A 60948-nucleotide genomic window follows, 5' to 3' on the forward strand; every position below is an offset into this window, starting at 1 on the left:
GATGTTTTCCCAACCATGAGCTCCTTCTTTCAACAAGCCTTCTAAGTGGGAATTTTGATTCCTAACAGTACGTATCTGAATTTGTTTCAAATTGTTTCATACATGAAGTTCTTTTTACGCAAAACTAAGCCGGGGCGCTTGATGGACCTGGGTATGGTTAGTTTGGAAAAGAGGAAACTGAGAGCAGGTTGTTGTTTAGTTGTTTAGTCGTGTCTGACTCTTCGTGACCCCATGGACCAGAGCACGCCAGGCACTCCTGTCTTCCACTGCCTCCCGCAGTTTGGTCAAACTCATGTTCGTAGCTTCAAGAACACTGTCCAGCCATCTTGTCCTCTGTCGTCCCCTTCTCCTTGTGCCCTCCATCTTTCCCAACATCAGGGTCTTTTCCAGGGAGTCTTCTCTTCTCATGAGGTGGCCAAAGTATTGGAGCCTCAGCTTCAGGATCTGTCCTTCCAGTGAGCACTCAGGGCTGATTTCCTTAAGAATGGATAGGTTTGATCTTCTTGCAGTCCATGGGACTTCTCAAGAGTCTCCTCCAGCACCATAATTCAAAAGAGGAGATATGATAGCCATTTAGAAATATCTTAAAGGCTGTCACATGGAAGAGGGAACAAGCTTGTTTTCTCCTGCTCTGGAGAGTAGGACTCAAACCAATGACTTCAAGTAACAAGAAAGGAGATTCCGACTAAACTTTTTGACAGTAAGAGCTACTCAAAGGTGGAACAGTCTCCCTCCGGAGGTTGTGGACTCTCCTTCTTTGGAGGTTTTTAAGCAGAGATTTGATGGCCATCTGTCGTGGAGATTCCTGCATTGCAGGGGGTTGGACTAGATGACCCTTGGGTCCCTTCCAACTCTAAGATTCTAAGATTCTAATTAACCTAATTATGAAATGCCAACAGATCCAACAATGTTAGTGAAAAAGGAGAATTTTCAGAGGTGAACGCTGGACACATTAACATTGTATGGTGTCAGCCTGGAGAGCCTTTCTCAACCTTACGTCTGCATATGTTGTTGGGCTACAACTCTAATCATTCCTGACAACTGGTCTCACTAGCTAGGGATTATGGGAGTTGTAGTCCAAAAACAGCTGGAGACCCAAGTTTGGGAAACACTGACCTAGAGGATACTACCAGCATTGCTTCACTTCAGCAAATGAAGGCCTTCTGAGCACCCCATCCTCAAAGCTCTAGAATGGTCACCTTGGAAACAGCATCATTTTTTATCAGGGCAACTGATGGAGGCAGAAGTCAGCATGCTTTAAGAATTTAAAAAAATTCCATTTTGCTAATTACTGTAACAAATATATGGTCTTCTTAGTGATTAACTGCATCTTGCCAGGACACAGAACAAACTTCTTCAAGTGCTGTTTGATGCTTCCATTACTATATATTGTGGTTTTTATTGTAGTGTGAAATTGCTTTGATATGCTTCATGGAAAGATGCTTCACAAATGAAATAAATAATGATACTCCTGTCCTCACAGGCTTTTGCAGTAAAGTAGTCATCATTTTTCTTCAGTTTTTGTCCTAACGCTGTTGTTCTGTTGCTTGTTTTTATTAATTTGGATTGTTTTTCATAATCATAACTATGATGCCTGTGTTTTCCCTCCAGTAAATGCCTCTGTCTACCAGCTGCTATGAATACTGTTGCACTCAGGCCCTGCTTGTGAGCTCCTCATAAGCATCTGGTTGACCACTGGGAGAACAGGATGCTGGACTAGATGGGCCCCCGTTGACATGATCTCATCTCTTGCTTTCCCATCAGTTGCTCCAGAAGAAAAAGGAGTTGGGGAGGTAAACTTCTGGCCCATCATTTATTTAGCCTCTTTACCACAGAGGCTTCTGATGTACTTCAAAGCACACATAGGACTCCCAAGTCAGTGCTCTGCATACATTACCATCAGTCCTCAGCAACTGAATACCAGTCACATGGGAGTGAAGAATGGTGGGAGAGGGACAATGCACACAAGTCCTGCATATAGGCACTTGGCTGGCCACTCTGAAGACAGAATGCTGGACTAGATGGTCCATTGGCCTGATTCAGCTGCAGGGCTCTTCTTAGGTTGTGTGTGTGTGTGTGTGTGTGTGTGTGTGTGTTTGTATTTTAGTCACTGTGTGCGTTATCCCATAATCTTTGCTTTAACGTCTTCATAACCCAGGTAATACAGTTGGGGGGGTGACAGACCAATAGAGGTGGTTTTTTTAGCCATGGTTTTCTGCCATTTGCTGACAAATTCCTCATTGGTCAGGTGTTGGTACAAACCCTTCCCTAGATCAAACACTGAAATCCTGAGCCAATGTTTTAGGGCAGCCCACCACGCTTTAGTTGAAATTGGGCATTCACCAGCTTCTAACAGAAGTATGGAGTTGGGGACACAGTTGGGTACCTGCAGCAAAGTGGCAAAGTTTTTATCAGTGGTTGCAAGAACCAGTGATCCCTATATTCTGAACAAAATGCTTGTTTAACCTGGAGGTAGGCTGTATGAATTGTGTATTGCTTTGTAACGATTTGTTGGGTCTCCGGACCATAATAAAGATTGTTGTTGTTGTATTTTAGTCATTGTTGGAAACCATCCTGGGATGCGATGATGGGTTGCCTGTAAATGATATATTTTATATACAGTGGTACCTCAGGTTACATACACTTCAGGTTACATACGCTTCAGGTTACAGACTCCGCTAACCCAGAAATAGTGCTTCAGGTTAAGAACTTTGCTGCAGGATGAGAACAGAAATCGCGCTCCGGCGGCGTGGCAGCAGCAGGACACCCCATTAGCTAAAGTGGTGCTTCAGGTTAAGTACAGTTTCAGGTTAAGAACGAACCTCCGGAACGAATTAAGTACTTAACCCAAGGTACCACTGTAGAGTGGTACCTCAGGTTAAGAACCTCATTCTGGAGGTCTGTTCTTAACCTGAAACTGTTCTTAACCTGAAGCACCACTTAAGCTAATGGGGCCTCCCGCTGCTGCTGCGCAATTTCTGTTCTCATCCTGAAGCAAAGTTCTTAACCCGAGGTACTATTTCTGGGTTAGCGGAGTCTGTAACCTGAAGCGTCTGTAACCTGAAGTGTCTGTAACCCGAGGTACCACTGTAAATGATTTGCCGAGGGGGGTGGGTTTAATGTTGTCACACAGCCCCCAGTGGAGGATTTGTACTGCTGCATCGCAATCTCAGATTTGGATGAAGTCAGGTTTGCTTGTTCAGGGTGTGCGATGAGGAGCAAAGGAGAAGGCAGGTTTTTAAATGGCAGTTCCAGACAACAGCAGGGGTTTGAATAAAGCAGGGGTGGACGGACACAGAGGAGCTGTGGGGGTGGAGATTTGGGTGAAGTTTAAAGGGAGGAGGGAGGGGTAGGCAGTGTTGGTGAGCAATAGGAACAGGGACAGCAGCCCCTCGCATCTCCTTATCTGATCGATAGTTAATTGTGTGGGGGGGTTTCAAATTTTGCTGAATTTCACATTCATGCACATTTCATTTCAGTTCTAGGGCACAAAAACAATGCAAGCCACGCAAACCAGACGCCGTCCCATTGTGGTCCCCTTTTATAAACTCATGTCTAGACTTGCATGCTTAGGTTTTGTTTCATTCTAGCTTTGTCACACCCCCCCCCCCCCCGTGGTCCTGATAACAAGCTTCACTGCTTTCTACATAGGTGGGCCTCCTTGTCGCAGAATTGCAGAGTTGTTATTTTTCTTTAACTTTATTATTTATCTACTGGTGCAATATTGAGGGGAAATAATAAAATGCTGAAATTCCAGGAGTAGTGATGCACATAAATAACTGCACACCCTGAAGCACTTGGAATCTTTACCAAAAAAAAAAAGGAGTCTGTTAACAAAAGATTATGGCACGAGACAATGGAAGGGACTTCTGAATATTCAGAAGCAAGTTTTAAATTAGTAATTACTAAAGCACAGCAGTGTGAAATATGCAGCACCAACCCCCTAGCAAAGGCTCTCTGGAACAGAGCCATGCATTAGCCTCTTTCCTGATGAGAGGGGTGGGTGCCAGGGCAGACCCCCCCCCTGGAAGAAAGCTCCATCCGGTAGGGGCTTCCACTAACTTGGCAACCTGTTCCATTTAGGCCCCACCTGCACTACCCATTTAAAGGACTATGACATCACCATAACCAGTCACAGCTTTCCCCCAAAGAATTCTGGGAACTATAGTTTGCTAAGTATGCTGTGAGTTGCTAAGAGACCCCTTCCAGAGCTACAGTTCCCAGAGCACTTTAACCATCAATCCCTCTTCCCGGGGAACTCTGAGAACTGTAGTTCTGTGAGGGGGAATCAGGGTCTCCTAACAACTCCCAGCACCCTTAACAAACTAGTCCCTGGGATTCTTTGGGGGAAGTGATATGATAGTGCAGAAGGGGCCTCAGAGACAGGTGGCATCACAAGGACAAAAATACTGGAAGGCCTCAGATGATGACCTACACAAGCCTTCCCTGACCGAGTTCCTTCAAGATGAACCAAAGTTTTCATCAGCCCCAGGACACTGTGGCCACATAGTCTACTCTTGGCACATCTGTGTGGGTTTTGTATTCCAAACATCTGAAGGGCCCCAGGTTGGCAAAGGCTGACCTAAGCAATCAGATGCTTCTATTTGGGAAATGTGTAATTACTAGGGATTTTAAAAGAGCGCTAATTGTAGTTATTTCTCTGGGTGATGATTCACAGGTAGATATTGTTGAATGTCACGCTTATCCATCATGGATCGTTAGAACTAAGGATCTACCCTGCAATTACTCCGCATTATTTATTTTTTAAGAGAAAAAATACAACAAAGTTTCATAACTGCATTAATCTCCCAGCAGGCGACTTGGCAATTAAGCCACATAATCGCCTTCAATGGCATTTCAGCATTTAACTGACGTTGTCTTCAGATCTCGCACTGAAAATGCAAGCACTTCCACAACAGCCCGGCTGGACGTTTCTATGGCATGGACCAGGATGACACGAAGCGATCGATACTTGTAAAGATGCTATTACAAGGTCTTTTAGAGCCTGTGAAAAGATCCAGAGCTCAGACAGTTCTGATCGGTTCTTTTTTCAGGCAGGCCTATTGATATTAGTAGCTCATCGCCAACATTCAAACGATTCTGCGATTAACCATCTTTTGTCCAAAGATCAATCTCTCTCTAACACCCCCCACAACCCATCTCTCCTGCAAGCACCACATTCCGCTTCTCGATAATGCCTTGTTTACAAATATTTATCAAGCCTCATGCCTGAATTCAGCCTCAAAGAAAGATGGGAAGGCATGCTGTGTCCGGAAGCCGCCTTTAGGCTTCAGGGAGCGCTGAAGTCAGAACGCAGGAACGAACATAGGGAGCTGAATTAAACCATTGATCCACTGGCAGCAATGGCTCTCTAGGGTTTCAAACAGGAAGTCTGTGCGACTCTGCAGTGTGGTGTAGTGGTTAAGAGTGGTGGACTCGTAATCTGGGGAACCGGGTTCGCTTCCCCGCTCCTCCACATGCAGCTGCTGGGTGACCTTGGGCCAGTCACTCTTCTCTGAAGTCTCTCAGCCCCACTCACCTCACAGAGTGTTTGTTGTGGGGGAGGAAGGGAAAGGAGAATGTTAGTTGCTTTGAGACTCCTCAGGGTAGTGATAAAGAGGGATATCAAATCCAAACTCTTCTTCTTCTTCTGCAGCAGGAGACCGTGTGGTAGTGCCACTCAAGCCTGTGGGAAACTGTTGCCTGCCAATGCATGCAAAGCAGAGCAGGAAAAACAATACAGCTCTGAAGAGGGCAGGGCATCTTTGGCCTCATTAGAACAAAGCAGCGGTTTTTCTTGAGTAGGGCTGGGCGATGTATCAACAGAGCATATGTCTGTGCTGCCCAGGGTGGGCATGCTCCCAAGGGGGGGGGCGCACTCCCAGGGGACGGGGCACAGAGGGTGCCCTCCCACGTGCCACAGTTCAGGGTAGGAGAGGGGCAGGGAAGCTGCTGCTCACTTTCTCCTGCTCTCCGCAGCTGGGTCACACATGACCTGCCAACGGAGCTGCTGCAGCTGGGTGCCCCTCGCCACGGCTGAGGAGGGCTGCTGTCTGCCGCCGGGTCAGAAGAGCTGCTGCCACTGGGCACGAGGTGTGCCGCCCACTCGCCTGCCATTTTGTCACCCCCCTCAGTCATGACACCCGGGGCGGACTGCACCCACCACACCCCTTCCTGTTGGGAGACATTCTGCACAGAAACATGTGTGTGTACCTTTAAGAAGTTTCTGGGTTAATTGGTTGCAGCTGGCTGTGGCTACAAAAGGAAAAAGCTGTGTTTTGTACTCTGCCTGCAGGAATAACACCCACCAGAGTTTCTGTTTATTGTTTTGTAATAAAGTCTTCGTTTTAGTTTGGTTTTACACCTATGTCTCCTGGAGTCACAGTCTGTCCTCTGCCACCAGTTGAAAATCCCCCTCCAATACTTCCTACGCCTCTGATGGTCCAAAACCAGTTTGAAGTCCATATTGTGATACCGGTATCAGGTTTTGACCTGGCAATATATCATGAAGCATGTTGTGTGTTAGGGCTGGGCGATATATTATCCCAAACCCAGTTTCAAGTCCATCTCATGATATTGGTTTCGTAATTTTTGACCTGGCAATATATTGCGAATCGTGGTGTGTGCGGTGCAAAAATCACAATGTGGTGGAAACCATGAAACCAGCCAATGCCCCATCCTTATTTCAGACATTACATCGGTATATTGTGATGTTTAGCTGGTGATATATTGCAGTGTTGAAAACCACAGGTATCGCCCGGCCCTCTTCCTGAGCTCTCCCTTTCTCCAGGCCCGGAACAGATAATGAGTCAATTGCTCCCAAAACAGGTCAGCCAGGGCCCTCTCAAAGGCATTCAATTCACTCAGGTCTTCGCTGCTCCAACTGCTTCAGGTTCCTTTGTGCTTCCTCCACAGAAAGGACCAGCATTCACTGATTTTATGGCCACCGGGTCAGTTTGTGACCGAGGTGAGATGGGAACACCAGAACATACCGGTAATAGGAAGCTCCCTTATGACAAGTCAGACTTCTTGGTCCATCTAGCTCAGCATTGTCCACACTGATTGACAGCAGCTCCTCGGGGTCTCAGGCAGGCAGCTTCTCCTGCGTGGAAGTGCCAGAGACCAAAACTGGGACCTCCTGCATGCAAACAGATACTCTACCCTTCTCTTAAGGACGTAGCAGCTTGCACTCTTTGCCACAACACCGTGTTTTGAGGACACCACCACCCATCCCCACGTTGGTGTTTATAAACCACCAAATCTCCCAGATAAAAGGCTCCAGTCTCCAGGAGACAGCAGACAACAACTCTGATATTCCATGATATTCTTGTAAAGAAGCTGGTAAAATGCGGTCTGGACTATGCTACCACTCAGTGGATTTGTAACTGGCTGACTGACCGAACCCAAAGGGTGCTCATCAATGGTTCCTCTTCATCCTGGAGAAGAGTGACTAGTGGGGTGCCACAGGGTTCTGTCTTGGGTGTTTTATTCAACATCTTTATCAACGACTTGGATGATGGACTCAAGGGCATCCTGATCAAATTTGCAGATGACACCAAACTGGGAGGGGTGGCTAACACCCCAGAGGACAGGATCACACTTCAAAACGACCTTGACAGATTAGAGAACTGAGCCAAAACAAACAAGATGAACTTTAACAGGGAGAAATGTAAAGTATTGCACTTGGGCAAAAAAAATGAGAGGCACAAATACAAGATGGGTGACACCTGGCTTGAGAGCAGTACATGTGAAAAGGATCTAGGAGTCTTGGTTGACCACAAACTTGACATGAGCCAACAGTGTGACGCAGCAGCTAAAAAAGCCAATGCAATTCTGGGCTGCATCAATAGGAGTATAGCATCTAGATCAAGGGAAGTACCGGTAATAGTGCCACTGTATTCTGCTCTGGTCAGACCTCACCTGGAGTACTGTGTCCAGTTCTGGGCACCACAGTTTAAGAAGGACACTGACAAACTGGAACGTGTCCAGAGGAGGGCAACCAAAATGGTCAAAGGCCTGGAAATGATGCCTTATGAGAAACGGCTAAGGGAGCTGGGCATGTTTAGCCTGGAGAAGAGGAGGTTAAGGGGTGATATGATAGCCATGTTCAAATATATAAAAGGATGTCATATAGAGGAGGGAGAAAGGTTGTTTTCTGCTGCTCCAGAGAAGCGGACACGGAGCAATGGATCCAAACTACAAGAAAGAAGATTCCACCTAAACATTAGGAAGAACTTCCTGACAGTAAGAGCTGTTCGACAGTGGAATTTGCTGCCAAGGAGTGTGGTGGAGTCTCCTTCTTTGGAGGTCTTTAAGCAGAGGCTTGACAACCATATGTCAGGAGTGCTCTGATGGTGTTTCCTGCTTGGCAGGGGGTTGGACTCGATGGCCCTTGTGGTCTATTCCAACTCTATGATTCTATGATTCTAACTCCTGGCAAAATGTCTTCATTTTATTTCAACACAAACCAAAAACTGGGGGAGGGAAGAGAAGTTCACATTCCTATGCAACTGAATTTCTCGTCAGTCGAGGCAAGTGGGTCACTCTCCTCTACCGGAGGCAGCAATGGCTACTGATAGCCTGCTAGTCTAAGGATGGTAGGGTATCGCGATCGATGGGCCATGCATTTCTGCCTGTCAATAAAGATGCTGTTGGCCTTCACGGCAATCTCCTTCTCGAGATTCATCCGAGAGTCTTCGAGGTTGCGCAGAGCCTGCTCTGACTCCAGAAGCTTCTTCTTGAGAGCCTCAATGGATGCTGTCAGTTCTTCGATTTCGCTGACCAGCCTGGATAGTGGGAAACAGAGCAATGGATGTCAGAGGTGCAGCGTTTAATTTTCTTTTAAAGAAAAAAAGGTTGGGCTGGGGGAGCGGGTGGTCCAGCCTGCCTAGAAAACCACACCAACATTTATTTCACAAAATTATATGCTGCTTGACTGTCATAAAACCTCGATGCAGTTTTCAGAAAGAGTAAAACAAAAAAATTACAGTGAAGGCATCTGTCCACAGGCAGGGAGTTCCAAAGTGAAGACGCTGCCACACTAAAAAAATAAAAAATCTATTTCCTACAAGTGCAGAATGAGTATTATGTGGTGCTTGTAACAGTGTCAGTTTCACAGATTGAAGCAGCTAAGTGGGCATATATGTGGATAACGCAATCTCTTTTTTCCAGATCTGTTAATAATACATATATATATATTCACTTTTACACATCAAACAAAAAGACAAAACAATTATCCATCACCACAAAGAGAAAGGGGAGGGGGGAGAAAACTTGATACATCAACAAATATTCTCCTAATATTGAAATAATAATCATCTTTTTCTGTCGACCAGACTTCCCGTTTACTCCCCACCTCAAATTCTCATTGTTTATACACTGCCACAAGTTCTATTAAAGTTTGATCATCTTTGATCTGTCTTATCTTTTACATCATACTTAAGACTACTGCTGAAATTATTCGAAGGCTGCAACTGACCTTAAACTACAATTGTTATTTTTCAAATAAGTTTTAAAGACTTCCCATCTTGAAGTAAATACCTGTTTTGGTATGTTTTTTATTTTCTCTGACAAGCTATCTAGTTCCACATATTCGGCCAATTTTTGAATCCATTCTGATCTCGACGGAACTTTGTCACTCTTCCAATTTGTCACACTCTCACAGGTAAAGTGGCCCCAAGTTGTTAAGGGCTTTATATAGCAATAACAACAACTTGGACAGATAGTAAATGTCTGTCTCTATGCTAACGGGGTCTCACTCCTGTCAGCAATTGTGCCGCAGCATTCTAGGCTAGCAATAGTTTCTGGATCAAGCGCAAGGGACAGCCCACATAAAAGTGCATTGGAGTAATCCAATCTCACATGAAAGAGGAATCCTCTTCATCCAAAGCAGGAGCTTCAGATCTAGACTGGTCAGCAGTTCTCCTTGCCTTCATTTGCATTTGCCTCTGGACTAAAACCAGGCTATATCGTTTATGGCTCATACAAAATCAATTTTGTAATACGGGGAATGAGAATTGCAAGCCATTTTTACATGTCTAGCGAACATCTTCTAAGGCGGAGGCCTATCTCTCCTTGGAGCCCGTTTCTAATTTAGAAGACCGGCAGGTGAAAAGGCATCAAGCAATTTCAGCCTTTTCTTCTCCCTTTTTTCCCCCTCTCGCGTGTTTGTTTTGTACAAACATGTTGGTGACGGGAGACGTACAGTGTTGACAGTCCCCCTTCCCCACCGTCAAACATGTTTGCAAGGTGATAAATGCCCACTTTGTTACCTCTGCACTCAAGAGTTGTAGATAACCTTTCTGCTGTAATGACAGGCCGCAATTAGAAGCACTGGGGTGAAAAGATAGTGTATGTGTCTAGGTTTTTAAAGGATGTATTAGTAATATGTTGCAACTTGGAATCAATCTGTTCTGTACAATCCTGTACCCTAAGTACAGTGTACAGTCTGTCTCCTCGTCCCTCGAGTACCTTTTTGCAAGTGAGTCTGCTAAACAGAACTTAAGAGGAACTGTTAGAATTCTGTCCTACTCATACAAAACTACCACAAAGCACTTGTCTAAACACAGAGATAGGCCCATGCAGATCAGTTTCCTGGTAGCATCTATGCTGCTTATATAACCAGGTGTAGTGTGTGTGTGTGTGTGTATCAAAGACCTGTTACTATTTCTTCAGCAGGGTCCCAACAAGGTCCCCGTCTCCAGTATCCTAGAACCACTCAAGCAGCATGAAAGGGGAGCTTTCTCATCCCCAAGAAGATGACTTTCTCCCCTTTGTGCTGACAAGAGCCAATCAGAGTAAAGGAGGTGAGTCAGCCTCTGAGGATTGGCTCCTAGGGTCCTTCTGGAGAAGATGCGCAGGAAGAACACCAAAGAGTTGTTATTCTGTAGGCTCCAAAGCTAAGTATTTAGGAACACTGGCTCCAGTTTCAAGGGACTGGTGTGCAGGTTCTGTTACGTACAACGGAACTTCAAGGAAAATATTACATACAACGGAACTTCAAGGAAAATTAAGTCGTTCCAAAAGGATGTATTGGAGCACTCTGAATCATTTGCCCACGTATGGGCACAGAAACTAGTAGATGTAGCTGAAGGGCAACACATGGAGATCTGAATAGAACATTGCAATGCCTTCCAAGTTCTTACCATTGTATATTTTTAATATTAATGTGAATTCTTAGAAGGGGCTGTGAGGATGAGTGGCTGCGATGATCATGAAGGGATCCCGTATTCTTAATTTGCCACTACATCATTCAATGTAACATCTGAATCAAGCTGGATAGTGAGTGGCCCATCCTTGGACCTGATCTTCTTGGGCAGTTTGAGAGCCAAACTGTGCATCACTTTAGAGTTCCCCGATCAGATCTGCTGGTGCATTTTGTTCCATCAAACGACACCCAAAGGAGGCCATGGTTTGATTTAAGGTAGAGCGGCCATACATTACAGGGATTTCAAAGGCGGAATTGATATCCGGGGAGGATTTCTTTTGGTGTTTTTGTAATAAATTTTAAAAACTCAAAAAAATGGGGGTCACCCCACTCCGCAACTCCAGCCCAGTCCTCCCCCTTCAGAGCTGCTATCCATCATGGCTGGCCAGCAAAGCAAAAGTGCTTGAAATGAAATCGAATGAATCTGTTTCTGGCCTCTTTCATATTTTTACCCATAATCCCATTCTGCCCTATATCCACAATAACCTATGAATTATTTTAAACCTATCAGCATATTTTATGAAAAATAGTCAAAATATGTGTTAGTGTATTTTCTCTCCAAAAGAAGTGTTTTAAATGGGCTTCACACACACCCTTTGATGTATATTTAAAGGCATTTTTCCAGAATTCATGTTTAAATGCATATTTTCTCTGAAAATGGGACTTAAAATTCATATCTCTCCCATATACGCATTTTTCTTGCAAAAAGGAATATTTAAGTTGCTGAGAATCATGTTACCACCTTCAGAGAAGTGCAAAATCTGCTGGGTAATTCTATTCCAACGTGCACATTAGGTTAGTGAAAATTAGGTTATTTCACAGAAAAACTAGCACAGATTTTTTTTAAAAAAAAAATCCCTCAAACACCCCACCCCCAGGCTGGAACAACACTTACCTAAACTGGGCAGCATCTCTGCAGAGATCCACATTGGGCCTGAATGAACGGTCATAGAGCCTCGTCTGAGCTACCTTGAGTGGAGTTTCCTTGTCTTTAATAGCCTGCTTGAGAGCTTCAATGTTGTGCTCTTGATCGCCAATTTCCTTAAGAGTCTGTTTTAAAATAATTAAAATAAATAATAATAATTTTATTATTTTATACACCACCCATCTGGCTGCGTTTCCCCAGCCACCCATGGCGGCTTCCAGCACATATGTAGAAAGGGGAGGGCGACACTTTGGGGCATATTTAGATTCCAAGTCTTTTATACACAAAGTACCATATTTTTCGGTGTATAACACGCCCCCGTGTATAAGACGACCCCTATTTTTTGGGGACTGCAAATTAAGGAAATGGGGGGGAATTGACAAGAGTTCTTGAGCTTTCTCGGGGGGGGGGGGTTGCAGACAATCGCTCACCCGTCTGACTGCTGCTGCCAATCACACGCTGAAGCCGCTATTGGTATGCCCGCTCATCGCCAACAGCCGTAAATCGCCCAAAAAATTGCCGCCACAGCAGCCAACCACCAGCAGGCCACCAATCACCCGCCCAAACACCGCTGACAATCTCCTGCTCATGACGGACACCAATCACCCATTCCCCCCTCTGCACTATCCGTGTATAAGACGACCCCCTCGTCTTAAACACAGAGAAGTACGGTAAATCTGTTTGCAGTATCCTGTTATGCAAAGGGTGGTGTTGGTGATAAGTCAATGCTGGAGACAGAGTCAACGCTTCAATTAGAGAGGCTGTTCTGAAAACAAGGAGGATACCACAACCCTTCAAATGGAAACTAATTTGCAGGTGTAAAGTGCACTGGCTGTAGCTTTGTCAGCGGCCTGGTTCTCACCTAACACTAAACCACAGGTTGCCAACATCCCCACTACCGCCTCCTATGGTGCCCACTGGGGACCCCCACCTCCCAGGAGAAATTTTGCTCAACTTGCCCAAACACTTATTTTCTTCCCTCCAATCTCCCTGTGTTTCTCCTCATTTGAATCTCTCTTGAGGTAAATGCTGGATGGAGAGCAGGGGACAAGTCAGCTCTACCAGAGAACAATATGCTCCTGGCCGGAGAGCATGCCAAAGGAGGGGGGGTGGAGCAATAAATATCAATTTTACCTTTGTACAGTAGGCTAGTTTCCACACACTCACACTCCATCCTCCATCAAAGCAAGCAAGGGGCATTATGGGAGTTCAACGACACACATTCCAGCCAAGCAAAAACACTCAAGGAGGATGTGAAGCAGGCCCAGTGAGGGCCTGTGGCCTAGGGACAGTTCTACGGGCCACATTGAGGCCTTAGGTTTCCTAGCCCTGCTTTACGGCATGCCTGGGCTAGTGCCAAGGGCCAGCCTAGTCAGGTATCTGTCAAGCTGCCACTGTCAATGTCATACCCTCCAACATGTTGAGTCCCCAAACCGGAACACACATCTTCCTGTCTGTGCTCCCATGCGAGATCACAGAGCCCAAAAGGACACGCTTTTTCTAGGACTCAAAAACTCGTGTTCTTGACACGAGATTGGGGGCGCTAAATCGTGTGAGATCATGGCACCCAAAATGGCTGTGCTCTCACAGGGGGAAATGGGATGTCCTCGTTTTTCCCCAGGACACTTGTAGGGCATGTCTCCCCCTGAAGAAGTAGATTCACTGAGGGAAGCTGCCTTGCTCAAGCAACGCCCCCAAACCCAGTGCTGATATTTGGAGTGGACCAATCCAGGAAGCTTCTCCCGCTCTGGGCCATAGCAAAGGGGCCGCGTACTTTCTTCAGGTGGTGCTCCAGTTTGTGCTTGGCGTCCTCCAGCACCTCCAACTGCTGGGCAAAGGCGTCGTTCACCCGGTTGCACTGCATGCGGAGGTCCTCAGCTGTGTCGCGGAGGATGTTGTCGATCAGGGCACGGAGATTGATGGACGCCAGCTTCTCTCGCTCGGCCCGGTAGATGTTGTCGTGGCTGTGCTTGGCCCACGTCTCGGGCGTGGAAGCACTGTGGCATGGGCCCCGGGGAGGAGCGGCGAGGGCAGGAGGAGATGGGAAACAAAACGGTGAGCGTCACAACGTCCGCCATCTGCAAACGGGGCTAGGGGATGTTTTGTCAGACTGAGGGCCATGTTCTCTTCTTGTGGGGAGCGGGAATGCCACATGGCAGTGGTGGGCAGGGCCCAAAGCAATCGTGGGCAGAGGAAATGATGCAAACATTGCTTATGTATAGTAGGCTAGCTTCTACACAGATGTACACACTGCTGTCTCTCCTCAGGTATCCTCAAGGTTCAAGGACACATTCCAGCCTGGCAAAAATCAAGGAGGCCTGAGGAGATTTCCAAGGGGCAGACAGAGAAGTTCAGAGGGTGGCATTTGGGCCCCACTCCTGGACTGCAAGTAAAAGATAAAAAAGGTAAAGGAGCCCTGGACAGTTAAGTCCAGTCAAAGGTGACTATGGGGTTGTGGCACTCATCTCACTTTCAGGCCGAGGGAGCTGGCGTTTGTCCACAGACAGCTTTCTGGGTCATGTGGCCAGCAGGACTAAACCGCTTCTGGAGCAACGGAACACCATGATGGAAGCCAGAGCACACGGAAATGCCATTTACCTTCCCGCCACAGCGGTACCTATTTATCTACTTGCACTGACATGCTTTCGAACTGCTAGGTTGGCAGGAGCTGGGACTGAGCAATGGGAGCTCACCCCATCACGGGGATTTGAACCGCCAACCTTCCGATCGGCAAGCCCAAGAGGCTCAGTGGTTTAGATCACAGCGCCACCTGCGTCCCATCTTTGGGACTGCATCTATCTGGACTGCATCTATGGGGCATTCACATTTAAGAGACTGTGTATGGTTCTGCTCACCTCACCAGGGATGGGGACGATGTGTTGGGTAAATTGTTGGACTTTGGGGAGACCCAGGTTCGAATCCCTACTCAAGCTGTGAAGGTCACTGAGCAGCCTTCATCCTGTAGAGGTTAGTCCATTGGGATGAGTGGGCCCAGCAACCTCAGCCTGCCTTTAGCCTGCCCCGCCCCCACCTTTCTTACTTGCAACCAGTTCAGTGGGGCAGCCCTCCCTATCAGCTTCCCCTATAGCTTCAATTCTGCCTTTGTACAACTCAGCAGAGGGGATAGTTACAAAACAAGAATTAGTTGGCTCTGCCTGTCATCAGCTTTGGCGCCACCTGCTGTTGGTCTCCTGGCCTTCCCTCCTATCAGTGGTCTCCAGCGGCCACTGCAAGTATCTCTCAACTATACAAATGGTGACACCTAAGGGTGGATACAATGGATTCCTTACTCTGTGCCGCCTTCCTTCCCAGGTGTAGGTGATCCAGAGGTTCTCACCTGTCCTCAAACCTTGATGTGCTTGGATGGAACTGGATGTTCGTGCTCTGGTTATTGTACCTCCCACATTTCTCGTCAATGTTGTAAGTTTCAACTTTGTCAGACCAGTCCATTTCACAGATCTCCTTGTGATCTCGATTTAATCTGCAGAATCAAACACCGCAAACCTCAGAACGGAGGGGGGTCTTGAAAACACACCCCTTCCACACCATTCACCTTTGTTTTGTGGGCAAAATGCAACCTACACACTTAATTTTAGTCAGCCCAAGAAAACCTTGTGAAGCTCAGTTCCTCAGAGATTTGTGTTTCAGAGAGCAGCCCATCTAAATAGGTACTGAATGCCTAACAGCAGCCTTGCCCAGCCTAGCATCCCTCCAGATGTTTCGGACTACAAATCCCATCAGCCCCAGACAGTGCTGCCGTGTTTAGGGTAACAACTCCCATCAGCACCAGCCAGCATGGCTGAGCTTCCAGAATTGTATTCCCATACCCTCCAATAACAGACCCAGAATTACGAAAGCCAATCCGATAGCTTTGATCCCCTGCCAGCGCCTCCAAGCTCAGGGAGGCGAATGAACCGGCCCTGGTCCAAAGTGGCAGTGGCAGATGCGAGGGAGCATCTCATTGTCTCTCCATGGCTGCTGCTGGCACCCTCCTCCCTTGGGCAGCTTGTAGTGGTTGCTGGAGAGCGGGCGAGGAGGAGGAGAGGCTGCTGCTGGCAAGGCCCTGACCCACATAATGCATTGGCTCTGAGGGGCAGGACCAACCTAGGTAGGAAGAAAGGTGGAGCAGAGTGCAAGGAGTCTTGATTTTTATATATATATATATAAAAACTTTGTGCATCCGCATTTAATCTTGCCCCTTTCTAAAATTTATTTCTTGGCATGTGTTCTTCTTTTTGCAATTCTACCAAAGAATAAAATAAGATAAAATGGAGATGAAAAGGTTTTCTCAGGATGGTGGATGACATATGTGCTGTGTCCCATTCGTGTTGCGTGCTGTTGGCCCTCACCCATCTTCTGATAGGAAATGCTCAGAGGAGGAACACAAAATGGAGGAGTTTAGATTTGATATCCCACTTTATCACTCCCCTTCAGGAGTCTCAAAGCGGCTAACAATCTCTTTTCCCTTCCTCCCCCACAACAAACACTCTGTGAGGTGAGTGGGGCTGAGAGACTTCAAAGAAGTGTGACTGGCCCAAGGTCACCCAGCAGCTGCATGTGGAGGAGCGGGGAAGCGAACCCGGTTCACCAGATTATGAGTCCACTGCTCTTAACCACTACACCACACTAGCTGGTCAGTTGGGGAGGGAGTAAAAAATGCCCTTATTTTCATCCAAGGAATGTTGGAAGGGATGTATTCCCCAAGATATCTGCAGGACACCAGAATGGAGAAGGTTACCTAGCAGTGAGAAAATGTTGGAGAGCCCTGAGATTTGCCTTCATACATACAGTACCTTATTTCAGGAGCACATGGTTTGACACCAGTTCTAGGGAAAACCCTTCCATTTAGATCCCCATGGGAAAAGTTGCTATTCACAGATAGATTTCACTGTTGGATTCGAATCCCAGTGAATATTCAAAAAAGGCCCTTTCCTTCCATCTCTCCATATGACACCTGGTGGCAGTTCCAACCCAGAATGTGCAAGCCATCAGCCTTAACATTACGTTATGCAATACTGAGAACATTTCAGACTGAAATCCTCATCCAAGAGCAAAATCCATCCTTGACACACGCTCAAGTGAGTGCAATTAAAAGTAATTAGAACATAATTTGAGAAAGGCAAATCAAGTAATTCAGGGTACACATCAAGATCTCACTTTATATAAAAATTAGAGACAGTCATATTTGCCAAGAATGTTAGAAATGTTTTTAAAAAGTGTGGGAAAAGCCAGCCAGGCAGGTGCAAAATGAGGCAGAGTTTTTTTATTCTGCCGACAAGGGGAACCTGTGACCCTCCTGGTGGCTAGACTACATCTCCCATCATCCCCAGCCATTGGCCAGGCTAGCTGAGCTGAAGGGAGCTGTAGTCCAACAACATCAGGAGGACCAAAGGTTCCCTGCAAGGCAAATCCATACATTTGTGCTATGGGACAATGGCATTATGCAGCTTAGGAAACCAGAAACCTCCAATTCTGCTTCAAGTTTCTAGTTGTTTGCATTTTTCCAGGATGCCCAAAGGGGGAGCTGTGTTCTTTCCTCCTGCAGTGCTACACACAAGCTTCATATATATTTTACTGTAGTGTGAGAGGGACACAGGCTCTGCCGTGGATGTTACAAGCAAGCGTGGGGGACAGGAAGCTTCAATCATGGATGATATTCTTCCCCGAAACCATCCCTTTCCATATTATCCAAAGCAGTTCTGCAGCTTGCCTGTGTGTTCTCTTGTTTCTTAGTTCATAGTGCCATCTGGTGGCAACTATAAGAACACATTTTCCCTGTAAAAAGATACACAGTGTTTATTATAAAGGAAATCAAACATTAGGATGGGGCTAGTTTTGGCTCAGTTTGGTAGCCAACCAACTATGCTCTTACCATGAACTTATCCACAGCTCCAGAAGGAGGGGGACAAGGTCTTATGGCATTACACTAAGCTGAAGACCCCGGGGATGTAGGAACACAGCCAGCTCAGAAGGAACTGGGCTTTGTACACTTGATACCAGCATCCCTTAATTGTGAAATACCCCAGTATTTCACAGGCAGCCAAGGGGGATATGTACTCTGCACAACAGCCAGGCAGCTGCATTCTGCAACAGCTACAGCTACCAGGCTGCTTCCAAGGGCAGCTCCATGAAGACTAGATTGCAGCAGTCCAGACAGGAGGTTATTCATGCATGAATCCCTGAGGCAAGTCTACTGTGGTCCACTAAAAAGTCTCATGCCAATCAATGATGCAATGAACCATTAATCTCCTAGGACTCTGGTAACACGCAGATCGATTTGTCTTGTTATTATCATTGTTTTATCATCACAATCACAACCATTTGCAAAGCAGTTCGCACACTTATTAGTTAATTAGTTCAATTCTACGCCCACCCTGCTTCTATCATGAATTGAAAGATTGTGTGTGTGTGTGTGTGTGTGTGTGTGTGTGTGTGTGTGTGTGTCTGTCTGTCTGTCTGTCTGTCTGTCTGTCATTTGGTCTCCCATCTAGACAGTGACCAGACTCGGAACTGCTTAGCTTCAGAATGCTGGCTGGACTGTGCATCACCAGGCTCTGCATAGGGGCACATGATACCAAAGTTACAAGACATCAGTTCACACATACCACCCTCTGCAGAGCACAATGCTTTGATTTTCCTCCCGACTGATCACACGTTACACCAGGACTAGGTTCAAGAGTTAGTTAGAACACCAGCAACCCACAACAGTGGAAAGGGATCTTACTGTATCTGGTTAATAGCTTGCTTCAGAGTTCGTTTCAGTAGCTCCTGGATGTTTCTGATGAGCTCAGCTTCCTAGATAAAAGCAGTAGAAAGATTAGCAGCTGGCTGGGGCTGCTGGGAGTTGTAGTCCAAATCATCTGGAAGGCACCAGTTTGGGGGAGGCTGTCTTATAGGAACTGCCCAATCTTCTTCTCTGGGTGCCCCAAACTTCCAAAGGTTATGCAATAGCCATTCCAGTTTGGGCATTCAGTGCCCTCCTCCCAACCAGGCACCAACGTGAGTGTCTTTTAGATATCATATTAAGGCTGTTATATTCTCCAAAGCTGAACTGTGCTTCTTCTATTTTTCACTTGTTTTGTATGGAGAAATAAGGTGCATTCAGCCACAGGAAATAATTGCATTAGTTTTCCTGATTATAACACTAGCCCTTCTGTCCCATTTCCTAATGTTCCTTCCACACTGCAGTGACGGCTGTGTGATGGAACTGTGGCTTTTTACTGTGCCAGCATTTTACGCCAAATTTCATTCACACCAGTGGGAGTAGTGTGGCACAACAGTAAATGTCATTGACAAGATTGCCCCACCTTTTCTGCACATGCCTCCATCTTTCCCCGCCCCCCAGAGGACTAGAGCACTTCAGGGCCTGCCCTAAACCACAACCCTTGTGACATGCCCCCGCCCCCAAGCTCTGGACCAACCTGGCAGTGGGCCAGGTAACATGTGGATCTGGGAATGGGGGGGGGGGTTCACTTCTCTTCCGGACACAGGGCTTCCCATAGGCAGGTTTTAAATGCATGCAAATATACACACTGGTCTCTTATTTGACCGGCAGCATCTCTCTAGGGTTTCAGGCAGGGGACCTCTCCCAGCCTCACCTGGAGATGTCGAGGACTGAACCTGGGACTTTTTAAAGCTTTGGCTGCTTCCTGTTAGGGACATGGGATATATAACTTTACATCGAGTCAGACCATCAGTCCATCTAGCTTAGTGTTGTTTCCACTGACTGGTAGCAGTTCTCCAGGGGCTCAGACAGGAACCCTACCTTCTTGAAGATGCAAAGCAGGGGATCTTCAACTGAGCTGTGATGCTTCCCCAAAAGAAATGAGGCCACAAAAACATTTCCCCTTGAAAGCCAGTGTAGTGTAGTGCTTAGAGTGATCACAGGGGCCAGATCAGTGGGAAGCGGTCCTTCATGTCCTGATGTTTTATCGGTCCAAACCAACCCCTTGTCCTGAGCCCAGAATGAGTAAGGAAATGTCCTACCTTGAGCAACTCCACCTCCACCTGGTCCCTCACCAGATCGGGAGGCTGCCGGCGCTCACGGCACTGCAGGTTGTCTGTGGCGATGCTGTACGGGATCTCAGTAGCGTCGAGGGCCCTCTCCAGACGCAGCTTCTGGGCTGCCAGCAGGTTCGTCTCCTCCGTGAGGTCCTCAATCTCCCTCTGGAGCTCTGACTTCCAGAAGTGGATGTCCTGGAGGCGTTCGCCTACCTTAACGGTGGAGTCCTCCTGGGTGCGCTGGGCCAGCTCCGCCGTGAAGGCGGCCACGTTCTGGGACTCGAGGCGGACTCGCTCGGAGTGGTCACGGTCAGCAAAGGCCTCGTGGTACCGGGCGTAGTTGTGCTGGTGCCATTCCTCAGGCAGGTACTTGGCCGTGCGGAAGCCAGCGGTAGCCAAACCACTGGAGGAATCGGGGCCAGTGTTCAGTGCCGGCTCGTAGACCTTCATGGGCAGCTCACAAACGGGGATGGTCTGAGGAGCCGGCTCCTTGGTCAGGAGGATACCAGGGTGAGACATGGTGCCAGTACCTCTTCAGGCCAACCACGGGTCCAAGAGAACTCCACAAAGAGGATTCCCCCAGCCAGGAAAGTCCCCAGGCTCACTGAGGATGCTCACCTACTACGAGAAAACTGCAAAGCCTTGCTGAGGCTCCGTGTTGTCCTGTTGCCCCTGGTGACGCCTGAAGCCAATGAGCCACGTGGGGAATGTTCCATTAGGCCTGACACGGCCTCTTGTCGCCTAGGGAGACTTCAGCGAGCCAATGGGGCGACAGGGCTGGGAATATCATTTGCAAAAGGAAGGATTCTGGAGCTGAGCCCCCAGTGCACTAATCAATGTGGCTACAAATTGCCCTGTTAGTAAAATCAAAAATATAGCAGCATCTTAATCATTTCAGCTTTGTTTTTCCTTGTGCTGTAATTACAATGGGGCTTCCCACTGTTGTCCTCAATTGCTTTGCAATTGTTTTAGTCAATTTTTTGTTATTGCTTAATTTCATCTTACAAAACCCTCCCCCTGGAATTAATTTTAATCAAAGGGCAGTATTTTAAAAAATAGATCTCATCTCAAGGCTCTGACCTCACAGGAGATCTTAGGCAAGCAGTGGGGAAACTTTCTCAGCCTAGACCCTTCTGAGGGGCACCTGTCAGTGGCAAAAAAAAAGGTGAAGCATCGACTCATAGAATCAGAGCTGGACATCAAGTGGGCAGCAGCTGTAGCACATGATGAAACTGAGGTGGAGAAAACAAAGCTGTCATAGTTTATGGCTGTCTCAGGGCCTAGAAACATCAAGCCCAGAGTCAGATGTGTTCCTCCAGGCCCCTTTATGTCTCCTGGGAGGTATAGGCCACATCCCTCATGGCTTTGCCTGGCTGCACTATGCCACTGAAATGTAAGGAAACCCTTGCTTGCATGCATCGAATGAGTTGCCCCCACTTTTAGCTCCAGCCACCCCCTCCACTGCCATGTGGCTCCCACCACAAGGGAATGTGGATTTGGGGCTGGAAAAGGCCCCCCACCTCTATTGTAGTGTAACTGATGGAGGCACCTCTGTTTGTTTCCACTGCTGTCACTTGAAAAGTACATGAATTTACAAAACGTGTGCCAGATCTGTACAGGATCTGTACAGGATCCTAGTCAAACCCTAAAATTGGATTTATTGTTTGGGGGGTGGGGAGAGGACATTTGAAAGAGAAAATTCATCAAGTCCGATAGGGAGAACAACCTAAGCATCAAATGTCACTAAATCCAATACTGAACAACTTTCAAAAACAGACACATCCATTAAATTGGAAACTTACCGTAGTTATTGAAATATATTAAGTGCTTTCCTGTGCAAAGCAAAATAGTTTGTTCGGGGATCTGCTGGAGGCACAGCAAACTTCAAGCAGTCCGAGGAAGGTTTAAAAATGGAGATTGCTGGTCTATATCAGACCAGCTTTCCAGGGAACAGGTCTTCTTTGTTTTAGACCAGCATTTAGCTGGAAATGCAAGGGACTGGACAGGAGACCTGCCTGCAATACAGGTGGCTCTACCGCTGATTGATGAGACCATTGCAGTCAGACCACTGGTCCAAACTCAGTGCTATCCAGTGAGAGTTGTTCTGCAGGATTTCCTGCAGAGGTCCTTCACAGCCCTCTCTGGAGATGCCATGGGTTAGAACAGTGTTTCCCAACCGGTGTTCCGCGGCACACTACTGTGCCGCGAGACTTTGCCTGGTGTGCCGCGGGAAAAATTGGCGGGGGGGGGGGGGAATAAAGGGGAAAAAAATTATTCCCCCACCGCCAGGCGTGGGGCTGGGGCGGGGGAAGCCCGAGCTTCCCCCTCCCCCAGAACGGGACCCAGAGCCATGCCGAAGCTGCGCGCAGCTTTGGCATCGCTCTGGGAGCTTGCGGGGCTGGGGGAGGAGGAAGCCCTCCGCCAGCCTCCAAACCATGTCGGGAGACAGCGGGATGGCGCGCTGCGCCTCTCCCGCTGTCCCCCGAGTTTGCAGGGCTGGCGATGGGGAGGAGCAGGCTTCTCCCCCCGCCAGCCTTCCAGCCAAGTCGGGGGACAGCGGGATGGCGCGCTGTGCCTCTCCCGCTGTCCCCCGAGTTTGCGGGGCTGGCGATGGGGAGGAGCAGGCTTCTCCCCCCGCCAGCCTTCCAGCCAAGTCGGGGGACAGCGGGATGGCGCGCTGCGCCTCTCCCGCTGTCCCCCGAGTTTGCGGGGCTGGCGATGGGGAGGAGCAGGCTTCTCCCCCCGCCAGCCTTCCAGCCAAGTCGGGGGACAGCGGGATGGCGCGCTGCGCCTCTCCCGCTGTCCCCCGAGTTTGCGGGGCTGGCGACGGGAAGGAGCAGGCTTCTCCCCCCGCCAGCCTTCCAGCCAAGTCGGGGGACAGCAGGATGGCGCGCTGCGCCTCTCCCGCTGTCCCCCGAGTTTCGGGGCTGGCGACGGGAAGGAGCAGGCTTCTCCCCCCGCCAGCCTTCCAGCCAAGTCGGGGGGCAGCGGCAAGGGCGCGCTGCGTTTCTCCGCTGTCCCGGATGGCTTTCAAAAGCCTGCCTTCAAAAGCCGTCCGGGACAGCGGAGAAACGCGCTGCCTTTCTCCGCTCTCCCGGGAAGGCAGGCAGGGGGGAGCAAAGGCTTTCGCCCCCGCCCGCCTTCAGAAGAGGTCCAGGACCTCTTCTGAAGGCGGGCGGGGGGCGAAAATCTTTGTCCCCCCTGCCTGCCTTCCCAGGGGCTTTTAAATCGCCCCGGACAGCGGAGAAGTCCTCCGCTGTCCCGGGCGATTTTAAAATGCCGCCCGCCAGCATTTTAAGATTGCCCTGGACAGCGGAGAAGTCCTCCGCTGTCCCGGGGTTTTTTAAAATGCTGGGGGTGGGAAGAAAAGCCCTTGTCCCCCCCCCCAGCCTTCAGAAGAGGTCGGGGGACAGACTGCGGGGAGAAATCAGGGTGGGAGTCACGACCGTGAGGCAGGGCTGCCAAGTGTGGCAGAAGAGGACACGGCCGTCGCACCTGTCCTTAGGTAGGAGCTTCTTCCGTGTCGACCTGCTGCCCTAAAGTCTTGGCTTTTTTCTTGGCTTTTTGGCGGTTGGCACAGAAGGAAGGGAAGGGGGAGGGGAAAAAATTGAAACTTACACTTTCGTGCGTCCCTCCCGGCGTGACGCTGCACGCTGACGTCACGGGGCTGTAATGGTGGTGTGCCTCGAGATTTTTTTCATGAAACAAGTGTGCCTTTGCCCAAAAAAGGTTGGGAAACACTGGGTTAGAAGGTACCAGGTACCTTCTGCTTGCAAAGCAGGGGCGCTACCAAGATAAGGCTCTTCTCCAGGGAACAAGTTTGGTATTTTTGTTTTAATGCAAAGGGTTTTGTTTATTCACAACTTCCATTTCAAGCAGCAAATGAAACAACTTGTTGCACCAGACCCAAGTACTTCCAGCTAACATTTGTAGGATAAATGGTATCAGAAGAGTCCTAGTTAATGTATTTTGACAGCTGCCCACAAGGTGGTGCTTGAAGTACAAATCCTATCAACATAAATGGCTGCTTTTTGGACTTTTTGCTCCCATCAGTCCCAGTATGCACAGCAGCATATTCCTCCGGCTGATGGGAGTTGTAGTAAACCATCTTGGAGAATACAAGTCCCCTTTTTTGGGGCAGTCTGCAGGTAAACACAATTGTCTGGCCAAGTGGTGAGAATTTGCAGGCCAGTTTGGGATTTCTAAAGAGGAGTGAAGATAGTTATTTCCACCCCTACTTGTAGATGTCTGTCAAGGATTACTCATGTCAGCTTAGCTGACAACTCTAACCTCCCCTACGGCTTTTTGAGTTCTACAACTCTACTGGCACAATAGCTGGGGGCAACTGGGAGGATTGGAATGGATTATTACAATGTGCTCTCGGTGGAGCTGGCCTTGCAAATGATGTGAAAACTTCCAAGTGGTTCAAAAGGCAGCTGCCACAAATATAATCCATTTAAAACAGCTGCATTGCTTGCCAGTTCATTTCCGGGTCTAATTCAAGGTGATCGGGTTAGTGTTTAAAGTCGTAAAAGTCTTAAGCCTCAACTACCTCCTTCCCAACAGACTATTTCAGGTGTTAAGATGATCAAGGTGGGAGACTAGTTTCACCACCCTCAGAAGCTCAGGCTGTATGGCTCCAGAGTGCCTTCTCTGTGGCAGTCCCTAAATTGTGCAACTCCCTCCCTACGTAGATGCATCTAGCAACATCACAACAGCTTTCAGACAATGCTGACAGCAAGTCTCTTTACCTTGGCCTTTGCCACCCAAGATGTAAGTCTACCTTTATGTGACTGCGTGTTCTGTAATTGCAAATTTTTAAAGCTGTTTTTAAGGTTGTACTGCAAAAGTTTGTAACCCACCCTGGGATCTTAAGAGTAAAGTGCAGGTAATAAACTAAACAGTAATAATTCCTGTTTGAATGGGCTAGCACACTGCCTGCAGCCCCAGTGGTAACAGCAGAGTAGCTCAGCACCAATGTGACTTTGTGGGTCTAATGACCCCCTCAAATGCCAGGAGAAGGGGCATCACATAGAGGGATCCCATTTCTGGCTTTGCAGGGTGGACTAAAGGGGACATGAATTCCTTTTGTGTTCTTAAGTCCGGACAGACAAATCAATTCACTTTTCTGGAGAAAAGGAGAAGGGACAGTAAGTCAGATTCCTTGGAATCTGGGAAAGGGCTCCAGCTCAAAGGTCAAGCATGAGCTGCCTGCAGCAGGTCCAGTCATCTCCAGGAAGCTGCCTTATACCAAGGCAGGCTTTTTGTCAATCTCGCTCAGAACCATTTACACTGTGTGGTTGCAGCTCTCTAGGGTTTAAGGGCAGAAGTCTTCTCTCAGCCTTACTTGGAGAAACCTGGGATTGAACCAGAGAACCTTCTGCATGCAAAGCAGATGCTCTATTACTGAGCAATGGCTCTTTGCTGCAGCTGGGAAAGCACACACACACACACACACACACAATCTCAAAAACCCTGGCAAACTGCAGTAGACTATAGAGATTATGAACCTGTGGCCCTCTGGATGCTGCACTAACTCTAAAAACCCCAGGCAGCACAGCCAACATGTCTTGGTAGTTCATCTGGATGGCTACAGATTCCCCATCACAGGTATAGACAATACTGAGCTGAATGAACCAATGGTCTGACTCTGTACGAAACAACTTCCTACACTCCTGCAGGAAAAATGGGGGTGGGGTGGTGTTGATTTAGGTCATAAATGACACACAGGCAGCATAGCAGTCTGGAGTTGCTGAGCCAATTCATGGGTTTTCTCTTGCATACATTTGCACTGAACCAGTGAATGAGTGATTTAAGATTAGAAGCAGTTGCTGACCCAGAAGTATTACTTTAGGACATAATCCACACTTTGGCCAAATACAAGGCTAGTTATATGTAATACTTGCCCGGAAACACAGAATATGTTTACTCGGCATGAACACAGGACCCCCAGCAGCTGGGCTTAATCTTTAATAAAAAGGTTTTTTTTTAAAAAAAGTTTCCCTTGCGAAGGCATTCTTAAAATCATGCAACCATTGGCAGCTGGTCTTGGAAACCAGAGAGGCGGCCATCCAAGTAAGTCTGGTAGGAGCATGGGGGCAGGACTAGAACACTACATGTATTCTTAGTGCAGAAATACCTTTTCTTGGTGCAGAAATATCTTCAGCATGGAGGCTACCCAGTGCTGATGACTTTGCTGTAATTTGGTAGAAGGAAAGGGAGGTCCGTGTGCAACTGTGTCAAGAGCGATTCTGAATTCCACACCCATGTACTATAATGCCACGCGTGGCCTAGCAAAACCTGGGTTCAAATTCCTAGTCCTGGAATTCACCCAGAGGCCATGGGCATGTCAACTCTTGCTCCAAACCTCACAGGGTAGCTTTGAGGAAAAAGCCACCACATACACAGGCCTGGGCTCAGGGAGAAGTCTACAACTTGCTCAGAGAAGTCTACAACCAAATGTGAGAACTGTCACAATCAATTATCAAGAACAAAAGGTTACCCATTTTAGAAGGAATCCCCTCCCACACATACACTGGATCAGATTTGACAGGGACTTGGTTTCCCCTCCATTCTGCCTATTTTATGGCTTGGGCCAATGACACTGCCTGTACATGCAACACACAGAGGTCTCCGTTACCCAAGTTGACCTGTGTTTGTGCATCCTACAAGTGAGATGAACTCTCTATCAGGGATGGAGAATCTCCAGTCCGCACTCTACAGGCAAATGTTGGCCCACAAGCCCGTTTCCCCCCAAACTACAACCACCTGTCAATCAGCCATCACTAGGTGAAGCAGATCCCTCCCCACACTCAGTGGGTGGGACTAACCATCTCACTCGCCTATCATCATTATGCCACATTACTGACAGGTGGGTAGCTCTGCACACTGGTAAAAGTTGACCTGTAGGGTGAGAACACAGATCTGGCCATCTGGGCCTGAAAGGCTTCCTTATCCCTTAACAACAGGGACTTTTACACCTGTGCATCTCAAACTATCTGATGTGGCAGAGTGGCACTCCCCACCAGTCAATGTGCCAGATTTTGTCCTTGAAGTGTCCTACCCAACTGTGTTGTGGTGGAGTCACTGTGGACCAGCAGCTGGTGGCTCATGGTCTGTGAACCACTGCTTCTGGGAAGCAATGTTTTAGACCATCCCTTTATAGCTCACTTTCTTCTCATTCCATGAAACTTCTGCTACTTTTACAAAGCAGAGAAAGGATGCGCAGTTACAAAGCAATTCAATCCCAGCCTCTGGGCAGGCAGCTTCAGGAGTGCTATTATATTCACAGACTCAGCGCACAAACACACGTCTGAAAACAGGCAGTAACTGTCCTGCATAACACACACAGAGTATGTTAAAACAATGGTGGCAATAACGTTCATAAAAATGTAATATAAAGTTGGATCATTTGATCCCTCTAGTGTGGGGCGGGTGGAGAACATTATGCATGTTAGCATTACGGTAGCAACTAACATGGGTAATGTTAGTTAATCCAGCCCTGGGACCACTTTCCTTATGGGCTGTCTTCCAGGAGACACAGGCCAGTGGTGGGTCAGGCCAGAGGCCAAATTTTTACCTTTATACAATAGGCTAGTTTCTACAGACATACCTACCTTTCTTTTTCTCTTCCATCCAGCCAAGCAAAGATCATTATCAGAATCCAAGGACACATTCCAGTCAGGTAAACACAGGGCACTAAATAATGCCAATGAAGATTGTGGCCTGAGCTTACAGCAAGACCCAGATGGAGAGGGCCACATTTGGTCCCTGGGGCCCCTTGATCTGATGGCAGCAACTCTCCAGCATTTTGGGCAAGAATCTTTGTTAGCCTTACCTGAAGGGTTTGAACTGGGGACCTTCTGCATGCAAAGCATATGCTCTACCACAGAGTTATGGCTGTTCTCCCAATGTATGTGAAGAACTGTATAAACATTCTCATGTCCTACATCCAAAACAATACAAATTAGAGCTTTACATTCAGTCACAGCACAGCTAAACACACTCAGAAGTCTCAGGGACACTGAGAACTACCGGTAATGATTAACTACCGATAATCATTTTCTTCTTCTTACAAGTAGGATTAGTCCTCCATAAATGTGAGATTTTAAACAAGCTATGTTTGACCTCGTTTGAGTTTGGAGATACTTCCCACCCTCTTTTCCGGATGCCTAGAGAAAGTGAAGAGAAGTATTAAAAAACCAAACGAGCTAGGTTGGTTTATTTTGAATTTTATTAGGGTTTTAAAAAGGTATCTATTTCTCCAGCAGGGTAAGTCACATTTGAGGATTGCAGGAGTTCAGTTTCAGACAAAGGAAGAAGAAAAAAATCAGCTTTGCATTACTTCATTATAGCTCATGTGTTTTAATATTTAAATTGAACTTTTAGTAATATGCAAGCCAAGCTCAGCTTCAATGCAGGATACACTATTATGTAAAATCTGCCCCACATTCATGTTAAGTTTGGTTTACATGGGGAAAGAGATGAGACAAATGTCACTGGAAGGCATTCAAATTGAACCAGGTAAAAATGCGGAACTGCAATCGACTAATTTCCCACCACATCCCAAAGCGCTAAACATGTCTGTTTTACAATAGTCTTATTCTTCCAGAAGTCACAACCAATGGAAATAATCCACACTGGACATTTAAGTTAATTCGTTACACACCCATTTCCCAGATGAGGCCATCATGCAGTCTAGCTTTTTGTTTGTTTTGGCAGGAGGCTGAATATTTCAACAGCAAATACAAGGGTTTCAAAAAGCAGTAAAAATAAATTTTGTCGAAAGACTTACAAGCACACACACTATTAGTGCAGCTAGATTATCAAAGCCAGCTTTTCTTTTACCAAAAAGGAAAAAAATGGCACCAAAAATATAAAAAAAAACGCTTGACAAATTTTGTTCAGAGGAGCTAGACTGATAGCAAAGCTTCAAAGCATTAGTGAACAGAGGAATTATTATATTCTATCTGATAGGGGTTGAGGGAAGAAGAACTCCACACATCAAGATCCACATTTCAATCTTTTCAAACTCATTAAGCGATAAAACAAACGTATCGTATCCTGCTCCAACTAGCATTATGGGCTGGCCCTCACTTAACTACTTTGGAGAAAACATACCACTGATCAGAAAAACCCAGTGTTTAGTGAAGCCCTAGAAAAACCTTCCTCTACTAGTTCTGTACACCTATGAACTAAATCAATTTAGGAGTGAGGGGGTTGGGGAGCATAGCAGTGGCAGACGATATTATGCGCCGTTTGTCCATTCCAGGCTGACTGCTACCAAAAATACAAGACTCTGCCCAGTGTTCTGGGCTTCTCAATTAAACAGTCTCCTCCTATGTTTCTGAAGTGCCACTTTTTTTGGCAGAAAAAGCTGGTGGGTAGTCAGGTTTTTTTGCACTGTGGTCTTAAGTCACTACGGCACATACCAGTGTGAATTCTCACGATGGAAGCTAGTTCTAGACCACATGCAAATTACAAATGTCACACAGAAGCCGTGGTGCACTTTTTTTAGGTCAACAATAGTGAACTAGCTGTACATACATTGGCAACCTTTATAAAGTGTCGTCTCAGGGTTTGTTTTAAAATTCACGCATAGTATCATGAACTACAAAAACTGTAGCCACAAACACCACGTAACTTAAAAAAAAAAAATTATTTGTTTAGCAACTCCCCCAAGCTGTTTGTATTTTAGCAATACTTAAAAGCTCTACAAAAGCAAAAAAGCAACATGCTTCTTGCAATGCATGTTCCTGGCCTCAGGAAGTTATACGAGTACCCTGTGGTTCAAAGCAGACTTCTTCTAAATGGTGACAAAAGGGCACATGTGCCAGGACACCTCAAGGCTGAAAAGGCAGAAAAATTCAAGAGCTACTTGTGACTCGGTACCAGCCAACTAGTCATGCTGTTGCATCCCATCATCCAACAGAGTTCCCCGTAGGTATTCGAAGCATACACAGATTCCCCCTCCCCTGCCTCACAACAGCCATTTGCAGGGCGCTTCCAGCTAGGAAGATCCACATGCATTTTGAGCTCTCCATCCTGTTAAGTGAAATGCGGAAGTGACCATGGGGGTGGAGACCTGGGTTTGCATATGCATTATACAGTGTAGAGAGGGTCCTGATGCCGCCTAGCTGGCCAGGCCAAGAAGTTTAAATTGAATTACTTGCAGGCTAGGCTGCTTTAAAAAGCCCCCAGTTATGGAAGCAGAAAGTAGGCAAGACATCATTCCATTCCCCACTTGATTAAGACTGGGAAGATCTCAGGAACTAGGCTTGGTTGGGGCCTTCTGCAACAACTGCCTCAGTTCACACATAACAGTAGCTAAACCATGGCTTAAGTGTGAATAGTTTGAAAAAGTGGTGCAAGGGTCCCTGGACTGAAAACAGCAGCCACAGCGCCCTGCCCAAGGTGCCCCGCTAGCCTGGGTTAAGCCATAGCTTGGCTTAGTGTTGCATCCAAATCAGGCTTGTTGTTTTGTCTCTCCTGGAGTGAGAAACCAAGAACAAACCATGGCTACAGTTCATGGCTTGTCTGCCCACTGCAAGCCCAGGTTCGGGTGCACCACTAAGCCAACCATGTCTAATTTCACTTGGCAAAGAGAGTAACAGCTGCAATCTGGAACTAACCAGCCCACTTCCTCAGTTGCGCTAAGCCACTGTTTTGACTTACCGTTACATGCAAACTGGGTCACTGTCATCGGTTTCTTTCCCACACAGGTGGAGGAGAATAGCCCTTACATGCTGGTCCTCTTCTAAGCCTCCCTTCAACATTCTCCAAGGTTCACTTAGCTGATCAAACACACCACATGACTGACATTGAGAAAATATGGTACAGCCAGAAACCTGCTTCACCAAGGATGCCACAGTGTGGCCAGGGTGGCAAGAACTTGGCTATTAGCTCACATTCAAGGCCAGCCCAGCTTAAACCCAAGACTTTTCCTTCAGTTTGCATCTGCTGCATATTGCACTGAAGCCGCTGGAAACATTTCAGGATTATTTCCTAGAGAAATTTATTTCATGGGACTTTGAAAACAGTCACATCTTGCCCCTGTCGGAAGACCTGCACTGGCTGACTTTGGTGATTCAAGTCATGTCTCCTTAAGCGGCTTGGAAGTCACACACAACATAGTGGGAAAACATCCAATATCCTTTTAAAAAGCAAAAACAAAAACTAGTCCCATTCATCCATTTCCTCATCATTCCACAATGATAATTTCTTCACAGGAAGCACACAATACAAGTCATGTAGTACCCAAGCCACCTGTTCGCCAGTGACAGAACATGTTCCTCTGTGGCAATTAATGAAGAATTATGCTGATTGCTTACAAGGGAATACTCAAGTAATAATGGGCAATCAGCTGAAAGACTTCCAATTAAAAGTTCTTGGGCCAGGAGGGTGTGGGAGGTGAGACTGGTGCAGCAATGTCAGAGTTCTCACACACACAAAGCAATTCCAATGAAGATCCTTTTTAGCACTGATTTAGTTTCCATTGCAGAACCATCGTAGAACCTCTTTACATTACCACACGGCCACCATCAACTGCTTTGGGAACTTAAAAAAGGGTACAGGCCAATACTTAATTATAAATTTGCACACTTAACTATATAGAAATTAATGCGCCCAGTAGAACTTTTAAGAAGAAAATATTTATATATATATATATATATATTCAAAAAAAGAAGCCTGCAGGTCTTACATGCCAAGTCATGTTTTTGACACTGTTGTCAAAATGGCAGTACTGTTGAAGCAAGTATTTAAACACAGCAAGAAAAAAAAGGACAGAAAAGCATTTCTATAACCAAATAAATGTCTGATATTTCCTTTTTCCCTTTAAGAGTACAAGTAAGGTCACTTTTTAGCCTTGGAACGGATGCATGTTCTGCCTGCGATGAGCTTGCTAGCTACTACACAACATTGGAAGTCCTCTGCTAAAGAAATCTAAATTTGAAGAAAGCTGTAGTTACGAGAGAAGAATCTACTGTCAGTACGTAAGCTTTCCTTTATGGCAATTATTGAATCTGTGTGACTTGGGAGGAGAGCGCCTCAGGTTTGTTTCCCCAGCAGTAGGTACGCTGCGGATCGAGTGCCTTTAAAGCAGCATGGGGAGGGGGGAAATGAGGAAGAGGGAGAGGTGGGGATCAAAAGGTTTTGCCATTTAGATCATACGATTGCGTTTATGGGTTGGGGAGTCCGTAATGCCATCACCACACTGGGCTGAGGTACGCTTTCTAGTTCCACCATTGTCCAAGTGGAGTGCCATTTCTTCGGATATGAAAGTGTTCAAGTCAACGTCATGGAGTCCATTTCTCCTTCGACTACTGTTGGAGCCGCTGCTCACATGAGTGGGTGAGCCCGGGGTACTCGAACGAACACTTATACTAGCCATTGCACCACTAAGACCTGAAGGAAGGAAAGAGAAAGCAGAAATTAGAAAAAAGTCAGCATCCAAAAAAAGCCCCATCAGCCCAACTCCAAAGTTAGACAGCATTTGTCTTAAGGACCGTTCCCAACCCTCATGACCTAAAGATCAGCTTAAAATAGGAAGTCTCCTCCTGCAAAACAGCCTGCAATGTGACTGGCAGAATCAGAAAACACAAGTCACACAGAGCAATGTACAGTATATTTCAATTTATAAACTGAGGCCTAGGGATCTTCAGGTGCTTTATGACTTTTGAGGATCTCCAGAGAGCAGCCCAGTGGACATAATCAAATCAGTTAGGAACAAGTTGGGACAAGTTTATGTAAAGTACTTCCTGTGGCCACAAGATCAGGGTCAAAGATTGAATTGGAATTTTTTTTCCCTTGAAATTTCTCTTATGCAGATTAGGGTAATTTACATTGGAAAAATCTCTTGTGCCCTAATTTAGTATGTTGACATAACAACAGACCTGTTGGATCAGGACAAAGTCCATCTAGGCTCTACACCCAGTTCTCACAGTAGTCAACCAGATATGCCTCTGTGAAGCCTGCAAACAGGGCCCAAGTCTACTTGCATTTAACAAAGCCCAAAACTGCAGAGCCTGCCAAATATTGTATTCACAATGGCCATTCATTGTTATTAATGAATGTATCAAGCAGAAAACCTTCTTCACACATAAAAAAGTAATGGAATTTTGGGGAATGGGGATTTTCTGCCCCCCATCACTGATCACAACCAATGTCCTAGTCCAGCCTTGAGCCCCCAGGTATTGTTGGACTACAACTCCCATCAGCCATCTGAGGACTCAATATTAGAGAAGGCCACCCTAGCCCTCTTGAGGCTTGCACGGATGTGTTCTGCTTCAACCAGCATCTAATGGAAGGTATCATTTCCTGGCCCCCTTTTCCCTTCCCATGCAGAGTGCCAATTCAGGCAAGACTGGGAAGAAGGCCAGGTTCTTGGTTGCCTTGGTAACCCACAATGTTATACAAGGGGTTGGGAATTCAAAACATTTTTCCAACTCTGCGTTCTGGTCACTTGCTTAAGCCACAGTACAAGAATTTCTGAATTGGGGGCAGCTGCTTGTTGTCTTTCTGTGGTACTTAGGAATCTGCACTTTTGTTACTTGTCAGAATGTTAGCAGTAGGTTCAACAACAGTATAAGGGTGATCTGGGTACGTTTATGAGATAGTCACATTGAACTTGGGTAACACCAAAGTCAGTCATTGCAAAAGCCACAGCTAGTCTACCTACCATCTAAACCAGGCATGGCCAAACTTTGCTCTCCAGCTGTTTTGGGACTACAACTCCCATCACCCCTAGCTAACAGGATCAGTGGTCAGGGGTGATGGGAATTGTAGTCCCAAAACAGCTGGAGGGCAAAGTTTGGCCATGCCTGGTCTAAACCATTGTTATGCTTGCTAGGTATTAATGCTGCAACATCCTCATCAGGCCATACCAATTTCTGGGGAAATATCATTACCAACTATACTGAAAGATACACAGTTTGGGGAGGGAGGGCTGTTCTAGGAGAATATCGTTTTATCTGTATATCTCCAAGAAGCACGTCAAGACTACAAGGGGAAAGAATTTCAAAATTCCATTGTCTGACAGCAGAAGGGAGCCTAAAGGACATAGCACTATTCCCAAGCAAGTACATGACAGAATGAGATGCCCATTTTAAGGAACTTGGAGGCAGCCTGCTGGAACAGCATGCATTTAACTAGCTAGTGGGCTTGTTGTCCAGTCACAGCTTCTACCTAAGAACCTAAAAGCCTGCTGGTTCAGACCAAAGGCCCATCTAGCCTAACATATCCTGTCCTCTTGTGCTGTTGCTCAATGGTGCATGCATTCAGAGGCATATTACAGTAGTACAATGGCACATTTAAAGTAAAATGTTTTAGTTGGTGGCAAGTTTCAATTCACCTTGGCAGATAAGGTTTCACATGTTTATGGTATTAACAGTGTCGCGCAAAACAAGTATTTCTAGCACATGCTTTATGGATATGGTCTGGAGTTCTCCAAATAGTCTGTGGCCCACCCAAGCCCCATCAGCCTTATAACCGTACACACAGACAGACAAGGTTGCAAGGAGGTAACATGCAGATTTATGCCTTGTAGCAGTCTGTGGAACAATTTTTAGGGCCAGGGTGTTAACCTACACTGGCACATAGCTCTAGTCAAGAATCTGTTTGATCGGTTACCACAAGGCAAGTGATCAATTAGGTTTAAGGTTGCATATTACAAGACCCTTAATATAGGTGCTTCCAAAACCTTAAAAGATGATGGTGGTAATACCCTGCCCCTCTGGCAGGGTTGTCCCAGCCAGTCTGGGCCGCTTCCAGCATAATAAAAACACAGCAAACATCAAACATTAAAAACTTCCCTATACAGGGCTGCCTTCAGATGTCTTCTAAAGGTTGTGCAGTTATTTATCTCCTTGACATCTGATGGGAGGGCATTCTACAGGGCAGGTGTTACTACTGGGAAGGCCCTCTGCCTGGTTCCCTGCAGCTTTCACGTCTTGCAGTGAGGGAATCTCCAGAAGGCCCTCGGAGCTGGACCTCAGTGTCCAGGCTGAACAATGGGAGTGGAGATGCTCCTTCAGGTATACAGGACTGAAGCTGTTTAGGGTTTTAAAGGTCAGCATCAATACTTTGAATCGTGCTTGGAAACGTACTGGGAGCCAATGTAGACTTTTAAATATATATGGTCCGGGCTCAAAATACCAGCCATTAAAAGCTACTTTCACTGTTAAAGGTTTGGTTTAGTTCAGACATTATGTCTGTAGCCATATTTTAAAGTAGCCACGGTGCGTCTTTTTTGCTTATTAATAAGCACTCAAGTCACAATGATGCTCAGAGCTACATATTCACAAAAATTAAAATACAGTACAAGAGAATGTGCTTCAGTCAGACGATAAAAAGAAGCATAAGTGACCACCAGGTCGTGTTACTCTGCTTCAAGGGTTTATACCGAAACGTTCAACCTCAGAATGACAACTTTCTATAGAAGTTCTAAAATTCACAGAATTTATTCCTGAAGTGCACAGATTTGACGGCAATGATTTACAAAAGTCAACAGTACTCCCTGATTCAAGAACACAAGGTTCAAATCACATCAATGTTGATTCTCACTATAGACCTCTGAAATACTTGTTTCATTGAACAGTCAAATTGTTATGGCCAAATGCCTGCACAATAAAACTGAATGTGCACCAACAGTACGTAGTTTCCAAAGGCAGGCCCTTGCAAACCAGCAGTCAAGAAACATACTGACAGGCCCTTGAACAATATTGGATCAGAATCCAGAAGAGTAGCATCAGCCTTCTGCAACAGCAACAACAAAAACCTGTGGCACTTTTAACAGAATGTAGCAGATGCATCGGACATAGGGAATTGCCTAAAAAGCCTTTGTTAACGAACACATTGTTGAGTAATGTGCACCAGGGTTCTTACGTTTGCATCTCCCTGCTTTCAGATCTGACAAGAAACAGTTGTCCTTACCAGTCACCAAAGAATCAACCACATGAGAAAAACACCTTTTGCCTCACCTCCAGCCTCGGAAATATTTCCAGATGGTGTCACGTGAGACAAGTGTCCTTCCCTGCAGGAAGCCTCAGGGGTGGGGCTAGCTTATTTCCAATGAACACCAGCTCCGTCAATTTAATTCCTAAACCTCAACCAGCCCCAAATAAACTTTCCTTAAAAAACAAAGGGACACCTCCAAATCCAACATTCTGCTACCCAAGATTCCCAGAAGAAGGAGGAAAGAATATCTGACCAAGTCACACATTCAGAAGACTAGCAAACATATATTCCTTTGGGTTTCATGAATTTACACACTAAATTGGGCAAATCTACCAACTCAATTAGGGACGCGGGTGGCGCTGTGGGTTAAAGCCTCAGCGCCTAGGACTTGCCGATCGAAAGGTTGGCGGTTCTAATCCCTGCGGCGGGGTGCGCTCCCGTTGCTCAGTCCCAGCGCCTGCCAACCTAGCAGTTCGAAAGCACGTCAAAGTGCAAGTAGATAAATAGGGACCGCTTACTAGCGGGAAGGTAAACGGCGTTCCGTGTGCTGCGCTGGCTCGCCAGATGCAGCTTGTCACGCTGGCCACGTGACCCGGAAGTGTCTGCGGACAGCGCTGGCCCCCGGCCTATAGAGTGAGATGGGCGCACAACCCTAGAGTCTGTCAAGACTGGCCCGTATGGGCAGGGGTACCTTTACCTTTACCTACCAACTCAATTAAATATACGGTTTCATTTCATGAGAGGCCACGTGGTGCCCTCTAGACATCACTCCCATCATCCTAACCAGTGGCCATTTCAGCTGGAGAATTATAATCCAACATCAGTATCTGGATAGCAAGATTTTAGACTGGCTCCAGGCTTAATTCCATGTAACCTATGCAGCAATCTGAACTTGAGAACAAAGAACTTCTTAGAGAAGTTGACAAATTCAGTCACTGATGGCAATCACTTCTCTCCCCTAAGCAGGAACTCTCAACCAATGTCCCTCTGTTCCCTTATAGGAGGCTGTCTTACAGAGTCAAGATTATTGGTTCATCTAGCTCTGGAACATCTACATTGACTGGCAGCATCTTTCCAGTGTTTGGCAGAAGTCTCTCCCAGACATATCCAGAAAAGCCATCCAACCAATCCAGTGAGTTGCTGAGAGGGACATGACACTGGGCTTTTAAGAAGTAATTTCTACTTATTCCAACATCCAATGCAAAGTGAGAGAAAGTCCCCATGCTACCACCATATCCTCTACACATGGAAGACACCTGGGAGAGGAGGGGGAGAAGGTATCACTAATAATGGCTGGCAACAAAGCCAAGCCAGAAAAGATAGTCCGCTGTCACATTCTGACCGAAATAAATACTGTTCAGTATAGAAAAGTTGAGGGTTCAGTCCACAACCAACAGAACCTATCTCATGAAATGTGAAGACAGAGGTCCTATAGCCCTCGCTTGCTGGTTAACAGGAGTTGGTAATATGAAGTGAAGCAACTCCAAGTACACATTACTGCACAAGTGTACCACAGCTAATGGCAAACCAAGGGGAATGAATTATCGCTTAACAAAACAGTTAACAGAATGGAAGACTCAAGTACCTGAAAAAGTATCTTCTCTAGTACTGCTCTACCCATCTATTAATATCTGTTCCACTTGTTAATCTGACTTCAACTTCTGTTGGGTAGGAGATGAAATGGCCCCACTCCCCCTAAAATTACAGAATTCCTCCCCAAATGATATTTGATTGTCCCTCATGCTGGCCTCATTTAGGCCCAAGGCAAAAACTTTTATTTACTCAGGCCTTTGGTATGTAATTGACCCTTCTGCTGCCATTGCTCTTCTGAACACTTTGTTATGATGTTAACATTTTTGTTGCTGTGACGTGTGTGCAATAGTGTTATTGTTAGCCACTCTGTGCTTCCATCGGGAAGGGCAGGATATGAGTATGGGGAAATGAATTAGTATTCAAATTAACTCTACTCTTGATCTCTCCCAGCTATCAGAATGTCACTGGAGAACAGACAGACTCCAGGCCACTCAAAGTTGCTCACAAGAATATGGGAGACAAAAGCCAGGACCTGAACTGCACAACCAGTTCTCTGTGTCTGAGCAGGTAGCCACACCAGTAGCTGCAAGCCCTTATCCTGCCAAGTAGCAAGCCACTTTGACAGGGAAAAGATTTTTGAAAGCTGTTTGCAAGATGGCAGGAAAGCCCTATTGTTCAGAGAGAACTACAAATAGGGAACAGGGCACATCAAGCCCATCTGGGATATTACCCAAAGTAGCTTTTCCTGCTGCAGCCAGTGTGTCAATATACTTCCACAGTGCACCAGAGAAACATCAGATGCAGGAGCCGATGGCCCTACAGACCTCTCCATAGGTTACACACCCTGTCAAGCAACATCCCCTCTCCCTACCAGTCTCCACCAGTCCTGCTTTGCACCCTCCTTGGAATGAAATGTGTTCTTGAACTCCAATAATGCTTGTTTGGCTGCATTATACCTGAATCCGGAATGTGAATGTGAGATATGGGCACAGGAACATGCATGCCATGCTCCACTCTGAACTTTCCTGCATTGAATGGGAAAGCCTGAAGGGGCCTTCTAAGTGTGTTTGGGCAACTGGGGCTCCCAATTCTGGATCAACTGCATTTGCTTAGAAGCTCCTTTCAGACCTCCCCACTCAATGAAGAAAGATCAGTGAGGGCATGTGGAGAGGCCAGTGTGCACACCCACTATTTGTTTTCCGAATCCCCATTCAAGCACAATGCCTGAACAGGGCCCAATCTGCTGATGGAGTGGTTTGCAGAAAGCACAGCTTTTCTAGGCAACAGCTGTCAAAAGATGCAAGGCAGAGATGGAATCCTCCATGTTCAGGGCAGAACTTTAGAACTGAAGTTGCTAAAGTCAATGAGAGTCTCCTAGGTAGGAAACCCGAGAAAAGGGGCTCAAGTAACACTAAGCTTTACTATCTAGGTTTTTTGACCCAAGTTCAGAAGCACAACTGGCAATATGTTGCCATGACTGGCCTGGTGCTTGCTGACCCCAATGACCCTGGTTGAGATTCAGACAAACATGTCCTGAAGATTCTTGTTAGGAAAAGGTTTAGATAATCTTAACAAATAAAACAAAACAATCTGAGGGTTTAGACTATACACTTAACCGTGTTTGCCACCTAAGTAGTGTAATTTCAGATGACTGTGGGGGACCTCCACTGTGTGCACAAGCTGGAAATTACCAGAGCGAAAGACCTCAAGGAAGGAAAAACCCACAGCAACCCCATGTGGACTAAACATGCTACATGGCCAGGAAATGCTACCCAAGGCAATGTAGCACAGCAGTTATGAGTACCAACCTAGGACTTGTGGGGACAGCATTCAAAAACCCCTAAGCCATTCCGCTTCACTGGGTAAGCTTGGGACAGTTATTTCTCAGCCTATCCTACTACACCAAATTGTTGTGAGGATAAAATGGGGAGTGGGGGAACCACTGAGCTCCTTGGGAAAAGACCTGATCTAAATGTAAGAATAAGACTGTAGGGATAAAAATGGAAAGCCAGGGAAGGAATAATGGAATGGAGTATCCTACGTGTGTGTGGCATGGATGGCACCCTAAACAGAAGCATTCCAAACTGCAATAACTTACCACAACCTGAAAGAGTTTCTATTCAAAGCTACCAAAAAAGGACAGAGATTTCCTCAGTTCTATCTTCCAGACCCAGCATATATCCAATTAGCACCTCCATCAATGCAGAAACATGCCCTAATCCTGGTCAATGCTAGCTTTCAATTCAATACTGGAATTTCAGGTTGTTTCTGAAGTCTTATTCCCAAGCACAAAACCCCACAACATTACTAAGCAGCAAGGCAAACACGAAAAACCAGAAGCCAAAACAGCTCTACCTTGTTCCAAGTCATAGCACAGCTATGCCTACCTAGCGCTGCATTGTGCTCTCTGACTGGCAGCAGCTCTTCAGCATCTTGAACCCTGTTTCAGGGATCATTTAATTGGAGATGTGGGGAACTGAACCTTGTGCTGAGATGTAACTCATTTTTCTCAATCCCAGACACAGCCAAATAGATACACAAATAAGTACGTAACAGAAAGCCTGAGAATGAGGCGTTCCCACACTCTGGATATTTGCACTCCTACATGAGAAGGTAGAGCATGTTCCTCAGCAATATTGGCCATGTTAGTAAAGAGGCAAATATTCATTTTATAGTTAGCAGGCATTTCTTGCAACTATAACTATCTTTGGTATTCATCCAGAAGGAAGAGAAAGCTTGCAGTTACAGCCACAAAGGCTAGGCATCAGCTTGCAACCTAGTAACAGAAGCACTTCCCATTTCCATCTTGCTTTGAAAACATTGGAAGACCAGTGTGTTTGTGGGAGGGGGGTTTCAACAAAAGGCTCTGCCAAGATACACCTGTCTCTAATTCCAGTCTAGACCAGTGGTTTGCATAATTTGAAGATAAATAGTAACCCAACTACAATCCATGCTATTATCTCAACAACTCACTATTTATATTAGCTTACCAAATGAGGACTTGAAGCCAAGAACACCTGCACAATTACAACCCAAACCACTAATGCATGATATTTAGTCACCACTAAACAAGCATCCACTTCAGCTCTCTTACTACTATAGGATGATTAGTGGGACCTGTGGGAAATGCTATCAGTGATCCAAACAATGCAACCCACAAGTCTCCCAAGGCACACTACTGAATGTTTCCCTTAAAAATACACAGTGTTTTGCTCTATTAACATTGGGGCTCTCAAAGTATTTTCTCAGGCTGAAGACCACATTCCCTTCTGGTCAACCTACCGGGGTTGGGAGTGGAGGGTGACGCAAGAGACAACAATTTTAGCTTTGTACGGTTTCTACATACACACATGAACACACACACCCCTCCATTTTCAACCCAGGCAAGCAAGTCATTATTGGAGTTCAAGGACAATATTTCAAGAATTTTAGCCAGCCAGGCAACAACAATCAAGGAGAGTGGGAAGCAGGTCCAGTGAGGGGTGTTGCCTGAGCAAGGGAAAGAGGGGCCTGGAGGGCAACATTCAGCACTAGAGCCTGAATTTTCCATTCCTGGTTATGAGTTGCACCAAAACTTTTTTTAAAAAAATCTTGCCTTGCTGTGTTTATCCAAATCTAGGCAACTTTTAGAAGGGCATCATAGCTTATGCCTCTAAAAATAAAAAAATAAAACATTAAAATGTGTTTCTTTCCCTCAAAACAATGCAAGTTAAATGTTACCTCTATAGTATGTGAAGTTAAGCAAGTGTGGGTCTGATCAGTGCCAGGATGGGAACCCAAATAAGCTATTCTGGAAGATCAGGTCAACTTGTTCTTCAAACATCCATTATTGAAATACCCACACCTCTGAATGCTTACAACCCTGGCGTCTTCCATCTTCTCAAAACTGAGTCATCAGTAGTAATTTATAAGAGAGCTTGCAATCATTCTAAATCAAGCCTCCTCCCCCATACATGCAGGTGACTTCGAATGGTTTTCTATTTCAGTTGCATCAGCCTGCACTTCAATTTGAGCATGTCTGCACCACTGGGATCTTTTCATAGGCATGCACTCAAGTGGTAAGTTTAGCACTGTGAAACAAGTAGAGAATAGCATTTCAGCAGGAAGCATGTTCTTTTCTTGCAAGGATGAAGGTGTCCAAACAAGCTAGTAATGTTTTAAATTCCTCCATGCTGCAAGAAAGCTTTCAAAGTAACAAGTACACATTCATTTGACTGCTGGCCAGCTACAGATTCCAAATTCATGTACACTTAGCCAAAAACAATCATGCATCACATTAACAAATAGAGAGCATGGATGCAAGCCTCATCTCATGATATACAAGAAGGTGTCAGCCAGTGTATCCAAGTGAAAAGTCTACAAAGCTGGAACTACTTTCACCTAAACTGCACCTTAGACTTTATGATTCTTGCTCAAGTCTCTGGGAAGACAAAATGGCTGAAAGCATGGCTTAAAGAGCCACAGGAGCAAGGCTGTCCCATGGACAAGCAAAAAACCGCTTAGCAGTTTTCTATCATCAAGCAGCATATCCTTTTTGTTAAATAAAAATAATCAATTAAACTCCAAAACTTAACATTTTTGAAGTGCCCCCTTTCCCCTCTGCTAGAAGAGGGAAATGAAGAAAAGTTTCTTCCTTTTCCCAACATATGTTTCTTAAGCCCTGCTCAACTATGTTCATAACAAGCAAGTGGTTTTTTAGTGTGTTTGGAGCTTGCAGAGTTAAGGAACAGTGATTCAGAGCTATACAACCCTTTGATACCAACATGGAATATTCACTGGAAAGTGCACTAAGCAGTTTCCAGGGCAAGAAACAACAAATTACTCTACAGCTAGATGCAACTGCAGAAAATGCAAATGAGGTGTCAAGCTACTGAGAGCCAGTCCAACTGTGCCTTTACTCTTCATGTTAGCTGCCGTAACACCTCACGGTCATTAAAGAAGTTAAAAGAGTGTAGAGGCGTGAGCTTTAAACACTCATTCCTATGAAAAGCATTGAAAAAGCCAGAACCATTACCATGGAGAGCTATGGCTTCTCGGAAGGGCTGCAAGTCCGTCTCCACAGAGGAGCTAGTTTCTGTCGAAGTAGCTCGGTTAGGGGATACTACAGTTAGTCTTGGGGGAGCTCTAGAGTTTCGTGGAGGAGGCGCTTTCCCACACAGGAAGCTGATTAAGTCTTCTCTGCGAATAGTTCTTCTGCGCTTTTTAACCCAAGCCAACACATCCTTGTTACGACGCTGATAGCCAATATGGATTCCTACATCGAAACTCCGCTGATGGGCATCCACGCTTTCTGGAAAAAGAGACAAGAATTTTAGGAGGTGCATTAGATACACAGTTAAAATCTGCTTCTGGAGTCAAATACTGACTTCATGTGACTCATTTAAAACACTTTTGAGCCTCTTTGTGCAACCTGTGAAATGTAGCACTAAATGTATGGTTTCTTTGCTTCCCTCCACCACTTCCCATGGAGTTGCACACATTTGAAACTGGCTTTTGTTTTAAAACATCTTTTTCCTGTGTGAAGTTTCTCTAAACATACAAGTGTCCTTTTAAAAGTTGTGCTTTGCTGGATGCAGCATGAAGGCAAAAACCGCTCTGGTTTGCTGAACTTGCAAGGGGGTGAGGGGAGAAGAAGCAATGCAAGTTCAGTCAAAAGAAGCATAGAAGTTAAAGAAAAGGAGCATACAAAACAAGCTGCCAGATGTCCTGACTTTGCTCTCTGAGAATGTTTTTTTGTCCCAGGGTGAGGAGATAATAAAAATAAAGGCAAAACGGGAAGCATTTATTTCATGATTATGATCATAGTTAGAAAGATTGGTCTGTTTCCTGTATCCATCTCCTCATTGTCTCAATCCAATGGGATTAAAATGTGATTTACTCCTATTAAACTTCTGTCTGATTAAAAAAAATCTTTTGCCAACCTGATGCCCTCCAGATGTTTTGAAGAACAGCTTCCATGAGTCCCAAACTTATGGCAAAGTTTGGCTTAAAAGGTTAAGCACATAAACCACATACCTAGTAACTGTATAGTAATGATTGTAGCAAAGTATTATTTGAATATTTTAAGCTGACAAAATCTTCTTGGGGGCAACACTAACTAAAGTTCTTGCCACACATTCAAGAGCATTGTCTTGTGCTGCTAGAGGCATGCAATGTGTAAAAGCAGTGGCACACTCTTAGAGGGTTCCATGTGAACCCTGATGCAGAGTGGTGCTCGTTAAAATTGGGAGGGTGAGCACAGTAATATTTAACACAGAAAAGTGTAACCTACAGATAGTGCCAATGCTCATTAACTCAAGGGGAAGATTTGAATTGAGCATTTTTGAGCACACATGTAATTTTACCCCAGGAGTTCTGTAATATCCCAAGGTAAACAGACTCTTGACATCAGACAGAAGCATTAGGAATAAGTTTAGGAGTCAAAGTGGCATGAAATTTTTGAGGAGAAATCATTTATACAGAAATACTCCTCAAGCACTGCAAACTGAACTGCTCATTTTACAAACATGAACAAACAGGAAATCATAAGACTTGCCTAGCCAACACATGGAATCCAGCAGCTGATTCCAACTGTCTCAACCCAAGCCAAATGGTATCCATGGTAGATCATTCTAGCTCTTGCAACCGGCAACAGACTACAGTTTACACATTCATGCTTTCACATTTGATGAAAGCAGCACCCAACAGTGGCCTACATGTATGATCAAGACACGCTAGATCATTCTCCTATCAGTTCAGCTCAAACAGAATGTTTTTCAACCAAGTCAGTTTGCATATTCAGCAGTGAGACCATCAGGTGTTGAGTAACCATGCACAACAATGTGACCCGGCCCTTGAGCTGCAAACAGTGTAGAATATCCATTTATTCCCAGGAGAATGCCATGGGGCCTAGCCCTGCAATCTGAGTAAAGCCAGCAATGAGAACAGCCATAAGTTGTAGCAAAACTACTCTGGCAGTTTGAAACTGCACGCATGCCTTAAAACTCAATTTAAAAATTGTTCCATTCTTCCAATTCAAGAGAAAACTATATATGACGAATTCTGAAATAGTATCAGAACTTTTGGCATATGCAAGAGGCTTGCTTCACATAACCATTGTGCTTCACATTCTATTACTGGATGAGTATCCATTCTTAACAAGACAATTTAAGCCATTTAGCATATTGTACCAAACCCCTTTTCACTGCTAGATGTTGGGGGGGGGGGGATCTACACCTATGAAAATGCGTAAATCTTTTCCTGAGCTCTAGAACAACTATTCGATTTTCACACTATATGGCAACTGCATTTTCAAATTCATTCACAAGTCAGCCAGAGCCCACTATTCAGGATATCCACAGCTGATATCATATCAATAGGTTATCAAGATGAGTGGCTGTTCGCATGGGGTTCAGAACTGAACTACAGTCATTCTGCTGCTGACCCAGCAACTTATAATGCAGAACTATGACTACTAGGAAGAAAAAACTCCACAACCCGAAAGCATTTGTATTAGGAGAACATTATGCCTTTCAGTTTCTTCTATGAAGTCTCATTAAGAACCCTTTGGTAGAGTTACAAAATGCCTTGAAGTAACTGTTTACTGCTGATTTATTGCTGTTAACCACTGCAGGAGGTGCCCCATGGCTGTAGCATTTGCTCATGGCCAGTGGTAGTTTGGTGTTAAGTGATGGCTACAAGCACCAGGAATAATTTACAGGAACTAAAATAAACTACAGTAATCCCTACCCTCCTGCAACCAACACAGCTTTTAAAGAATTGTGTTTATTGTATTTCATATACAGTATCACTTTTATTGTTGTTGGACACCTTGACGCTTAGGGGAAGTAGATGTTTAAAGCAAATAGACTCAGTCAAGAGAGCCCTGAGTCACTTCCTCCTCTCTGGGTCAACTAAAGCTGCCAGGGGTCAGTAACAGACAGATGACAGCCAAAATCAAGCCAGACAAACAGATCACAGAGGAGGAGGATAATGGGGGTAGGCAATAAAAAGAAACAGGTGCAATCTGACAGCCACCTTTATGCTTCTTGAGAGGGAGGGTGAGGGTAAAACATCTGCTATTTAGTCCAGGCAGCACCATACTGCCACATTGTACAAGGGTTTTGTTTACAGGCAACTTTTAAAGGCAATGTTGTAAGGCAGCAATTGAGGTGAGCACCACCATCAGTTATTAATCTCAAGTGCCATGGTGTTTAGGCCCATTACCACCATCTTAACTTTCATTTATGAAACTTTGTTTCAATACACTTGTCTTATTTGTATCGGTGAATTAGGAGAGTAGACTGAGCAGTTTCATCAATATGATCCCAATCTGAACAAAGAGCTTGCCCATGGGAAACAAGCAAGTCTAAAAGCCTCCTCATATAAGTTTTAAAAATGGAATTGCATGCATAGAACTAATGTTAAAAGATGCTTCCATGACACAGAAATTGCCAAGGAAGCAAAAGCAAATTTATCTATCAATATACTAATGCTAATTACATTCGAGTTATATAAAAAGCATACTGAGCTGCTTTTCAACAGTAAATACATATCTGCAAAGGTGAGACAGAGCAGTATGAGAAGTTACGCAACTCACTTAACATGTTTAAGTCCTACTTTCTATGACTGCACACTGACAACCATCTGCACTTGTATCTGCCCTCTACACAGATACTTCAGCTAGCATCCAGAATAGACACACTCAAGAGTTGTATGACACCGCATTCCAGAGTTGCAATGACAAGAAAAGCTTATGATCTTCATACCAGCCAAGTAGTCACATGTCATTTCAAGCTGAAGGAACTGAAAACAAGCCTTCAACTTTGTTTTTAACAGACCTTATAGGGAGATTTCAAAACGTGAGCACTACTAACAAAAAAAATGGTTAAACTATCATGCTTTTATTGGGCATCTTCAACCACTAGCAAACTACACAATTTACACCACCACTGGACCTATATATTAGAAACACTCCTAAAATTTGCTCGACTTGCAAAATCCTCAGCACAAGTTTTTACCTGCTAAAAAGTGTTGCAAGTTTGCACTTTCAATCCTATCCTTACTGAGTTAGGAAATACATGCATTCCACTTTGTCCTTGGCAACTTTGTAAATTGCACTGTGATTTATCAACAGCAATATATCAAAGTGAGAACTACAGTCTTAGACTGACACTCCTTGTTTTTACACATCTTTCTATTCTGCCTGGTGCCATTATGCTTGGCATGATTATTAGCAATTTTCTTACTTGGGGTTAACAGACTGACCTCCCACTGAGCAATTAGAACTACCACATTGTATTGACTGGGTGATCAAAGCCAGTCCAGAAAGCAACTTGTTTTACCTTGAAAGGCCACTGTCAGTAGGATCCAAATGAAGAAACAGTTGTTTACTTGATGTATTATGAGTAATTGAACAATGGTGGATGAACATTTTTGTAGGACTGCTAACACATATACATGTGAAAGCATGTGTGTGCACAGTGTCAAAAGGTACCTGTGTCCATTCTTGGTGTGGAAATAGCAGTATACAAGTCTGGCAGTAAATAATAAAATTGACACCTTTTTCCTAGTCAGATTCATACATTTAGAATAATGTTCCTTACTCAAGGAGCTGTTCCATTTTTGAAAAGATTAAAGCAGATTTGCTACCTTGATTCTAAGCACCCTTTGAAGATCCAACTGGAATTAACGTTGCCACATGAGCAGAACATACACACATAGATCCAGCTACTGAGGTTGAGGTAGAGGTGGCAAACTCAGTAAGAACAGGGCTATCTGCAAGACAATGTGAATCCATGGCAAAAGCCAAGCAGTTGCCTCTATCTTAAAATTATCAATGTGTCAATTTGAAAGTCAATGTAGTACAGTGGTTAGCACGTTAAAGGAAGGACTGGGAAGACATGGATTCAATCCTGCACTCTGTTAAAGATCACTGGGTGGCCTTGACCCAGTCACTCTGAGCCAAACCTACATCACTGTATTACTGAGAGAATAAAATGTGAAGGACAAGGGCCCATGCTACCCCAGTGTAAGAAGAGGAAGAGCAGGAAGCAAACAACATTTATATACAATTTTTGCTGTACTATATAATCCTCATAAATTACATGTACAGATAGGTCAGTACTAACTTCAGTTACAGATGGAGGGTATAGAGAGAGAGAGAGCTACACAAGACTTCCTAGTGAGTCCATAGCCAAGACATCTACTGGAGATTTCACAGTTCACCTTTTTACCATTGTGCTACAGTACAGAGCTGGGAGATACCCGATTTTCAATATCACAATAGATCACCAACTAAACATCACAATATATCAATACTGTACATTACAATGTCTGAAATAAATATGGAACTATGTATAGGCATTGGCTGGCTTCATGGTTTCTCCCACATTGTGATTTCACAATATACTGCCAGGTCAAAAATATGACTCTGGTAACACAAAATGGATTTCAAACTGGTTTTGGATGATTTGTCTACCTCTTTGTGTAAGGAAAAGCTGTAGCTCAGTTGAAGAGCGCATGTTCTCCATGCTTAAAAGGAGCCAGGACCTGAAGCTGTGGAGAACCACTGCTGGTTGGCGTCAACAGTGCTCCTTAAGTCATGCTCACTGTAAGGCAGCTTTCCGTGTTCCTATGTTCTATTCTATGTTCTTATATGAGCTGATGGGATTTCAGGAGAACCTCTGCTCAAGAACTAGTGCTGCTGCATTAGCACTGGCACAATTTCCTGCAGTATCCTGCAATTTAAGTGGGCTGGGCCACCAGCCCTGGTAAACATCCTGTCCCAACTCCACCTACAGTCAACTTTCCACAGCTTTGAGCAATGCTCCTGCACTGTCCCAAGCTGCCCTGTAGTACTCAGTGCACCTGTTCCTACCCACTTTCTGCCTTGCACAACTGATGGGCAGGATGCAGTTACAAGACTAGTCTAGCACACAGGTCTTTTGACTCCACATGGCAAATTTACAACCCAATTCCATGGGTTTTTATTTTTATTTTCAACAGGTACATGCATAAGTCACTGCTATCACACAGATGTCTTCCCTTACCAAGCAATAAACAAACAAAATGGAAGCTGGCTGCACAAATAAGGAAAAACAGCACTGACTAATACTATTGGCTGAGTTGGCAAAGACCTCCCTTGATGACTAAGAGCTTGCCATTTTCAGTGTTGCATTCCATTCAAACCACTACACACTGGAAGCTACACCATCTAATTACACCTATTGCTCTATAGCAAGTTACTCACATGATTGCAGAAAAAGTTAAGTCTGACTAAACTATTGTTACCCCACTATATTGGGTCAAACGTATCAAAAGGGTAACCTGTGGTTTAACTGAAACTGAAACCATTTTGTCAGATGGCTCCTTACTCCTTGAAGAGTCTCCTTATAGGAAATGGGAGCAACTTCAGACAAAGTCAGTAGCATGTAGTCCTGTCTTCAGTTTTCCACCATGAGTGGATGGAAGAGAACATATGAGCCTTATGGAGGATGTACCAGTAACTGGCAAGCTATTTTAGTCTCAGTGTGCTAGGATTCCTGTGCTGGTCTGCAGTTCATAAATCAGAAAAAAAACCCAACCCACAAAAACCCATAATCACATTCTTGCCCCCTTCTCATATAAGACAAAGCAAACACAAATTGATCCATTTAAGTCTAGCAGCACAGCACAGCTCGCTAATTTGAGGGATTAACTGTTGCTATTTAGTTATATTCCGCCTCCCCCACCCCATCGGTACTCAAGGCAACTTACTGTTAAAAATACAAATATGCAGATAAAACAGAAAAAGCTAAAAACATAGAAATGATAATCATTAAAAGTAAAAAGAGTAATATTAATACCCTAGCAGTCAGTATGCATGCTGTCTTCTGTGACTGCGAGAAGGAACTAGATGCTTTGTCATCTACATTCTGGATGCCAACTGATTTGCAATTCACTCAGTGTCACTAAGAACTAAGGTTTTTTAGAAGACAGTATAAATAGCACCAGACTACCACTAGATCAGTTCTCTCCAGTGTCAGCTACTACACAGCCAAAGTGTAGAACCACTTTGTTCCTATGGGAAACTATGCTATTATGTCAAGCTGGACACTATTCTAGGAGTCAGCCTCCCCAATTCAAGGCTGTCTGCTTGTAACATAACTTAAGGGTAGAGATTTGACCACTTCTAGACTTCCTTGTAGACTCCAGAAATTCCCCTTCCAAGTGTGCAAATCAACTTTCTCATGATTCCTACAAGAATGGAGGCCTTAGGGCACTGAGTCACAAAGCAACTTTTCATCCAGTAATGTGCTAGGTGACTCAAGACCCCCATTTCAAACTGTTCAGAAATTAGCCTGAACCACACCTAGGTTTCTTAGCTGAATAATACCTGTACTCCATATCCGAGGGCCAGGTGTACTACAATAGGTGAGACAGAAGCATTCTGCCACTTGACAGACAGACCAAGGTAATTCTGTCTGTGTTGTGATAATGAAGAACCTAGAAAGGTCTTAGTCATTCCTATGAGGCAGAGGGTCAGAATGAAGGGAATGAAGACACAGATGACATCCTGGGGCACCTCAACATTCCTGTTCTGGGGATAGGAAAACTGTGGTGCTCTAGGTACTGTTGGACTCCCAATTTGTATCAGCACTGACGATTGGTCATACTGGCTTGGGGTGATGGGAATCCAACACCTGAAGGACCATGGGTTCCCCACCACCATTCTATTCTATCACAGTTAGGTCTCAAGGCTTACACCACCAATTCCACACTCTATAACCAAATCCACTGAGGAAAAGGTGGCTCTCAGACTGCCTTATGCACAAATGTTCAGCGATACCTAGGTGTTCTTAACTTACAAGGCTCTTTTGGTCAAAACATAGCTTGAGAAAGGCTTCTGTAATGAATGGACCTTATTATCTCAGTTCCTAAAAGTCACTCGGACCCAGGTAGACCTAACAGACTGCTGGTAATGCAGGTCAAGGACAATGCAGCACAAAAATGGCTGACATTCAAGATAGGGAAAGGAATGGACAGGTAGGCTCCAAACACTGGAGCAGTTAAACTGATTCATTTCTTCTTCCAAGAACCTTGGCAACTGTCACATCAGAGTACATTTGGCTCTGTCATTCTGGCCAAAGACTCCTTACAACGAAGATTTTGTCACTCACTCACAATTCACAATGCATCTCCAAGAACAGTGAAGGGCATGATTCGGTAGCTTCTATCTATACGATGGAAGCAGAAGACACTCAATACTGAGTTATTTAGATGCAGGCACCTCAACACTTATTATAATTAACAATTATTAACACTGAAAATATCATGGCACCATACTCCAGAAGTGTTCTGTTTTCTAAAATGGAAACAGTTCTCTCTACAGTGTGCAGCAGTATTCTGGGAAAGGGTGGAGTAGGCCTTATTCTACAACATACAGCACTGATTTCCAGACCTCAGCATTCTCAAATTTATCATTTATGAATCACTCCTCTCTTCCCAGAAGTCTATCATACATGTCTCTAGTTTGGGAAATACCCAGCTACACACTGCAAGTCACTACTTGAAGGCCAGTGTTCTTCAACCTTGTAGTCCCAAGAGCACCTGGACTACTGACTCCCCAGCCAGTTTAGCCAATGGAAGGGATAATGGGAGCAATAGTGCAGCACCTGGAGACTCAGACCATTTATAAAGAACTATACCCCTGCTACCCTCCTAATCAAATATGCAACTCCACAACATTGCATTTTTGCCAAGCTATCTGTAACCACCAGCACCCTATTTCCATATTTATTGTCACAAATATACAACTGCACTGTCCAGCAACGCTCACTAATTGTGTGGGAAGGCAAGAGGGAAAACCTGGCTGACCAGCCTAACTTTGAAAGTGGCAAGTTATTCTGCTATCTGTAACTGCAGTACCACAGTCAGGTAAAGCACAGCAAACCTTTACCAGACTGATGAACTGTGTGGCCACAATTTGTGCAACTACCGCAACAGAAACAGAGAGGGAGGGAGCAGGAAACTGTAAAACAGTCAGTGTGATGTAGCGGATAGCGTTGGGCTAGCTCCTGGGAGACTAGGTTTTAAATCCCCACTTGGCCATGAAGTTCACTAGGTAGACAGTTGCTGTCTCACAGTTTGGCCGACCTCACAGGATGGCTGCAGGATAAAATGGGGAGGGAGGGTTGAACTCCTGGTGGAGCAGAAATGCCCAAGAATATGAAGTGAAGACCAGTATGCATTTATTAACAAGACTATGATTTGAAGGAGGCAAGAGATGAAGAGGCACAGCATGACTTGTCGAACCACACAGACACACACAGAAAAAATAACTCAGTTATTCCTCTATTGAAGTCCATTTCCTACTTGTCCTCTTCAGGCCCCATTCATCCTGCCACCCTCCCCACAACCCACTACCAACCTGAAATCTCTCACCTTTGTACAGATTGGTGACAGCAGTGGCTGCATTCTGGAATGGGACCCACAAGGAGAGGCCCGGCTGCTGACACACACGGTCTGTGCGGGGGGGGGGGGGGTGCCAGGAGGAGGAAGAACAAAAGAACAAAAACGAGAAAATGAAGAGAGAGAAAACCACCCAACTCGCTTTTATCTCTTTCTCAGGCTCTGCTTATGATCTGTCACTCAGACCCTCCCTCGGCCATGTTGGGCTTCGCCATTTTGTTCAGTTGCCTGGACAGAGGAGGGAGGGGGAAATGGGATACCTTTTTTGAAGGAGGGGGACAAAAAAAGATTGAAAAATCAGGATATGAAGCATCCTGGAATCAACCAAGTCTTCATGGAGGGGGGAGAGAGACTACTGGAACTAACCACATGTGAATGGAGGGGCGAGTAAAACTGCTTCCCCTCACGTAGGGGGAGACTGGCAGCAGGAGGAGGGAAAGACAAACACCATTAAAAGGAAGGGGAAAAGGGAAGCCTACAATAACTCGCTTTTTTCACGTCGTCTCCTCTCTCTCCTCCTGCCACAGGCCCCTCCCAACCCGAGCCTCCCTCTCGCCATTTTGTCGGTGGGAAGGGCCGACGACGGGAAGCTGAAGGGAGGGGCCGGGACGAACCCACTTGCCAACTGCGCGGGGGGGGGGGAGAGGGAGAAAAGAACGAAGGAGAAACCAACATACCTTTCTCCCCCTCCGCCCCCCACCCTCCTTATATTTATTTCGTGAGGGAAAAGAAAATGGGGCGCGAGGCGAGAAAAGGAGGGCGGAGGGATCCGCCTCACGCCATTTTGTGTGCGCGCCCGCCGTGTCTGTGTCACGGCGGCCGACTGGAAAGGCCGTGACGGGCGGGCGAGGCCTGGGAGGAAGGAAGGCCGGCCGGAGGGCCCACTGACAGGCGCTTCCCGCTCTCCGCCCGCGGCCACTTCCTCCTCGCCTCCCCCTGCAGGCCCCGTTCCCACGAAAGAGAGGGGGCAAAGGAAGCGAAGCAGACACGTCGCCGCCTCTGCCCCTCACACACGTATCAATGAACAGAGACCGCACGTGTGTACGTACACGCGTCAATACCCAGACACACGAGAAGCGCGGAGGCAGGAACGTGTAAGGCATACAGGCACACGCGACTGCGCACGTATGAACGTGCCGTGTGTTAACTACACGCATTAGCGCGTACACAGGCTTCTCCTTTCTCGCCCAACCCCAGGATACTCAACAGCCCCACGTAGAGGCAGAGGAAACCCCCTTCTCCTATTAAGCTGCCCATGGAGACCCGTTTGTTCTTTGACCTGCTCCAAACCCGCCAGAATCCTCGTCTTCTCTACCTGCGCCTCCTTAATAGTGGGGGACCCCCTTCCCCAGTTCCATGCCAACTGGCTTCTCCACCCCGTCTCCATGAATAGGGCCCCCTCTACTGATCCCAATCTTCCTCCAAAAGCTCTTCGACCTGACCCGAGAACCTCTCCAGGGTCTCCTCCTCTGCCTTCATGAATGGGGGTCCCCGATACCCCTATATGAATAGGGGTGGCCTTCCACACACCCCGCCTCTATCCAAGGAGGCCCCCACTAACCACAAGCTATTCGACGTGCCTCCAAATCTCCTACCCCATAAATGGGGGTCCCTATCTCCCTGCTCCTCCCCCCAACCCCAATATAATTAGGGGACCTGCTTCCCCTCCCCCATAAACTGGAGATACCTCCTAAAACCTCAGCCTCTCCTCCTCAAAAAGAAACCCCTCCCCCATGGCCCTGGCACTTCCTCTCTGCCTCCTCCCTCCCTCCCTCCCTCCCAGCCATCTTGAGAGGGGGCGCTCCCCGTTCCCTCCCCTCCCCCCCTTCCATCCCTCGGGGTCTCCCCCTCCCTTCCTCCTCACCCTTGTAGAGCTGCGCCACGGCCGTGGCCGAGTTCTGGAAGAGGTGCCAGAGCTTCTGCTGCTTGTGCTCGGGCTGCGGGGTGGCGGCGGCGGCGGCAGCTGCGGCGGCCTCGTCGTCGTCCTGCAGCTCGGGCGGCAGCGCCCCGTCGTCCTGCTCGGCCTCCGCCAGGCACTGCCGCTCCCACTTGCTGAACCAGTGCTCGGGCCCGTGCAGCTCTTGGATCTCGGCGTCGCCTTCCTCCTTGGCCGCCTTCTCCTCCATCTTGCCTCTCCCGCTTCTGTCGTGCGCCGCCGCTCAGCTACCTAAAGCGGGCGCCTCTCGACGGGGACGGGGACGCCATTAGCGGCCCCATAACGACGACGACGACGACGACAACAACAAGGCCGGGGAGCGTCCGGCCCCTCCGTCGCCTCCGACCACACTGAGCCCGAGACGCCGCCCCGAGCGCACCAAAAGGTGTCACCCGAACATGCTGGCTGGGTGATTGGTTGGCTGCGGCCAAAAAAAAAAAAGGAGTGAAAAGAAAGGCTGAAAATCCCGCCTTCTCTGCCTTCGCTACGCCACTGCCGATCGTCCCTTTGGACGCCTCCGCAAGCCTATTGGGTGTCTGACGTGTCCATCAATGTCATAAAGGAGACGGAAACGAGTCGGGTCTTTTTTCTCTCTCTCGCTTTCCTTCCCCCGAAACATATTATGAGCATTAAGGTTGGTTGCGCCGACAAAATGGAAGGGAGGGAGAGAAAATAGGAGTGGAGGGGCTAGTCTGCGCAAGCGCGGGGTGGATGTGAGGGAGTTCGGAGTTCTCTAACTCCCTCGCTCGCCCTCTGGTCTATGCTTGCGCGCAGGCGCAGCTGCTTTCTATCTTCTCTACTTAGCGTGTTGTTCTGAGTTGTGACCCTCCCCTAAGAGGAGGGTTGGGGGAGGGGAGCAGAAATGTCCAGAGAGTTCTCTTGTCATTGCAGAATAATTAATGTTTTTAAGATTTCTGCAGATTTATTAAAGATTGATTGCAGGTCTTCCTTCGTCCTTGACTCCAACAGGCCCACTTAATAAATGGTGATGAACCTATGGCCGCGGACGTGTCATTTACTTTATTAGGCGTATGTATAAATTGGAACTCATTAAAAAAAAAAAAAGCATAAAAACTTTTATAACATTTGCGGGTTAGAATTGTGTAGATCGTCTGTGCACATCCTAACTGCCTTATGAACACAAATGTATCATAAATGTGCATTAAGAAATGGCATCTTTATTATACCTCCACCCATCGGATGGCAGTTGGGGCATTCCAAATTTAAGTAGCTATTATGAAGCAAGCCAGTTTTGCCATATGGTGGAAATCGTGTAATTCAATAAGAGAACCTAGTGGCCAATACTGGAGGATATGGAAATTGATGGTGTTCTTATGGGGTACTAGCATTAATGAAAAATCAGCTTTGATTGTTGGGTTGGCTTACTCTTCCCAACACATTTGTGTCATTTAGAATATAGAAAGAAATGGGCAAAAGTTTATTTCAAAATAAAAGCAGATTATATAATGTGAAGCCATGGAAAGAACACCATTTATATTATTTGAAAGATTACTATACAAAAGGTCAACCTCTTACAGTTGCAGAGATTTAAGTATGTTTAGAAAATAACCAAATTTTATGGCTGCTAGGATATCAATTGGGATCATTTCTTACAAATATACAAATTAAAAATGAAGCAACAAGGAAAGTGAGAGAATGTGAAAAGAAAGTAGTAAGATACAGCTCAATGGATAAGAGATTAGTTAACCTTTTATACAAAACTCATATTGAGAATCAATTTTGTTCCCCCCAAAAATAAAAAAAGCTGGTGGGAATTAAATTGGGATATAATACAGTGTTTTTTCCTGGTGGTACCCAAGGGTACGCAGTATCAGCACCTTTTTTCTAGAATAAAAGCACTGGTTAAAAGTGTGGCACTTATTGTAACAACTTCATAGTGAGTCCTGGCACATTTTTTTCTAGTAGAAAAACACAGGATATAAACATTGAAGAGAACAATGGAACATATTATGGGCAAAAGCAGCATGTAAATTTCTGTCAGCAACTACTAGGGAACATTCACTAAAATTGTTTATGGATGATACAGTATTTAACACTGAGATGCCTATCTTATATACAGCCCAATAGCTCTTTCTTCTGTTGGAGAGGATGCCAAATTTAGGTACATAGCAACATATATGGTGGGATTGTCCACAAATAGGCCAATTTTTGAGGGACATTTGTAAAGAGATATCTCAGGTTACAGCTCAGACAAATGCAATAACCCCAGCATTATTAGCCTTACTTATGTACTGTACTTCAGATATGGACCAATTAAGGAGTAAGGAATTAATAACACATTTATTAACAGCAGCTAAAACAGTAATTGGGATGCAGGTGGCGCTGTGGGTTAAACCACAGAGCCTAGGACTTGCCGATCAGAAGGTAGGTGGTTCGAATCCCCGCGACGGTGTGAGCTCCCGTTGCTCAGTCCCTGCTCCTGCCAGCCTAGCAGTTTGAAAGAACGTCAAAGTGCAAGTAGATAAGTAGGTACCGATCTGGCAGGAAGGTAAACGGTGTTTCCGTGCGCTGCTCTGGTTCGCCGGAAGCGGCTTAGTCATGCTGGCCACATGACCCAGAAGCGGTACGCTGGCTCCCTCGGCCAATAAAGCGAGATGAGCGCCGCAACCCCAGAGTCGTCCGCGACTGGACCTAATGGTCAGGGGTCCCTTTACCTTTACCTAAAACAGTAATAGCTAGAGCTTGGAAAACCTTGCAATTAATGAATATTGATCAGTGGTATAATATAGTCTGGCAAACAGCCACAATGGAAAAGCTGTCACAAAAATTGAAGGTGGCAAGGGGAAAGGGGAAAAAACAAGATAATTTTTGCACTTTATGGTGTGATTTTATTAAATATTCAAATGAAACAACACACGGATGAGAAATACCTACAAAATATATTGCAATATGGCCTAGATAAGCAGGCACTGCTCTTTAGCTCACTCCTATTACTCTGTTATTTCCAAGTTGATTTATTGACAAATTCATTTTACTGGCTTACTGTAATCACCTCATTATTCTGCATTGTAAATATGTTTAGTATTTTACCCTCCTATTGACCCATTTTTTGTTAGTCATGCCATGTCTGATTATTTATGTGTGTAGAATTGGTAACAATATTTATTTATTTTTAAAGACATCTAATATGAAAATGTGCTTTCCTCATGCATTATTTTAAAAATGGTGGCAGATTCCCAATGGACCACCATCGGCAACTTATACAACCCCAAAGGCATATGGGAATTTTTCAGTCTTTTTTAGTATCCTGAGACATCCTTTTCCTCTGGGGTGCAAAAAGAAATAAACTTCACAGATGGCACAGTGTGAGAGTTAGAACAGTTTTAAGTAAGAAGTGCCAATTGTGACACTAAATTTATTGCAGCGTGTGCACGCCTAACACCAGCCTTCGCCATCCTGAGGTTGCGGGCTGATGGGAGCTGCAGCCATCGTGCAAAATTTGGTTACGATCTCTTAAGAAACGTCCAAATGCATAGCAAAAAGACTGACAACGTTCTGAAATATTATTTATTAACACCATTTCTATAATGCTAATAATAATAACAAAATCTCTAAGCACTGCACAGAAAACTAAAGTAGCAACAGACAACTGAGAAGATTACAAAATTACAAAAATGCAAAAATACAGAGTTGACATATAAACATGTGGCATTGATACAGAATTACTAATAAATATCAACCAATACCAATTCTTTTGCCTTTGGACACACCCTCCCTCTCCACCTCCTGGCTCTCACCCAGTACTCCACCCACCCACCCAGGCTCTCACTCAGAGTCTTAAGCAATCTCTCAGCTCACCCACAAAAATCTCACACCAAGAAGGGTTGTTGCTGAAATCACCCTAGTCTCTCACCTTAGGGCACTGAGTGGCCACCATTTTCCAGAGCACTCCAGGGCTATATGGTGAAATAAAAATGGTGGCTTGCAGCTGCCCTTCATAGAATACCCTTTCCTTCATTGCATTTTGGGGGGAGGGTGTTGCAGTCAGTGGCGTAGCATGGGGGGTGCAGGGGGGGCCGGCCGCACCGGGCGCAACATCTGGGGTTAGGGCAAATCCACGGGTTAGGGGGCGCAAATCCACGGGTTAGGGGGCGCAAATTACTAGCCTTGCCCCGGGTGCTGACAACCCACGCTACGCCACTGGTTGCAGTAGACAATTAATAAACTTGGCACTTCCCGAAGCTACATTTCCTTCAAGTGTTTTATCCGACCCTTCAACTGAAGCGTCTGCCAGTGCTAAGGCTGTCTGTGTCCTCAGACTTATGATTTAAAAGATATGACACAAAAGGAAAATGGATGAGGAGGGAGGAAAAAACAAACTCAAGCGCTATATCTTAGCTACAAGACCAGCTGTAACAAGCCAATTTGGGAAGAGGGTAGAGGGAGCCAAAACTTCCTGGTCTTTCAGCAGAGCAGAAGGAGCAGCTCTCCATTTCCATCTCTTCCTTCTCTGGCAGCCTGATGGAAAACCTGCTGTAGTTGACAGTTGAGGGAAGATACAGTTGAGAGAAGCGCATGGCTTCTCCCAAACAAACATGGGAACTGTGGTTTGTTAAGGGTGCTGAAAATTGTAGGTCTGTCTTTGGAGGAAACCATGACCATTGTATATTATCTTAATTCTGCTAGTTTTTGATTACATTTAATCATTGTCTTTTTATGTCTTTAGTTTGTTCTGGGGAAAAGGTGAGATATAATAATAATAATAATAATAATAATAATAATAATAATAATAATAATGATGATGATGATGATGATGATGATGCACCCCTTCCGGAGAGTACCATCACTTAATTGTAGCTATGGCAACCTAGCTCATTCTTTGAGATGCTGATGAGAGCACTTCTATGGCCAGCTAAGGCCGTTGTCTCACAAAGAAACTTGTCTGAGCAGTTCAGCAGCCTCTTCTACTAGATCCAGGACCAAGGATACCATCAAAACCTTCCAAACCAATAATAATACAATAATAATAATCATAATAATCATAATCATCATAATCATCATCATAATAATAATATTTTATTTATATCCCGCCCTCCCCAGCCGAAACTCAGAGTGGCCAACAACAATAAAAGGAACACAGTTCACATAAAAGCACAATCAATTGAAATGCATTCTAAAATCAATTCAAAATCAAATTAATGGCAACTATTGGGCTAGAGTTCTGTGAGGATTAACAATATCTTTTCCCAGCAAGTTGTCACCATGTTTGTTTATCACAAACCAAGAGCACCCATCACAACACAGGTCTCGTTTCCTCTTCCTCTGCAAGCATAGAGATACCACAGTCTCCCACAGCAGGTGAACTTCCAAACAAATTCTCCTTGGCACTCCACAATAATAATTTCCCTTTCCGCCAACAAGAGTGTTCAAAGCACAGCACACGCACCGCCTCATTGTAACCCATTACAACAACCCTGTAATGTAGATCTGCAGTCATATCCCCATATTGCGTTTTGGGGGGAGAAGTGGGGGGAACTGAGAAACAAGTGATTTGTCTCAAGCAACCAATGGAACCCATTGCAAGTTCTAATTCAGCACTTCCTGGGTCACACCGGGATCTCTTAGACACGATGGCACCCCAGCTCCCATAGACAGCAGTAATTTTTGGAGTGTGTGTGGTTACATAGGAAACTGCCTTATCCAGAGTCAGACCATTGTTCCATCAAACTCAGTACTGTCTACCCCTACTGGCAGCTGCTCTTGAGGGTTGCAGCTGAGGAATGATCCTATACTTGGAGAGGGCAGGGATTGGAGCTGGGAACTTTGCATGTAAATCAGACACACTACTAACAGAGCTGCAGCCCTCACTTGGCTTGGGGAAGGTCCTTCAGTGGCTCCCCCTTAATCCAGAAGATGCAGGGTTTGGAACTGAGAATTCTGCTGCTCTGCCTTTGACCTCGCTGGGTGCCTCTGGCAAAATAAGAACAGAAGTGTTAAGGCAGGGGCTTTGCGCATGGGTCAGCAAACCTTTTCAGCAGGGGGCCGGTCCACTGTTCCTCAGACCTTGTGGGGGGCCGGACTATATTTTGGGGGGGGAATGAACGAATAACCCAGAGATGCATTTTAAATAAAAGCACACATTCTACTCATGTAAAAACATGCTGATTCCTGGACCGTCCACAGGCCGGATTTAGGAGGAGATTGGGCCTGATCCGCCCCCTGGTCTTAGTTTGCCTACCTGTGCTTTAGGGTGCGTTACCACCTTCTGGATCCATCCCTTGCCAGACTTAGGTAAACGTAAAGGGACTCATGACCATTAGGTCCAGTCATGACCGACTCTGGGGTTGCGGCGCTCATCTTGCTTTATTGGCCGAGGGACCCGGCGTACAGCTTCCGGGTCATGTGGCCAGCATGACTAAGCCGCTTCTGGCGAACCAGAGCAGTGCACGGAAACACTGTTTACCTTCCCGCCGCTGTGGTACCTATTTATCTACTTGCACTTCATGCTTTCGAACTGCTAGGTTGGCAGGAGCAGGGATCGAGCAACGGGAGCTCACCCCGTTGCAGGGATTCGAACCGCCGACCTTCTGATCGGCAAGTCCTAGGCTCTGTGGTTTGACCCACAGCGCCACCCGTGTCCCTTTTGCCAGACTTACCAAGAGGTAAAGTGCAAAGTTCAAGCAAGTCCTTAAAATGGAAATAGGGAAAAGGAAGAGGGAGGTTCTGCCCTATATTATCCACCAGAGGGCATCCTTATATCCCCAAGCAAAAACTGCAGTGGCAAATCACAAATTGTTAAAAATTGTTATAGGTGCTGGCAGGCTGGGGAGGAGTGGGGGTTGCATAGTTACTTATCTCCTTGGTTCGGGGGTCACATAACTCCATACCTTCTAACATTTCTCTGATGAAAATAGGGACATCTTAAGGAAAAGCGGTACATTCTGGGATCAAATCAGAAACTGGGACGGCTTCTGTAAACCTGGGACTGTCCCTGGAAAATAG

The 60948-nt window shown here is 45.7% G+C and overlaps 2 protein-coding genes across 3 annotated transcripts; both read right to left on the reverse strand.

The window, feature by feature from the left end:
* Positions 1-8431: 8431 nt before the first annotated feature.
* TEKT4 (tektin 4) lies at positions 8432-22309 on the reverse strand. The gene is made up of 6 exons (XM_028706698.2): positions 20118-22309; positions 18856-18926; positions 15469-15612; positions 13906-14128; positions 12102-12256; positions 8432-8786 (listed from the first exon to the last, which is right to left on the reverse strand). The coding sequence occupies exons 1-6, from the start codon at positions 20649-20651 to the stop codon at positions 8570-8572; spliced, it is 1344 nt and encodes a 447-aa protein (XP_028562531.1). The 5' UTR covers positions 20652-22309; the 3' UTR covers positions 8432-8569.
* A 6038-nt stretch (positions 22310-28347) lies between these two features.
* On the reverse strand, positions 28348-54398 carry HAPSTR1 (HUWE1 associated protein modifying stress responses). Of its 2 annotated transcripts, XM_028706699.2 has the most exons (4): positions 53914-54393; positions 52023-52103; positions 42634-42909; positions 28348-32537 (listed from the first exon to the last, which is right to left on the reverse strand). In XM_028706699.2, the coding sequence occupies exons 1-4, from the start codon at positions 54173-54175 to the stop codon at positions 32293-32295; spliced, it is 864 nt and encodes a 287-aa protein (XP_028562532.1). In that variant the 5' UTR covers positions 54176-54393; the 3' UTR covers positions 28348-32292. The 2 variants fall into 2 exon arrangements, with proteins under 2 accessions (XP_028562532.1, XP_028562533.1); XM_028706700.2 differs by lacking the exon at positions 52023-52103 and having other exon boundaries at positions 53914-54398.
* Between the last annotated feature and the right edge of the window lie 6550 nt (positions 54399-60948).

The sequence above is a fragment of the Podarcis muralis genome, chromosome 14 (genome assembly GCF_964188315.1).
Source record: "Podarcis muralis chromosome 14, rPodMur119.hap1.1, whole genome shotgun sequence".
NCBI classification, from domain to species: Eukaryota; Metazoa; Chordata; class Lepidosauria; order Squamata; family Lacertidae; genus Podarcis; species Podarcis muralis.

Coding starts and splice junctions, on each gene's coding strand:
- HAPSTR1 (XM_028706699.2), bottom strand. CDS start 54,175: ATGGAGGAGAAGGCGGCCAAGGAGGAAGGCGACGCCGAGATCCAAGAG. Junction 52,104..53,913: donor CGTGGCGCAGCTCTACAAGG/GTGAGGAGGAAG, acceptor CCCCCCGCACAG/ACCGTGTGTGTCAGCAGCCG. Junction 42,910..52,022: donor TGTCACCAATCTGTACAAAG/GTGAGAGATTTC, acceptor CTCTTTTTCCAG/AAAGCGTGGATGCCCATCAG.
- TEKT4 (XM_028706698.2), bottom strand. CDS start 20,651: ATGTCTCACCCTGGTATCCTCCTGACCAAGGAGCCGGCTCCTCAGACC. Junction 18,927..20,117: donor TGGAGGTGGAGTTGCTCAAG/GTAGGACATTTC, acceptor GCTTTTATCTAG/GAAGCTGAGCTCATCAGAAA. Junction 12,257..13,905: donor TGGAGCACCACCTGAAGAAA/GTACGCGGCCCC, acceptor ATTTTAAAACAG/ACTCTTAAGGAAATTGGCGA.